The sequence below is a fragment of the Triticum urartu genome, chromosome 5, assembly GCF_003073215.2.
Source record: "Triticum urartu cultivar G1812 chromosome 5, Tu2.1, whole genome shotgun sequence".
In the NCBI taxonomy this organism is placed as follows: Eukaryota; Viridiplantae; Streptophyta; class Magnoliopsida; order Poales; family Poaceae; genus Triticum; species Triticum urartu.
In genome coordinates this window covers 539,245,760-539,317,130 of record NC_053026.1, presented here as the reverse complement: position 1 = coordinate 539,317,130, position 71,371 = coordinate 539,245,760, and the positions used below count along the sequence as shown (strand labels likewise).

The following is a 71,371-nucleotide window of genomic DNA, read 5'->3' as shown; positions in this document are numbered from 1 at the left end:
CTCGCACTGCTCAACGGCTCTGTGTAGGAATAGGACGGCGGGAGAGGAGAGAAAGCTGTTGATTCTGATCGCTAGCTTGGCTAGTTACTGTAGTTGTAGGTGGCTGCGATCCATGGAGGTTGGCATGCGGGCTGGGGTAGCTGGAGCTACATACAACGGCGTGTAGGAGTACGCTGCAGAAGCTATACGGGTTTGATTGACACACTAGCTTGTGCGCTTCCCAAAGTGTTTTCGATTTTCTAGCCGCGAGGATTGATGAACGTTCTAGAATCGTCTCCAGCGTTTTGCGCTCTCCTTGGCTCAATGGCTCATGCCCTCGTCTTTTCCATCGTTGTTTTCAGTCCAGTGGATTTTGTGTTTAGAAGATGCCTACAAAAACGCCTTATATTTTGAGACGGAGGTAGTATGGGAGTACGATAGAGACGATTAAATTCTTCCTCCCTTCAAGATTTGTAAGGCTCACGAGTATATAGTCATTTCACAAGAGCTCCGGATGAGATCGAGAAGCAGTGTACATGATAGTATGTATCTGTTTCATGCAGGAAGTTAGTCGCTAGAATGTGTTTTCTTCGTGCCCTTTATTTGAAATCTGATAAACACCGAACATTTGGTACAAGCACATGGCAACTCCGAACGTTTTCGACGGCAAGTTTAGTGACGCGAGGATAGCAACTTTTCGTGCTTCACTTTATTTTTTGGCGAAAAATTGCCGTGCTTGTCCCTAACTTGTCATCTCGTCGACTAAAGTTGCCATGAAAAACGTTCGGGGTTGCCAGGCTTAAAATCCGAACACTCGGTACTTATCATTTTCGTTTTATTTTGGGAATAGTCTACATATGGTTTCGCTGTTACATGTACACTACAACCATTGAGTTTGTAGTGCCAAATGGAGGCACACCCCGAGCACGAGGAGACTCGTGTGCTGGTGGTTCCGTTGGTCCCGTGTACTTAGCAAACCATTGGGTTTGTAGATCGAGTTTGGAGCCGATTCTTTTTGGAGTTGTAGATATACATCGTAGGTATGCAATCAAAAAATAATACTTCATCTATTTCATAACGTAGTGCATATAGATTTTCTGAAAAGTCAAACCTCATAAATTTTGATCAAGTTTGTGGAGAAAAAATATTTACATCTAGAATGCCAAATATATATCCTTAGATTCATCATTAGACGTAGTTTCATATTTTATATATTTGGTACTGTAGATATAAATAGTTTTATCTATAAGTTTGGTCAATCTTTGCAAAGTTTATAAACACTACATTATGGAATTGAGGGAGTAATAATAAATTCATGTGCGTTATTCGGGTTGGACTCCCCTCCGCGTTTCTTATTTGTAGCACGTTGCGAGGATAGCAACTTTCGTGCTTCAGTTGATAAAATGGACAAGGAGATAATGAAGAAACGTGGGATGGGCCGGCCCATTTACCTCATTTAGTTATCTAGAATCCGGTTTTGGGAATCTTTTGAAAGGTTATGGTCAGTTTTTCTGGTTTTCTGTTTTTCAGTTTTTTCTTTAGAGTTTTTTACTTTTCATTTTAAAAATTCAAGAAATTCTCACATTAAAAAATGTTTGGAAATTTTGGAAATACGTCTATGTTTCTAGAAGGAAATATTATTATTTTTTATTAAATAAATACGAAATGTAAAAAATGTTCACATTTTCAATATAAACAAACTTTGATTTTTTAGAAATTTAACATAAAAAGTAAAAACAAACCCAGAGGAAAATATAAAAAGAACTACGCGAGTACGCACTATGTGTTGCTACATGGGGCAGCCCAACTAAGTGCACACCTGTGCAATTGGTCGCCAATTTGACATAATAAGCGTCACACAGGGGCTCCCTTCCCCTCCCAGGCCATTGACAGAGTGGTCTGCCTATGATATCTGTGTACGTGCATCAATAGGAAGACCAAGAATCTTCAGCCCACAGGTCAAGTTCATTTTTTAACGAGTCCACAGTTCGGCAGTCCAACACGACCCAATCTAACATCCGGGAAGTATCACGAATCCAAAACTCTAGCTCTAGACTAGCGCCTCTCATCATATCATTCTCTCTCTCGCCATGGCTCCTTCTTGGCCAATAGCCATGCATCAATTGGACGTTAAAACATCTTTCTCCATGCCATCTCAATCAGACTATTTACTGCGAGCATTCCCTCGGCTTTGAGGACCGTGTTCTTCCTTTGTGTGTCTCATACGTAAAGCACTCTATGGTTTGAAACAGGGCCCTCACGTGTGGTTTTAGTGTTTTCACACTTTCAAAACGATCATTGGCTTTGTTCCATCATGTTATAACACTTCTTTGTTTATCTAAAAATCCTCAAGTCACACCGCGTACTGATACGTCCATTTCGTATCATGTTTTTATATTGATATTTATTGCATTATGGGCTGTTATTACACATTATAGTACAATACTTATGTCTTTTCTCTCTTATTGTACAAGGCTTACATGAAGAGGGAGAATGCCGCCAGCTGGAATTCTGGACTAGAAAACGAGCAAATCTGAGAGACCTATTCTGCATAACTTATAAAGTCCTGAAACTTCACGAAGAATTATTTTGAAATATATAAAAATATTGAGCGAAGAAAGCACCTGAGGGGACCCACCAGGCAGCCACAAGGGTGGGGGGCACGCCCTACCCCCATGGGCGCGCCCCCTTCCTTGCCGCCCACCTAGCAGACCCCGACGCCCATCTTCTGCTATATGAAGGGTTTTTACCTGGAAAAAAAATCAGAGGAAGCTTTCGGGACGAAGCACCGCCGTCTCGAGGTGGAACTTGGGCAGAACCAATCTAGGACACCGGTCGAGCTGTTCTGCGGGGGAAACTTTCCTCCCGGAGGGGGAAATCGAAGCCATCGTCATCACCAACGATCCTCTCATGGAGAGGGGATCAATCTCCATCAACATCTTCACCAGCACCATCTCCTCTCAAACCCTAGTTCATCTCTTGTATCCGATCTTTGTCTCAAAACCTCATATTGGTACATGTGGGTTGCTAGTAGTGTTGATTACTCCTTGTAGTTGATGCTAGTTGGTTTATTCGATGGAAGATCATATGTTCAGATCCTTAATGATAATTAATATTCCTCTGATTATGAACATGAATATGCTTTGTGAGTAGTTATGTTTGCTCCTGAGGACATAAGAGAAGTCTTATTATAAGTAATCATGTAGATTTGATATCCGTTCAATATTTTGATGAGATGTATGTTGTCTCTCCTTTAGTGATGTTATATGAACATCGACTACATGACACTTCATCATTGTTTGGGCCTAGGAGAAGGCATTGGGAAGTAATAAAGTAGATGATGGGTTGCTAGAGTGACAGAAGCTTAAACCCTAGTTTAGGCGTTGCTTCGTAAGGGGCTGATTTGGATCCATATATTTCATGCCATGGTTAGATTTATCTTAATTCTTATTTTTGTAGTTGCGGATGCTTGCGAGAGGGGTTAATCATAAGTGGGAGGTTTGTCCAAGGAAGGACAACACCCAAGCACCGGTCCACACACATATCAAATTATCAAAGTAACGAACGCGAATCATATAAGCATGATGAAAACTAGCTTGACAATAATTCCCATGTGTCCTCGGGAGTGCTTTGCTTTATATAAGAGTTTGTCCAGGCTTGTCCTTTGCTACAAAAAGAATTGGGCCATCTTGCTGCACCTTAGTTACTTTTGTTACTTGTTACTCGTTACGAATTATCTTATTACACAACTATCTGTTACCGATAATTTCAGTGCTTGCAGAGAATACCTTACTGAAAATCGCTTGTCATTTCCTTATGCTCCTTGTTGGGTTTGACACTCTTACTTATTGAAAGGATTATGATAGATCCCCTATACTTGTGGGTCATCACGTACCTTCTCCTATGCGAAGTTGACATAATTCTCACCACCCGGTCCTCTTCCTTCCTCCAATTTATCACCTCTACTATTGGTCAGGAGTTCTCCATGATGGATCTAGGCACTCTCTTGCACTTTCTCAGTATTGCCGTCACCTGGAGCACTTCAAGCATGTTCCTCTCTCAGTGTAATACACCCTCGAGCTTCTTTGGCGTGTCGGCATGAGCGACTACCATCCAGTCCATATGGCCATTGATACGTCTCCAACTTATCTATAATTTTTGCTTGTTCCATGCTGTTATATTATCATTCTTGAATGTTTTACAATCATTTTATTATAAATTTATATAATTTTTTGAGACTAAACTATTGACATAGTACTCAATGTCTGTTGCTGTTTTTTGCTTCATTTTACTTCGCAGAAAATCAATACCAAACGGAGTCCAAACGCAGCGAAACTTTTTGGAGAATTTTTCTGCACCAGAAGGAACAACTTGGGCCAAAGAAGTATCAGAGGGGTGCCCCGAGGGGGGCACAACCCACCTGGGCACGCCTGGGGGCCCATGCGTGCCCTGGTGGGTTGTGCCCACCTCGGTGGCCTCCCGCACCGCCTCTTTGCTCTATCAATACCCCAAAATCCAAAAACCCTAGGGGAGTCGACGAAACACATTTCCAACCGCCACAAGTTCTAGAACCATGAGATCTAATCTAGACACCATCACGGAGGGGTTCATCATCCTCATTGGTGCCTCTCCGATGATGCGTGAGTAGTTCATTGTAGACCTACGGGTCCGTAGTCAGTAGCTAGAGAGCTTCCTCTCTCTCTCTCTCTCTCTCGATTCTCAATACAATGGTCTCTTGGAGATCTATTTGATGTAACTCTTTTTGCGGTGTGTTTGTTGGGATCCGATGAACTTTGAGTTTATGATCAGATCGATCTTATTCATGAAAGTTATTTGAGTTTTGATCTCTTATATGCATGATTGTTTATAACCTCGTATTTCTTCTTCTTCGAATCTTTGGTTTAGTTAGGCTAACTAGATCGATTTTTCTTGCCATGGGAAGAGGTGCTTTGTGATGGGTTCGATCTTACGGTGCTCAATCCCAATGACAGAAGGGGACATGACACGTATGTATCGTTGCTATTCAGGATAACAATATGGGGTCTATTACTACATGAATAGATCTTTTCTACATCATGTCATCGTTCTTATTGCATTACTCTATTTTTCCATGAACTTAATACACTAGATGCATGCTGGATAGCGGTCGATGTGTGGAGTAATAGTAGTAGATGCAGGCAGGAGTCGGTCTACTAATCTTGGACGTGATGCCTATATAATGATCATAGCCTGGATATCATCATAATTATTTGAAGTTCTATCAATTGCCCAACAGTAATTTGTTTACCCGTCGTATGTTATTTTCTCGACAGAAGCCACTAGTGAAATCTACGGGCCCCGGGTCTATTCTTTATCATATTTGCTTTCCGATCTATTATTTGCCTCTTTTATTTTCAGATCAATTATTCTAAAAACCCAAAAATACCTTGCTGCAATTTTTTGTTATTTATTCTATTTTGCGTTTCCGCGAGATCTATTTATCCAATCTACTACAAATCAAACTATCTTTTACCCGGAAGGGATTGACAACCCCTCTTACACGTCGGGTTGCAAGTATTTGTTCTTTGTGTGCAAGTACCGTTTACATAGTGTTGCGTGGTTCTCCTACTGGTTCGATAACCTTGGTCACATCACTGAGCGAAATACCCATCGTAGTTGTGATGCGTCATCCCTGCCTCTTCGGGGAAAATACTAATGCAGACACGAGCCATCACCCATCGACCCCGGCTCAACTTTGTTCCACTGACTTGATGAGGAAGAGGTTATCAACAACGGGCTTGGTGTGGCTGGTTGGCTCGATTTTCATGTCAGCGTGCAGTTGACAAGGAACGCTAGGGAGAAGGCTCCTGGAGGTTGCTCGAGCAGAGGCCGGGTGAGGAGATGGTGAGGGAGGGCTAGATCCGGGATAGATCTGGTTGCGGGGCTCGGCTAGTGGGTTTGCGGATGAGTGTTGTGTGTGTGTGGCTTGGGAGGTTGATCCATACGAAAGTGTTGTCTTCAGTCATGACCGGAGCCAGCAATAACGACACTTTCTAGTAATGTTTCCTTCTTGTTGGCATCATGAAGGTGGTACTCAAAACCCTGGATCCATGTGATTGGGCGATGGCGGCGCTAATGGCATTGTTTCCCCCTTGGGGCATCGTCTTTGGAGTTGGGCATTCGCAAGCAGGACCGGCGAAAGATGGTGGTGTTGGCGTCGGGGCTTATGTGGCAACGACGACAAGGGTGAGCGATGTCGGGGTCGCGACAATGGTTACGATAGTAGGGTCTTATTCGGCGTGTCCATGAGATTTCCTTAGATTGTTCGTTTCCGCGAAGTCTGAGCTGTGGCGGCGGGGTCCTGATGGCGACGATGATAGACAACAGATTGTCTATTCGATAATCTTTGGTCGCACCAACCTTCCATAGTTCCCGTTCTTAGCTCTCCATCAGAATTGGAGTTGCGATGTCCTCATCGCAGGTGGCTGAGTGCTTGACATGAATCTTCAGGTGACTTTGCATGCCTCTCTATGTCGTGGGTGGGTCGGCAGTCGTCCGTGGCAAAGTCTGAGTCGCTTGCTCATGGGGAAAGGATGGCGATGACGCTTACTTGGGGAGAGGTGATGATGATGACGCCAATGTGCTACCTCGACGAGGCATTCTTCATAGTGTTGTGTGTGGGGTATCTTGTATGTGCCGCTCAACGGATTGGTTTACCCGATTTTCAGCTAATTAACTGGACAATTCTCTTCTTAATTAATGGACTAGTAAATGCGTACGTGCATTATATCAAACAGGAAATTAATTGCACGTTGATACTTGAAAAACATTAATTCCATGTTAATATTATGTAGGATATCAATTATGTGTTAATTATGTGGACAGTCTGTATTTGGTATGTTATTAGTTGCATGTTAAACATGTTGAGCGCTCGCCATTACAGTAATATACTCCCTCGGTTCCGAATTACTTGTCTTGGATTTGTCTAGATAAGGATGTATCTAGACTCATTTAGATACCTCCGTATCTAGACAAATCTAAGACAAGTAATTCGAAACGGAGGAAGTATCAGACAGGAATCTTGCTGCAACACTGCAAAATCAGCAGCTGATATTAGCCTTGTATGATGATTAATATGTCATCATGGTATCGCACTGGGAAAGATAGGGTGACCTGTCCATCGTGAACTGATTACAGGAAAACCGGGACTTGATCATCAACATCATTTCTATGGTTACTTGACTGTACCACCCAAACATCGACAAGGCCTAAGACAGCATCCGCATGGTCATGAGTCAGAATAATCTGCACTTGCAAAAGTACCATCTCAGTCTTGTCATCTGTATGCAGTGATCGTTAGAAACTTGACAGAAAGTGAAATGTGAAGATCTCACCGAGTCAATGAAAGGAACTTTGTGGTGAACAAACCAGCGGAGAACTTGTTCTCTAAAGGTCTTGCCGACATCAATTAGAATGTACATATGCGTGCCATCGTCATGGCAATAGTCTATCAAGAGGGACGTGTTGCATCTGAAAGCAAGCATACGAAATATGAGCAGATGAACTATGCTGTCACATTAGCAGCATCATCACAGTTCTGTTTGGCTGTCGTGGTGGCTATTCAAAACAACTACGTATATTTATTTTGTTTAACATGGAGTAATACAAAAAGGAAAAAGTTACTTTTTGAGGTATAATAGAAGCAATAAGTGTTTCCCCTCAACTCTATGTAAATCTTCCAAGAGATGCCTACAACATGTGATTTTCGCTATGAATTTAAACCATGACATGTGCGATAATAGTTTGAAGATTTTTTTGGGGCAAATAAATTTTGTAATAATACTAATTGGTGTGTGGATCGCCTGCAAGTGTACTGATAGCATGGTGTCGCGCGCGCACCTGTAGTTGGGATTCCGGTCCGGCGGGAGGGAGAGGGCCTGGGAGCAGACGGTGCACGGCGGCGCGGACGGCTGGATGAGGCACCGCGCGTCGGGGAGCGCGCCGGAGCAGCCAGTGCCCAAGAAGACGAGCGACGATGCCGCCGCCAAGGCGTCTCCGGTGGGATCTGTGGCCGCGGGCTCCATCGCTGGGTGGACTCCGGCTCGCTTGTAGTCTCCCTAGGGAGAGAGAGGTTTTCACTTTTGAGGTTCCTGTGGGCGCGGCCTCCCTTTGCTGCTCGTTTGGTTTGTTTAGTACTGTTGGGGATGGCCCTTACTCCCAGCGGCAAGTGGGGTTTCCTAAGGGCATGTACAATGCATAGCCTTAAGGTGATGCTTTGCATACCATGTAGTGTCGGATATGACGTAAAGTAGGTTCGGATAGGGAAGCGGGATCCTCTTCAGGAGAGGGGTGCTTGAAGAGAAAAAGTGTGGTCCGATAACAAAAGCTGAAAAAGTTGGAGTGAAAAGTAGAGATGCATGTGTACTAGAGTCTTTATTTTCTATTTCTTAATGAGGCCCACTAGTGATAGCTTGCATTGAAGAGAAAAAATTAATGTAGATGCCTCAAATTACTTTTTGTCATGGGGCATATGTATCTATATGTCACCATTGTACATGCCCTAATCGCATTTTCTGCTGCGCCTGCCTTCTGACACATGCATGTTTAGCCTTCTAATTAACTTTTTGAGTTAAACATGTGAAGTGCCTCAACTTGTCATGCATGGTCATTTTGGTGACTAAAATTGCAAAATACATGAAACTAGTGCTTAGACTTGTCCGATGGTGCAAATATGGTGCCTCTTTCCATATCCAATCGTACGTCCAATCTGCGTGACGTGCCAGCATAGCGGTGACCCACCTGTAAGTGGTTGGGAGCGGGAAAGTGTTGGGTATACTCCACGCATGACGATTCTTTTTGCAAAGATCCCCTTATATTTTATTTAATCATATAGGAAAGACATGAAATACGGTGTATGCTAGCGAGAAATAACATGGAAAAAATCATCACCAAGGGGTTTAAAACCTCCTGGTCAACTACGGCTGATCTGTCCACTTGGCCAAAATATGTATTGCGTTCACCTCTTAGCTAGAAAGCTATGTAGATGCACGTATCGCAGTTTAATTTTCCTAATGTGTTATCTATCAGTTTCATTTTTATTTTTATCCAAGTTCTTGTTTAGTTTCATGAGACGTAAATTTTCCCATATAAAAAATTCAATATGCAATTGTTTTTTATTTTAAATATTTTTTGTTTTTTGTTATTGCGTACTTTGAGAAGGTAGACATTAACTTTTTCAAAAATTTATGGGGATTGAAATAGTTCTGCCTATATTAGAAATTATTGTGTAAATTTATGTATGTTCATTCTGGACCACAAGCACACACTATTGTTGTTTATCTTCATTGTATTTCTAAAATACCTAATTATTAACAATTTGACAACGTTGTATTCTGTAAACTATTCAGCATGCATTAAAAAGTATTTTGGTGAGCTTTTTAATACAATTATTCAAAAATGTAATAGAATAATTTTAATACACGTTGAAATCTTTTTAAATACAAATTGCCAATTTTGTAATGCGAGACAAACATTTTTTAAATGCACATTTTAATTTTTTTAATACATGCTAAACATTTTTCAAATGCACTAACACCTTAAGTTTATGGCAGTGGTATTTTTTCTTACATTTTTTTCTTGAACGGAAAAAATAGTGTGAAAAATAAAAATAAAGAACTTGAAAAAATGAAATATAGTTTGTGCGGGTCCATAGAAGTGCCATATATAAATAAGAATCGCTTGAAGAGGTAGATAGCAACCAAAGAGGATTTTTAGAGCATGGTGGCCACTGAGCACATTTTTTAAAGGCTAAAATCTGTCACTTAAAAGTTTCAAAAAGAGTTGATTGTTTTCACACAAAAATGTATGCATGTGCTCTAAGTGACTTTCAAATTTCATTTGAAATTATGTTATATTATATCCTGTAAAAAAAGACAACATCAAGCCAATTTTTGCATGTATTTGTCTTTTTTATCTCTCACATACAAGCACATATATTAATGAAAATTCACAAGGATATATTACACTTCTATGTGTGCATGTACAAAAACTTCAGAATTTTTTTAGCTGTAAAAATTCCGTTTCTTTGAACTTAAAAAAAACAGGACACAGCCCGTGCTCCAAAGTTACTTTATGCATAGCGATGCAATATATAGAGTTTGACCTTGATATTTACTGAGCTATGTATGGCAGTATGGCACGGTGGACAACCTTTGCGTACAATGCAATGTGTGACAACGAGGGTTCGATCCTCATATCACATTTTGTTTCTTTTTCTAATTTCTAATTCATGAGATTTGCTTGCATGACTAAATAAAATATGAGGGGGTCTTGTAAAAAAATCCTCACGCTCGGGCCAACCAGCGCCTTCCAACTCTCAGCCACTGCCACGCTGGCACGCCACGCGGGCTGCACGTACGTCCGGATACGAATGGAGGCACCATATTTGCATGTGGGACAAGTTCGAACACCAGTTTTATGTATTTTGCAACTTTAGGTACTAAATTGACCGTGCAAGACAAGTCGAGGCATCTCCAACGTATTTAACTCTAACTTTTTGTATGAGTATGAATCCTTCTAACTTTGTGCTATTTTGCTTCCATGGGATATGATTCGCCCCGCACATATCCAGCTGCAAATGAGCACTTGGGCACCTCTACAAGTAGCAACACTCAGCGATGAAATGACAGAGTCGCAGTGACGTCAGGCTACGAACTACATAATGCACCCTGCTACATGCTTCTGAAAGGTGTTCTGCACATCTCATCAACCCTGAGCTGGTTCTGAACCTTTGTTAGATACCTCAGAGTCTGATGGAACTAGCATATTTTTTCCTGATGCCCTCCATGCCCAGAACCCATTGTCATTTGCTTGACAACAAGCCCATAAGTGTCCGTCACAAACATGAACTTAACCACTCCTGCTTTTTAACTCATCATCTCTCATTTTTGTAGCATTCTTCGATCGACAATGCCTATATGTTGAATCAAGATAGCAGTGTAAAGCGTGGACTTCAGACCGGATAAGAAGAATATGCAACTTCTTTTTTCGAAAAGGGAAAAGAATATGCGACTTAGGCAGGCGGGAGCGAAAGAGATGTATATATGAGCTAGGCTGATGGAGTTAGTATGGGTTGCGGAGGTGGGTAGAGTCGATGAGCTTCTCAACACCCCCATGGTCCAAGACTGAGACCATGTGTAAGAAAATGCTACTGTAATTGATAACATGAGCAGTAGACACATGCAACAAACATGCAGAGGCATGTTGCATAGCATGACCTGGTACCTATGCACAAGAAGGAAAAGCGCGTAAATAAACCAAACCATGTTCAAGCCATATCCATAAGCACCAAGGTAAAGAGGTCCGTATTTCAACTCTGAATTCTCACGGATGTCCAAGAAACAACCCTGAACTTCAAAACCATCTACTTTACAATCCTTGTGAATTTTAGAGAAAAATATTGAGTTACTTCATAGCAGGATGCAATGGTAAAACCAATTCTTCTCCATATACAACTACACATATGGCCTAAGGATCTGGGCAACGATAATTAGAGAGATTATAGTATCAGAAGTGAATCATAAACATGCAAATTGCCGAGTTTTTTTTTTGAGTAATAACTGGGACTTCATTCACACGATAAGAAGTCATTACAAAGCACCCTCTCCAACATCTCAGGAGTGGAAGCTTTCCTCGACTTCAAATTTACATTAACACACTCAGCTTTGGAAAGCATCTACAATCCTGCAGCAATACAAATACAACATTGAAACGGGTGCCAGATTGTAATGTTCTCCACACTGTCCGGTCCAGCAACCTTGGCCAGGTTCCGCTCAAGTGCTAGGTTTACAGCTTCAAGCACCGCAAGAAGTTCCATCAGGATCAGATCATAGCATGTTAAAATTAGCCAATAAAAAATGTTACTACCCCAATGCCTGCACAAAGTAGTTTGTTGTACAATGCTCTCTACATTGCGCCCCATCATCGTCTCCGATTCAAGCCCTCCCTGCCACACTACCAGCAATGATATGCAGTGCAACCATATTACGATTGGGAAAGGTGTGACAGCTCCCGGGTGCAGGGACACCCTCATGAACAGTAACTTCAAAACAATACGAAAGAAAAATCGAAAAAATCTGAAATTTTGGGGGATCAAATATGATCAAAAATTTGATGTTCTTGCAAATTTTCAGCCAGAAATAACACTCGAGGAGCCCTCACCGACAAAAACAAAATTACTGCTCAAAAGTACACATAACTTTGAACACTGATTTTGTTTTTTTTTTGGCGAGGGCTCCACAAATGTTTTTTGATGCTAAAACTTTGCATGGATGTTAAATGTTTGATCAAACTTCATCCCTCAAAGTTTCAGATTTTTTCGACTTTTTTTATATCATTTTGAATTTACTGTTCATGAGGGTGCCCCTGCACCCGGGAGCTGAAAGTCCAGTCTCATTACGATTTTGAATTCTTTCTTTTTGAATTTTCCAAATGGTAGCAACATTTTTCAGTGGCTGGCGGTAACTCCGGTAACCTGTAGGTTACTGGAAATTTGGGCTGGTAAAACAAAAACCAGGCCATGACTCAACCCCCACATATTCAGCTGGAAATGAGCACTTGAGCACCTCTAGAATTAGCAATGCTGACCGGTGGATAGGACGTAGTTTCAGTGAAGTCAGGCTACGAACTACATAATGCACCCTGCTACATGAGTTAGTACGGGTGGAAGAGGTGGGTAGAGTCGATGAGCTCCTTAATACCCCCATGTTCCAACTCTGAGAACATGTGCACATAAATATTTATTGATAACATGAGTGTATATAACAGGCAGAGGCATGTTGTGTAGCATGACCTGGTAAAAGTGTGTCAAAAAGCAAAACCAATCAACTCATTCTCAAACCATATTCATAAGCACCAAGATAAGTTATCTAAATGTAATTCTTAAAGAAAAAAAATCACGCAATGTTGCATTTGGAAGGTACTCCCCATAAGGCCATAAAGAAAGCAATTATGGGCTCAGAGTGAGTTATATATATCCACGATAATGCGCAAGGAAAAACCCGTGCCATGAAACGAGATCAACAGGTCCTAGGGGACTGGTGGAACCAAGCTTCGATTTTCTAAAAAAATATTTAAAAAATTGCCGAGGCCAAAGCGAGTGAACTGGAGAAAGGAATCAGACTCATCATGGAGATTGCCCATGAGTCGAGATGCCTCTTCGGTACAGATTATGTGAATTTTCTATTTCAACATATCTGAAACCTTGTCACCGATTAGCAGAAGTATCTAATTTGTGCCCCCATGTTAATTTGAAGACCTATCTACTTGTACTCTTTGGTGAGTATATAATTTATGCAGTTACGCTCTATCCTCTATGTTATATTATTATAACTAAGAGATCTATCTCATTTTGCTTCTGTGTCCATGAATTTTGAAGGATTTCAATCCATTTGGATAATATTAATTTGTTACAATAACTTGTGAATTTTGTAGGAAAATTGAAATTTGCATAATAGGATGCAATGGTAAAACCAAGTCTTCACCATAGGCAAGTGCACATATGGCCTAAGGATCTGGGCAATGACAATTAGAGAGTTTATAGTATCAAAAGTGAATCGTAAACATGCAAATGAACGTTTTTATTTTGAGTAATAGCTTGGACTTCATTCGCATGATGAGAAGTCAGTACGAAGCACCCTCTCTAACATCTCATGATGACTTTAAATTTACATTAACACACTCAGCTTTGGGAAGCATTTACAGTCCTGAAGCACCATACAACATTAAAAGTTTACATGATCTTTAAGAAAAGGCTATTCTCGTACATTCACGATCAACTAATTCTAATCCCTATTCTCACAATGCGTCAAACAAGAGATCAGAACAACCTAATCTCTTTGATTGAAGGGGTAATTTCTAACCCCCATCTTTAATCTGCATCGAAATCAGTAAACTTATCTAAGGGGGGTGCTCCAAAAGCAAAACTCGTATGTACTTGGTATATAAAACCTTCCTATTTTCCTAGCTGTGGAACTGTATCCTGCAATATTTTCATGTGGAGAGCATATATGCGCTCATACCAACATATGTTAGTCTTATTTACAGCATCAATCACCATTACAAAAAAAAAAACTATTCCTGCCATAGAAATTCAATGGCAAAAAAATTACTACCAAATGTAGGCCTTAATAAGCAAAATAAATGTCGGTTTAAATCGGATCATCTAGTTTATCTGATGGTGACCTTAGAAACTCTCACTTGGGATCAAAACTGCAAGCTAGCTCCAAATAGCTAGACATTTCATGAATCTGAATGTGTTCTCTGATACCTGCCAGTCTTGTGGAGCTGCAGCTTCAGAGAATGCATCTTGCGAGCCACGGCTCCCCATATCATCTGAACAGCATCATCGGGCTTCGAAGGGTACTGGTACTCAAAGTGATGAGCCACCTCCTTCAGCCTTCTCCACATGGTAGTCCACTGGTCCCTGGTCACGCCTCGGAGAATGCGCAGCAGGGAGCCCTGCCTCACAGCATCCGACGCACGGACGAACACGCAGAACTCCGAGTAGTCGAGGACGTCCTCGAAAGGGAGCTCGATCTCGTCGCTGATTATGACGGGGACGCAGTGGCTGACGATGGCGTCGAAGAGGCGGTTCGAGGAGGGCGTGTCGCCGGCGATGTTCAGGCAGAACTTGGACGATGCCATGCCTTTGGTGGCGCGCCTGATCCCGTTCTGCCGGACGCTCCCGTAGGTGAAGTGCACGTCTTTCTCGTCCTTGAGAAGCTGGTACAGCTTCTGACGAACCTTTCCACCCTGAAACCATGTACCAAAGAAGTTCCCAATTGTTAAACCTTGACAGGGCACAGAGAAGAGAACGTTCTGCCACTTACATCTTTCCTGTGAATGGCTCCTTGGAAGTAAGCCAGGACTGGCCGCTGTTCGAACGCCGGCGATTCGTCGTCCCCGAGAGACCGGACCACGTGCATGTAAGGAGCAATGACGTCCTTCTTCAGGTTTGCGACGTCCGGCGGGTACCTCCCGAAGTCGGAGAGCACGTACATGGCGGCGCTGAGCTTCCTCCTGGCCTGCATCATGCTGTTGGGATGGTGAGGGACGACGAGGTGGTCCTTGCCGCCCCACCTCCTCCACTCCTCCTGCCTCATCAGGTACCTCACCAGCTCGGCCTGCAGGATCCTGTTCCTGCTCACCATATCCCTCCCCCGGAGCTTCGAGTGCCGGTTGTAGCTCAACGACGCGAAGAAGGGCACGAAGAAGACGTCCGCGAGGCTGGCGTTTGTCACCCTGACGGCGACGCAAGGCCTGCTCGTGCCGCCGCCGCCGCCGTCCGGACTGTGGGGCAGGGTGGAGGACAGTATGTCAAGCGTGAGCCAGTACGCGACGCTGTGCTGTAGGTTCAGCCCGCCGGGGTAGTGTGGCACGGCGCCCGGGTCACGGACGTCTGGCCACGCCGCCTCCCCCTCCTTCCCGTCCCACCCCAGCATGCCGAAGTGGAACTCCGGCGGCAGGTCGTACAAGTACACCCTGAGCTGCGCGCTCTCCGCGTCGCATGATCCCTCGCTCCCTTCTTCTTCGCCTCCTCCTTCTGCCAACGGCGTCTCTCGAACAACCGGACCGCCCATCCTGACGGCGCCCGCCATCAAGTCACTACTGGATGGCACAGCCACCGGGATCGACGCAGGATGGTCGCCGCCAGTACTGTGTCTGTCTCTGTCATCATCACCGCCGGCGAGCAATGGCGTCTTGTCGGCATCGGCTATCAGGATGGCGTTGTTGATCCGGGAGTTGACGAGAGCCCAGCAGGAGAAAGCCAGGAGGGAGAGGGCCAGGAAGGTCACGAAGCGGATCACCCTCCTGTGCTCCGGCGGCGGCGATGGCTGCATCTTTCTCTCCACTACCATCCAAGGAACAGCACGCAGGGTCGGAGAAGAGATTTGCCGCCAGAATCCGGTTAAATTCGCCGCCGGCGAACTGCAACCTCAAGAACCATCATACAGATGAGCCAGCCAGAGACTCGATCTCGTCGCGGGTCGAGAGAATCAATCGATCTTCTTATCAAAGGGAACAGACATGTGCTGCCATGAATGATTGAACCAGAGAGAACAACCGGAGGGGGCTGGTCGTTTGGATTGCGCAAAGGAACAACAGATTACCTCGCGTGATTTTGCCCTGGGGCGATTGGATCGCGCAAAGGAACACAAATCAGCTTATCTGTATTGTCTCGGGATCGTTTATTCCAGCCAATTGCCATCTATCGTTCCTGCATGCATGCTGATCTGTTTCTTTTGGTTGGAGATTTCAGCTGGACGCGGCAGAAAAACCGGCCAACTGTTTGTTGATGGTCAAAGATAGGAGAAGCCAACGTGTGCACCGCACTAAGAGCATCTCCATCAGTTCCCCGAAAAATCTCTTCCAGTAGGTGGTTATTGGTGTTCTTCTAACAAATTCTTTGGCGTTCAGGTGGATTGCTTTTGTAGCTTCTCAATAATTACATCCTGAGGATGGGGCATGGACCCGTTGGCTAGGCAGCTGAGGTTGCTGCCAGCCCACCCGAATTCAAGTCCTGACTCGAATGCACAGTGCTTGTGGAGTTTCTTCTATGAGGTCTCATTTTTTTTTAATAAATACATCCTCAATACCCAACGTGGCCATGTGGGCTCCACTTGATGAGATATTGCTCTCTCCCGACCATGCCATTTTTTTTCTGACAATGGTGCAATGGTTGCCGACAGCGATGGTGGCGATTTTCGATTGCAACAACGCGGTGGGCAGCGGTGGCAATCGCGGAGATGGCGGTGGCTCGGTGATGTGGCATGGCCCCCTTGTACAGGGGTTATCGGGAAGGAGAGAGGCCCTCTATTAAAGGGGGAGTTGGGGTGATTTTTCAGGGATCACCAAAAATATTAGGGAACGGGCAGCTACCAAAGCACCTTTTTTTGGCCCAACTTCTCCAATATCAGAAAATTATTGAGGAAAGGGGAGCTGCCGGTGATGCTCTAAGACGGACTTGGATTTCACATGTCTTCTTGAAAAACGACGCCACAATAGTTCAATGGAGTACTGCTTCATCCTACCTAGATGAGGACTAGCTGACTATTTCGCTTGTATTAATTCCCAAAAATTACCAAAAAAGGAGGCAATCATTGAAAACTTGCATGAGAGATGCAGCATCCTTTTTTAAGAAGTGTGATATACTAAAACGGTGACAATCTTTGTCGACCAGACACATCACTAACTCAAGAACGCCCCTACTAACTTTTTTGCTACCATACTTGGACCGGGTCATGGCTGCACTAGCTATTGACGTTTTTTTTGTTCTAGAGGGGGTTAAACTTCGGGGAGTCCCATTATCCTCTCAGTCTCCCTGATGATGTCGTGGTGGCAGACCTATTATATCAAGTGGGGCTAATAAAGATTTGAATGAGATGTTCGTTGTGAAATCCTCATAATATGTTTACTGCTTTTAAGTGTGTCTATTTTTATTTGTGCATGTATTTCGGTTTCCCCAGAGTTTTGGTGGCTGATGGATGGGTCTTCAACTCGTCAATTATTATTGCCTCTGTAGTTGGAGGCTTGGAGCTTGCTCCCTTCGTTTTTCCTCAAAGAAATATTTTTAAACATTGGGATTCCAAAACCCTGGCCTTCTTTCGAAAGCAACCACCATTCACATTACATGAAAAATTCTTTAAAAATTCCTATAAATTTCTCTCCACATATGAAACCCCGTTCCACGAAAATGTCCCATGATCTAGTTCAATTATTGTAAGTGGACATTAATTTCATGTATAATGGTCATCAATTCTAAACCACACTTTGATGCCCTCCATAAATCTTGGAAAATATTATATAGCCTCCTAGGGTTGTATATGCAAAATGATTGAGGCTCGTAGTACACCTTTCTACCAAATCATCCAGACCCTAGTTTTGAGTCTTGATGGCACTTGTTTTTTCAGAACGAAGATGCAAGTTGCGCCTGACTTTAAATCAATAAAGCCCACTTAACATGCAGCATTCCGATTAGTTTAAACACATCACCATGAAACTTAAAAGTTGTAGATAAAGGATATGGCAAAAGGGCATATCCAAAACAAGGTCATGATCGAGTCCGTCTCTGAGTTGGAAGATTCGTTTTGATGGCATGGCACTTGTGAAGTAACCCCTAGATCCACTTGGTCATTTGACCTGAAACTTGGCCACCTTTGTTGATCTCTGATGGCATGATTTGCCAGCGAAGTCTTGGGTCCATTTGACCAACAAAAGAAATTGAACCAGCCATGGAACACTTTGCTCCTATGTTAGTTTCTTGTGCTTTTGCTTTGGTGTAGGATCAACATAATTAACCAGTGGGAGGTGAACGGGAGATTTTAAAAAATCGGTTCAAGTGTACCACAGGCCTTTATTAGGCCAGAAGACAGAGCGGGCCAGAGTTGGGTGCATAAACTCCATGAGTTGCTAATGGACCGGAAGTCCAAAGGATCATAATGACGCCGAATGTCCCATGGGCCGATGACGAGCCAAATTGGCACTTATCCTTATGGGTTGGGCGATATGGGGCTGTAAATGGGCTATAGGTACGCCCATTAGTGGGCTGACCCGCTAACTTTTGCCTAAATCTTGTGGGCCTTTGGCTGACACAATCTTTTTAACTAAACGAGCCTCTATTGGGTCCGTGCCACGTGTCAAAATTATATAAGAGCATATTATTTGTTGAATGGGTGACATCTTTAATAGGTAGAGCTGATTTGTGGCTTCGTTGGCGAATGAGAAGCCGACACATAAAATTGTTTCACTGGTTGAAGCTGTTAACGGTATCAAATCCAAAACCCGCACCCGATAGATTAACGGCGACCTGTTACAGTGGCTGCCACATGTTGGTTACTCTTGACGAAAAACTCTTCTACGACGCACCATTTATCATCATGGCAATGGACACTTCTGTGATGAAAAGTGATTATTGTCATAAACTCATCAAATATGTACATGGGTGACAGAAAACATGATCTATTATGACAAACATGTATCATCAATGACGTGTCTCTTTTTTGTAGTGCAAGACGATGCCTTCAAGAATGGCGCGACACTGGAGTGCCGCCACCGCCTGACCCCGAAGATCAACTTTTCACCCCAAGCAGCACAAAAGGAGGTGGGAGCAACCGCAACAGAGCCTTCCAGATGGTGACGACGCCCGCATATGCCAGCGTCGTCGGCCCAGTAGACCAGGGTACCCCGAGAAGTAAGGGCACCCACGACACCATCGCCTAGCTATACGCAGACCACCAACACCATTTCACCGTGTGGCCATGGCTGCCACGCACCCGAGACATGCGCTCCACCCACGAGCACCGCACCTCCAGCACCAAGGCTGCGGACCAACATCCGGAAAAACCCCATGAACATCCAAACGCCCCAGCTTTGGACTGACCGACAACCCCCCGCCGACGGAGCCGCCAATAGTCACTCTGCCCCGAACGTCGCCAGACCTTCTCCAGTTCACACTCGGCTAAGGAAAGGGTAAGGAGGAGGAGCGAATGCATCCACGACCGGCACACCCCTGCGCCGGCGACAGGTAACCCGACCACTTCGAAGCCTCCCATCCCTCCTACCAACCTCCCCACCAAGCACACCCTATGTCGCCTCACAACGCTAGCCAGCACAAATCTCTACGAGGCCACCAACAACCGCTGAACCGCCCGCCCACTTATGAGGGAAACCAAATCGACCGCAACAATAGCCAAGAGATCTCACTGGAGATGCCTCCTCGACTAGTTGTCGTCTAGGCGTCGGACCAGGAAGGTCCCGACATGGTCTTGGCCAGCAAACCCCCTAGCCTCACCGCCACAGCGTGCCACTCACACTAGACATGCGTCGAGGCACGAGCGGCCGCTCGCAGCCAAAGTCGCCCACGACCCGCACCGCGAAATGGGGCAGATCTGGGCCAACCACTGCTGCAGCCGCCTAGCCATGTGTGTACCGCTACCACGACATTTGTCACGCCATCGCCACTCCACTGTCATGACCAGCTCTGGGAGGCGCGGGCTAGCACCACGTCCACGGCCCAGATGCCCCAGCCCGCGTAGAGATGTTCGGGCGAGGAGACGAAGGTTCACTGCCGCCAACGACCTGACTTTACCTGGGCGTGCCCCTGGCGACGGCGAGGGAGAGGGGGGGGTGCGGGGACCGGCAACGGGAACTAGGTTTCATTAGCATATATCCCGAAAGTTCCAGATAGTGTGGCATCGGACATAACAGGTAGATCTGAATGGTCACATACTCACACATAAGCCATCCGATTCTTCACGGAAGGGGCACGAGCTGGTATTGATTTACACACTCTTTTCTTCTCCATTGTTAACACCCAAAGGCATGAGAAGCTTCTCCTCCTCTCTTTTTTGTGGGGAGAAGCTTCTCCGCTTGTGTCCTAAAGCCGGATTACTTCAAATGAAAAGAAGGATGAGCCCTCCATCCACGATCCGCCAATTTGTATTTGATTTAACAAGGGCAATAACGAATCTCAGGCAATAATAATCAGTAATGCTATCTACTGACGTTTCCTGGGAAGGGGATGGCAAACGAACGAATTTTGCTGAAAGTGTTATTGCGGCGCGATATCAAACAATGACAGGTTCTCCTCGTTTTTTGCCTCAAAATTTCCTTCGCAGAAACTGACATGCTTCTATGAAGAAAATGCCATGCGTCTCTCAAGCAACCGCCAGCATAAACTTTTGCAAATGCCACCCCTTAGAGCGAACATTCGCCAGCTATTGGAGTCCATAATAATTCACAGCTCCAACAAATTAAAGTTAAAACAGCCCCACGTCTAAATATGTACGGTCGCATCAGACAGCATGCATCGCGATCTAATTAAGAGTGCAAAGAGCAAAATCATGCCTACGTGCACATACACGAAGCAGTCATGTTCAGTGTAGTAATTAAAGCATCAGCATGCATGCATGGCCAAACGGCAGCAACGATGGCCGGTGCACCTGTGCGCGCGCGCTACGTCCACATGCAGGCGACGCAGCCGCAGAGGGAGGCGAGGACGCGCCGCACCGAGCCGGCCAACGCCGCGGCGCAGCGGCGGACGGGGTCGACGTCCACGTCGCACTCGCACTCGGGGCACGGCCGGAGCAGGATGCGGCACCGGCGGCGCCAGGCCCTGCTGAGGCAGCCCCTTTCGCGCGGCGTGACGACGATGGCGGACTGGAGGTAGGCGGACGCGGCGTGCTTGAGCAGCTGGTTGCGGATGGGGATGTTGGAGGTGTCGAAGTCGTGGAGGTCGGAGGAGCTGCCGCCGCCGCCGCCGTTGCCCAGCTCCGAGAGCACGTCCCGGAGGCTCGTGTACTCGGAGCTACCGCTGCTGCCCCAGCTCGACGGCCTCGACCGGGCGGACCGGGGCGGCGGCGACGACGGTGCCTCCGGCGCCTGGGCGTCAGTGTCCATCGCCGGCAGCAAGGTCCATGCGATTCGTTAGCCTTCAGAGCACTTAGATCTGATTCTTGGAAGATTCTTTTGAAGAGCAACGCCAATTGTTAACCTCGGAATCTCAATCCCGGCGATTGTTTCAGAACCTCATGCCCTTATAATTTGATTTGATAAATATAAAGGGATAAGGAGGAAAGGAAAACGAGGTTAAAGCACTTGGATTGATTAGCGTGCTTCTATTTTCTGACGGCAATGCCTAAATGTAGGAGGACCTGGCCAAAGCTGGCAAATGAAAGGAAACAGACAATAATAGCAACGCTACTGCATGATCAGCGTGACAGGGAAAACATACTAGTGTTTTTTGATGCCATAGGAATAATAACTGAAAACCAATGGACACTCGCATATATGACAAGAATATCAGTGCTGCCTGAGCACTCTCTGAGCTGAATTTGAGTGCCCCGGTAGACAGTAGTGGGCAACGTCGCTACTCACACTACGGGAAAGAACGAAACAGAACACCAAGATCACGTCAAAAAAAAAACAGAACACCGCCTCGCTGGTGTCTGGTGAGCGTGGGGTAAGAGAAGCAATATCACTAGAAATAACGAGAATGGGCAGATGGGTCGACAGACAAATTCCATTTATTTACAATCAATGTAGCAATGGCACATTTTCTGAGCAGAGAGTGCCGACATGGTGCGGTATACCACAGTGAGAAATCAATGTTCTGTTATTCCGGGTTGTTACGGTGTCTCTGAAATTGCTGGTACCTTGTCTCTGCTCGGATGAACGGCCGCCCTTATAAATCCCGACCGCACCTATCGCAGACAGGTGTTTTCGCCTCCGATTCTGGCTTCTTGATCTGCTTCTGCAACTGCGGCAAGTCATGTTCAAGCACATCGCTGAGTGCCTTTGATGCTTCTGCGAGCTCCTCGGGACTGGAACCAGGTTTGGGGTATTAGCAAGCGAACATGATCACATAATACGGCGTCAGTAAATGCAGACTTCTGAATAACAGAGGAACGAAGCATGATAACACATGGGCACATGGGTCGTACCTGATTGAAATGGGAGGGGCTAATCGGATTATGGTGTCATGCGTGGGCTTTGCAAGAATGCCCCTCTCCTTTAGCTTGATGCAAATATCATATGCAGAAGCAGGGTATAGAGCTTTGCTGCTTAGGTCTACTGCATTAAGCAAACCTCTCCCACGTATTTCCCTAATAATATCAGGAAATTTCTGTTGAACCTTTCGTAACTGGTCTCTGAACTCCTGACCTAACTCCGCGGCTCTGCAATTAAGCAAATGATCAGAACAAGAAAGGATAATACAGTTACTGGAGTTTCTTGTAAAAATATAATTTAGACAGTTACTGGAGTTTCTTGTAAAAAAAATAATGTACCTTTCAACAAGACCTTCATCCTTGACCACTTTCAGAGATGCGATTGCCACAGCACTTGCCAACGGGTTTCCACCAAAGGTACTGCAAATGATCAAGTGTAACTGTATAAGGGTAATTTCAGGAACAAGACATACACAAAAAGAACACTGAAAATAACAAAGAGATCATACAGCTGAATCTAGAGTGTAATTTCCTAGTGTGATGGTCAAAACTAGACGACGGCATGTCGAGATTTGTGCTCACTAAAGACAAAATTGAATCAGCTTACATTCAACTTTGCTTTGGAATGAACTAAAACAAACAAAATTAACAGTAGTTCACACCTTCCATGTTCTCCTGGCTTGATACACAGCATGATATCCTTATCCGCGAGAACTGCACTGACCGGAACTACTCCAGCACCAAGTGCCTTGCCTAGAATCTGGAGAGTTGAGATGCATTGTCAAAACTCAGAATTGTAGTTGCTATCCTAGAGCAAAATGAAAACCTCACCCACCAGGTACTTGTGTAGTAGAAGAGGAGATAAATAGAGTCACCTCAACACCAGGTATTTGCGAAGCAAGCGGAGCAGATAAGTAGAGAGTATCAGAGAAGACACTTACCACCATATCAGGTCGTACACCTTCCCAATCGCATGCCAACATTTTGCCAGTTCGAGCTATGCCTGTTTGGATCTCATCATCAATCATCAGAATGTTGTGCCTAGAGCACAAATCTCTGACAGCTTTCAAATAACCATCTGGTGGGATTATTACCTACACAAATTTGCAACAGAATAAAGGATGTATTCGGAAAAATGGTAGCATCAGAACATCAAACAATCATGATATAACAGAAACCTGGATAGAGGCACCAAAAATGTCACCTATAGAAAAACTAGCCCTGTCTTTTTAGCACTTTGGTCAGCAAAGGAACTAATTACTCACTGTCTATTTTTTGTTCCGTAAATCAACTACTCAAGTTATCTGAATACTGGCAGATGATTTAAAATATCCAGATATACGTGTTTTCCTATCATGTCAGAGAGATATGGCACGGTGATTAAACTGCAGTGCTTGGATCTAATAACTTGCAATTTATAAACCAGGACAGTGTGCAATCAAAGGGTTCCCCTAAATTCATATGTCTATCCATATCATAAAGTACTTTCTTCTTATTTATTTTCCATTTTGCAGGATTATTATTCTACTGTTGATCATTATTGCTACCACATCTAGTGTATCTTGACATTTAAGCTGGAAAATGTGCTCAAGCATATACGATACTCTTAGATGTGCCCAGAAAGTGCATACCATGCAGAGCTAACAAGCTCTTCCAGTCAATCAAATTCTCAAACTGAGTTCGATATGAACACAGTACCACTATGCAACATCAACTAGGGGACAATTAGTTTCTAACTATATAGGAAATAACTAGCAAGAGAGGATATCAAGAAATTCAAGAAAAGGCCAGTAACTTAGAGATTCATACCCCAGCTTCTCCTTGGATTGGTTCAAACAAAAAACCGCATATACGATCCCCATGCTCTGAACCAAATAGTATTTGTCAGCATGCTTCTACACACTAATAACAGTAGCATATGGTTGGCACTTGACATTTTGACAGAGCTCAATGGATTGGATACCTTTAAAGATTTTCTCCAACCCATCAATGTCTCCAAAATCAACTTTAAGATGACCAGGAACCAAAGGACCAAAACCACGAGTTGCATCATTGTCACAGCTCATAGAAATGACCCCCAACGTCCGACCATGGAAACATCCACAGCAAGAGACAATCAAAGCCTGCAAAACTCCAAACATTTGACAAAAGTAGGTATTAATGTGCTTCCAGCTTCTCAAGGTATTAACCACTGCATTTGCCAAGACATAAAATATGATAATCTTCATTTAGTTGTATCACAGAGCGATCAAACAGTAATAAGAACAAGTAGGAAAACAGACACTGCTTCAACAGCTTTTTTGCGCCTGTCATTGAGTTTTTCATTTATTTAATACAATGATATGATATCTTTATGTGTTTTCAGGATATCCAGATAAAATAAGCAAGAGCATATATCTGGGAGCAACACAATACTAAAGCACGGGCATATCTCCGATCACCAAATGTAGGCTTAAGTTTTTGTTTTTTTTTGAGAAACCGGCAGGAGCACTGCCTTTTCATATAGAAGGAAGAGGTGAAAACCAATATGTACAGAGCTGCGCACGTTTTGAAGGGATCATGGCCAACCCTAGCTTAAGTTGGGGGCTATGATGCGCTTATTTTGAAGATGTTGTGAGAAAGGAACTTTTGACACATTTACTCTATGGTAAATGATAGTATTAAAGTTGGGTAGGCTCTGTTATGCGAAAGGAACTTTTGACACATTTACTCTATGGTAAATGGTAGTATTAAAGTTGGATAGGCTCTGTTATGCGATGCTTTCCTCTCACATTTCTTCTCATATGTCATCAAACAAATATTTTATAATATATTTGCTTGCTTAATTAGAAAAAAAAACTAGCCAAATATCATCATCTGCGACAGTGTCAAACAGAACCATAAGTAATTTTTTTTAATTTGCGAAGAAGCCTTAACAGTTAACAGGCCATCCAGAGAACATAATATGCTAGACAGATGCAAGTCAGAGCTGAATTGAAACCTAAGCCTGTTAGCAGGTCAGAAATCCATTGAAGCACCAGCACATACCAATACTGGAAAAACCCTAATAGGATTACACATGTACCATATCGTGAAGTTATACCTCGTTCTTTGGTATATTCTTCTTTTCATAACCCCATTTTCTTGCCAATTTAATAGCCGTTTCCACTCCTTCGGCTCCAGTGTTCATTGGCAACATCATATCATACCCAAACATGCTCGTCAAATACTCCGCAAAGACTGGGAACTTGTCATTGTAGAAAGCTCTGGAACTAAGTGTAAGCCTTTCTGCTTGTTCTATCAAAGCTCTTAGGACTTTTGGATGGCAATGGCCCTACAAGAGAATTGACAAACCAAGATCATGAATTATGAGCATAGATAAGTTGTCTCGAAGAATGTACACCAACCAATTCCGATCTGTGAGGGTCAAATAGCACTTGGATAAAATGTGTAATTGCAGAGAAAATAACCTGATTGACTGCAGAATAAGCAGAGAGAAAATCAATATATTTGTTGCCTTCAGGGTCCAATATATGCGAACCTTCCCCTTTGGAAAACACCATGGGAATCGGATGGTAGCTGCACGCAGTGAAATGCTGAGCTCAGCAAGAATTTCAGACTAGAAATTTGGATCATCGCATCATCAAAACAGAAAGCGTGACTTTGCAGATAAATACACACCATGATTTTGGGTCGGAATCTCAATCAAATGCAGTAGCAATCGATCCGAGGTATCAAAGCAAGTGCGAATTTAGACTAGTTCGAAACAAAAGCGACGCTGTTGAGTCACTGTCACTACTATGATATACAGAAACTGCAGTCTGTGTATACAGTAGGTACTAGTCATAAACAAACATCCCAAAATTGACATGTGAGATTCTGCTGAAAAATGTTTGTGCGAGCCTAATTTGGTGATCGATTACTCCATTGCGGAACCGCGCCACTATCTGAAGATGAAGTGCCGAAGAAGAATATGAAAGGGGCTAACCGAAGACAGCCCCAACTCACACGAACCCGAACACAGAGCGCGAAAGCCCGCTACTCGCGCGATCGGAGAAATGATTGGCAGAGTTTTTGCCGCTGAGACATTTACGCAAGCAGAAGGCGTGCGAGGAGGGGGGAGTTGCAGTCACCGTACTTGTGCGCGCTGCAGTCCCGCTCCATCCGTATGAGCTCCTCCGACGACAGCGCCGCCGCGGGCGCCGAGGTGGAGCACATCCCCCGGCGCGCGATCGCCAGCGCCCGCGCCGCACCCCGCCGCGCCATCGCCGCCGCCGCCATCTCCGCCCTCTCCCTCCCGGCGCGCGCGCGTTTCACTCGCTTCTAGGGCGTGGAGTGTGGTGGATGCGTCGTCGTACGAATACGAGTCGTGCCAGTGCGGGGCCCCGGTCCAGCAGGCTTCCTCCTCTTCTTGTTGCGTGGTGGTAGTGCCGGAAGTGGAGGACACGCCACCGTCCGTCCGGCGCGAGTTTGGCCGCGGTTGCTTCCTGCGTTGGGATGCGGAACCAAAGTATCTCACGGCGTCTCTGGATGGGGGCGGGATGGGGGCGGAGTCGACGGAGTTATCCGTCCGCCGTCGACTGCCGTTTTGGTTACGGAACAAGGGCAGAGTGAAAAAGAGAGAAGTGGAGTGGCGTGCGCGCGTCGCGATGGCTCGGGCTCGACCCACGGCTAGCCAGTAGTCTCCACTCCACCTGCCCGACCGCAACAGGGAGTGGGGCGGGCTTCACTCCTTCTCTTTCGGTTTGACATGTGACATGTCATGAACAGTGGTGAAGCCAGAAAATATGTAGAGAGAAGTGCATATTTCAAGGGCTGCGCTAGGCGTCAGCCGGCTGATTTCCCGCATGGATCAGCCGGTTCGACTGCCGTTGATTAGCCGCATCGCACGTCTAAAATTGATGGACAGTTTCTTTCACCACGTGGGTGGAGCCAGGGGAATTTGAGGATTTGCCCCGCCTTTGCTTGCACTTCTAGGATTTGCCCTCCTTTTCCTTGTAATTGATTATTTGCCACACATTTGCTAAAACTTTGATGATTTGCCCTTTCTATCCCGTTTGAGATTACACTACAAATTGGATGACCCAAATGCCCTTCTTTCTTATGTGTTCGTCCCGCAGCCCACTTGCTGCCGTGCTGTGCTGCTCCTCCTCCTCTTCCCACACTCCGATGGCAACCCACTGCTACTCCTCCCCACATGCTACAGTGCAGTCTACGAGCTGATGCTGCTCCTCTCCCCACGTCCTCCTCCCTCCTCTACAACAACACGTGCGCGAGCTCTCGGAGGAAGGAGCTGCACTTCCTGAACCAGTTACCCATGAGACCATGACGGCGCGGACCGTGCTGTCCGCCACGATCGCCAACAGACGTGTGTGCATCTCCACGGGCGCGTGACTTCCGCGGCCACGCCGGCCTCCCCGAGCATCTCTTGCGAGCTCCCCACGAAAGGTCCATGGCTCCATGCCCGGGGACGGTGGTGGCTGTCCATGGCGAGCTCGGCGAGGGGAGCGGCGTCCTTCTCCGACTCTGTGCATGCAGCAGTAGCAGCAGCAACAGCCGGGCGCCCAGGTGCTAGAGCGCGAGCACGCACACAACACAAGCACAAAACACGCACTCACGCCCAGCTGCTAGAGCACGCACGCACGCACACAAACACAACACACACAGAGCACTCACGCACACAAGCACGCCCAGGCACACATCCGCTGGCCTTCTGCCTCAAGGCGTCTCCGTCCGTCCGGCTTTTGCTCCTCTCCCCAAGCAGGTGCTCCATCAGCAGACCGGTGGCTGTAGGTCGAGCCCGGCCACACACATAGGTCAAGTTGCATTTTTTTTTTTGCAACAGAGACCATTGCAAAATAATTTTTTTTCAATATAAGCTTTGTTACAGTTGTTCCGGTAACAGAGGCCTTGTTTCAAAAAAGAAATTGCAATGGATCCGATGAATTGAGCGACTGAGCGTCACCCTTTTATCATTGTAACATAGGTCATGTTGCGGGAAATTTCTGCAACACGATTCATGTTGCAAATTTTTTTTGCAAGATTTCTTTTTTGCAACAGAGGTCTTATTGCAATTTAGTTTTTGTGCAACAGAGGTCTTGTTTCATTATTTTTGCAACAAAGGTCTTGTTGCAATTTAATTTTTTTGCAACAAAAGTCTCGCTTTAAATTTAATTTTTCTGAAACATAAGTCTTGTTGCAGTGCAGTTTTTATCGCAACAGAGACCTTGTTGCGGAAACTCATCGTAGTGGACATTGAGCAGCGAGCAGCGAGCAATGGCCACATTGACCGAAAGAAAGAAAAAAGACCACTCCCTTGGGACACGTGTCATACGGACGAGTCGGCGAATGCTCGCGTGCGATCCGCCGGTAGAAGCCAAGCGTTTTCCTAAAAAAAACTGAACTACAGAAGCACGTTGCAACACTAACCTATCGATTTTGCTGAAGCCACATCTGTAAAGACACACAGGATACGCCGTTGAAAAAAGCAGCTATGGTGTGCCATGGCAGCAGTGCACGAAGTAGTGTGTGCGGCAGTAAAAATCAAACACATATGGATAAGCATCAGCTAATATCCCACGAGGACCACGCACGTGCAAGGGATGGACGTGGAGACTATGTATCGCGGGAGAAAACGGATCAGGGATCCAACGGCACAACGGGCGGCGGACGCGCGCTAAAAATCAGCCGGGTGAAACTAATCGTTTCCCATATTTCAACCCTAAACTTTTGCCCTAGTCTAATTTACAACCCCGAACTCCAATACCGTCTAAATTACAACCCCCAACTCTCAAAACCGGCTAGGATTCAACCCTCCCCTCTCTGTTGACCGGTTTTGACCTGGTTGACCAGTTTTGACTAGTCAACAGGTCCAGTCAGCATGCCACGTCAGCAAAAAATGCAAAATTTCCAAGGAAAAAAATCTGTAAAATCAAAGAAAATCCAGGAAAAAAAATAAGAAATCAAATTTCCGAAAAACAGGGAAAATAAAAAAAAATGAATTTCCAAAAGAACAATAATTGCCAGAAAAGACCCAAAAACTCAAATTACCGAAAAAATTATTTCTAGAAAAAATAAAAAAATATTTTTTTATTTTCCCTAGCTTTTTTCGCAAACAATTTTTTCAGAATTTTGATTTTTAAATATTTTCTCCTGATCTTACATATTTTTATTTACTTTTTCTTGAAATTTTGAAAAAAAATCTAATGTGGCATGCTGATTGGACCCGTTGACTAGTCAAAACTGGTCACCCCAGGTCAAAACCGGTCAACAGGGAGGGGAGGGTTGAATCCTGACCGGTTTTGAGACTTGGGGGTTGTAATTTAGACGGTATTGAAGTTCGGGGTTGTAAATTAGACTAGGGTAAAAGTTCGGGGTTGAAATATGCACTTCTCTCAAATATGTATAGCGGGCCAAGTGCTGCTCAAATAGGTTGGGGAAGGCCAAAGTACTGCAAAACAGATTTTTAGCAACAAGTAATTACTAATGCTGCCACTGTTCATGGTAAATTAGCACTAAATTCCTAATCTTAGAGGGGGTCAGGCCCTGCTGTCCCCCGGTCTTGCCACTGGTCATGAGTAGGGGCATAGCCAGCCGCCAGTTCACCACACAATGAAAGTCTTTGTGGATGTGGTTGGTTTCTCACATCGATTTTGGCATCATTGTATTTGTGGCCCGATAGAGTCTCGTCAAGCTAATACAACCTTCACATCATGTTCTACACTTCTTTTAATAGCCCACAAAGCCTCCGAATGGTTGTGAGTGTGCTCTTTGGATGTGACGGGGTTGCTGCTTGATTACGTGCAAGACATGTGGTGTTGTAACTGCCTTTTCGAATAGTGAGGTCACCTGACACATAGTCATATGCATGGGCATAGGCAACAAAACTAAATCACATTCATACTACTTACCGAAGTAGCATAGGCATAATGGTGTCTTAGACGGCCGTACACATTAAGCAATACCGATTACAAAGTTCAAAACCCACACACTAACGAAGATCGACTACAAATCCCTCACTCCTCGACCATGGAAAGAGTTGGGTCATGTTGGCCGCACTTGATCACCACATCTGCATAGGAACAATTGAATGTGACAAAGTAGCCAATCTGCATGTGGTGAGCAATGGCCACCTTTGATCCATGACAATCCTCACGTTAACATTTCGGAGCCTGACCTTCGAGTTGCATGCGGTGTTCATCTAAAGAGCGGTCTCCCGTGGGAGGGGCCGGGGTGCTCAGGAAAGGCATTAGGGATGGAAAGTAAATCCACCCCATGTGCTGAGAGCACCTTACGGTAGTGGGTTGGACGTCGTCGTCCCCCAACCCCTCTTGGAGGCGCTGCCTTCTGCTACCTCCTTGCCCTTGGAGCAGCTTCTTTGAGCAGCATTGTCGAGGACTAACTTTCTGAGAACACTCCAATGAAGAACATAAGCATATTACACCTGGACTCGAACTATAATGGTGACGATCTTCACTTCATGATGTCATGTAGAAGGGGGAGATGGTAGAAGGATTAGAACTACAATGTGTAAGATCAACCCTTGTACCAACGATCACCTAAATACATGGATTGCACAACAATGAAGATCACACTAATTTATCACCAAAATACACTGATCTACCCTAAGCCATACTAATCTACCCACAAATCATACCGATATACCACCAAATCAATTTTATGTACACAAAAATCCCACGGATCTCCCTCTACCCTAAATGAAACTGATCTTCCCCAAAATCTAACACTAAATAGAACCCTAAATTGAATCCTAATTGGACACCCAAAAAAACCTATCAAACCCTCAATTGAAGTCTATATTTCCCGTCGTTGATGTTCTCCATCCAGATCTTTGCTCTGCCGATCCTCGTCGCATTGCCCGTGGAAGAGAGTAATAGTGAGAAAGGGGTGAAAGGATTTGCGGCGCACCTTCAGGAAACAACGCGATGTCTCCTGCTCCTCCCCGCAGGTGCAACTACGTGCTCTCCTTGCGCTCGCTCGGTCATGGCTTGTTGGAAACAGTCAGTTTGGTCATTCCTCTAGGGCCAGGCTATGTGTTGCCTTCAAAACGTGCAATGCAGGCCCAGCCGACCGCGCAAGTATCCAAATGAGACAAATTTGCTCTCCCACAACCTGGCTAGGTGTTATGTAGTCAACCAAAAATGCCCTTGATGGCTCACTCCTTCACTGATGCTAGCATTATTCATCATTGTTCATCAGAGAAGACTGTGTTTACCACTGTAGCACTAATGTTGGTCTAGAGCGTAGCCCAATCCTAGGCACGCAACTTGTAATGGTTTTGTGGTAATCGTAATGTGACACCGTTCTCTCGACCACGCCATGTGAGTCTTGATGGATGCAGTTGTGAGTGGTTCCGAAAGTTTTTTCAAAAAAATAGTACAAACACATATGCTCATATTCACGTAGACGCACACGCACAGATGCACTCACCCCTATGAATGCACAACACACACACCCTACCCCCTATGAACACCTTTGATAGACTGAGTCATCAGATATTGAGTTTGACAAAGTCATCACATGCGTCTAGCTATCGACGGGAACATCGTCTGTTGAAAGGCTATTCTGCCTTTATGAGACATGCATGTGCCAAACTTGGTGGGCTGGAGGTACAACCACCCTCCTAACAATCCACCCATAGCTTGTCTTGGTTCCGAATGTTTTTGGCCCTGGTCCAAGCGGCAATGAGGCTATCCATCAACAGTCTCAGACCGGTGAGTGTGTGGCATGCACCATATTTCTCAATGTAGCTACCATTCTACAAAGAAATGGATATTTTTGACCTATCATAGAAAGGGATAATCTAGTCCACTCTTCACAATGTTTTCCACTTAGTTTTCTACCCCGTTACTTTCTTTGATCTAAGAGTTGGGATGACTCTGTTAGTTTTCGTAGGGCTGGAAACTCTACCCAAAGCAGGAATTTAAATTAAGCAAGTTTTCGAAGTTACAATTTTGCCTCTCCAATTGCAAGAAGAAGTACAAAGGATGAATGCAAAAGTTGAAGGGTCAAACTCCTCTATGGGGGGAAAGACGGGAAGGATAAACATGTAAAATCACTTGTTTGAAACATCTAAAAAAATCTGCCAATATGTTTCCAAAAATCGAAAGCTAAGCGATAATAGTTTTGTGAAATCTTTAATCAACTCAGAACAAAAGATGAAAAGAACTTGTTCTAGTGACCAGGAACGGACACCGTAGCCAACAAGTTAAATCATGCAATTGATTGCGAGCAATGAGCTGACACGGTAAGGGGGTTCTAGCGGTGCTGATATGCAACGGTGAAAAATCCACCACACACATTTGTTGAGATCTGTGCACTCCAATACATCCAAATTTATATGCATGTATCTCGATCCATTGTGAATGATTATGTCAAATCAGTGTAGGTCCCCCATCATTTCACCCAACAATATCATCCTTTATTCCACATTTGTTAATTCAAATCATCCATATATTTTAAACCATAATTTTATTTTCGAAACCTATCATATATTTGAAATCCTGGCACCAAGACCTTTATAACAATACTTTTATTCCACGTTGGATACATTTCAAGCACGTTTAAATTTCAAAGTTTCGATCCATTTATTTCACTCAATCTATCTCAGTGTGTGAAACTGCTTAGAACAAGACCAATGAGTGAAATATGTTTTTTAAGATGAGAAATTAGTTTTTCGAGATGAGCAAAAAATAACAATGAGCGAATTATTTTATTTGAAATGGGTGGAATCTGTTTTCCAAAATGAGTGAAATTATTATTATGATTAATTCACTGAAATCATTTGTTTTGAATTGAGTGAAATCGATCTTTCAAAATAAATGAAATAGTATTTCTAATGAGTGGTTTGTTTAATTGAATGAAATTAGTTTTTCAAATGAGTGAAATCATTATTTTTTGGAAGAAAAAAAACTTCCAATCTATTCATCATCATTTTAAAATGAGTGAAATCATTATTTTTTTAATTGAGTAAAATTACTTTTTGAATTGAGTGAGATCAGTTCTTTGAAATGAGTGAAATATACTTTTTGAAATTAGTGAAATTCATTTTTTTAATGAGTGAGATATGTTTCTTTAACGAGTGAAATCATTTTTTAATTGAGTGAACGGATTTTTAAAATTGGGTGAAATCAGTTTTCAAATGAGTGAACCAAGTGTTTTAAAATGAGTGAGATCTGTTTTGAAATGAGTGAAATTAATTTTATGAATAGGCTGAAATCAGTGCTTGAAAATGAGTGAAGTCTGTTTTTTGAAACTGGGTAACTAAAAAAATTGTGAACGGATTTTGAAGTGCGAAATAAACTGAAATTGAAATATGGTTGAAACAGTAAAATTCAAGCAAGTCAAAATGTATCCAAGATAGGTCTTTCTTCTAAAGTTTTGATCGCCCTGAATTCAAACATATAAAAAGTTTCAACACTAGAAATTTGGTTCAAGAGTTACCAACCATTCCCAATGTCACAATGAAATAAAATAGAAGTCCTTTTTATGGAAGAGAGAAATCATGCGGCCGTCTTTTCTCCACTCGACCACTCTCTCTCTCTCTCTCTCTCTCTCTCTCTAAGCTGGTACAAACCTGGCATGCAACGGTTGCATTTCATCTCCATTCTCTGTATTGCACAACAAAAATTATTTGTCAATCTATACGTGGACAGTTATAACGAATCTCAAAGCAAGTTCTGAAGGTCTCACAAGTTGATTCTTCATCGTTACACAAAAAGAAAAACTTGCGGCTAGTAAAACCGTTTTCTGGGCCAATATGAGCCACATTACGCATCGCGGGCCCGCATCTACACACACTAATGCATTTTTTGGAAGAAAAAAAACTTTCAATCTATTCATCATCAATCATGACAGTATAACGAACACCAGAAGTAATAAAAATTACATCCAGATCCGTAGACCACCTACCGGCAACTACAAGTCAAAGGCGTGCCGCCATCATCACCCCTTCCTCGCTGGAGCCAAGAAAATTTATTGTAGTACACAGTCGGAAAGTCATCGTGCTAAGACATCATAGGACCAGCGCACCAGAACAGCAACCACCACCGATAAATATAAAGCGTAGATCAGAAAGATCCAACCTAAAAACACACGAATATAGACGAACGAAGATCAGATCCGAGCAGATCCATCAAAGACAACCACGGACCGAATCCCGTGAGATTTGCTGGAAACACACCTCCGCATATAGGTACCTCAATCGTTGTCCCTCTTGTCAACTATTTAAAATACGATGCCAAAAGCCATAGCAGAAGAAATGCAATTCAGAATTCACGCAATGGTACAAAGTTCTTGCATGCAAGCAAGTTTATCCTCTGTCCGCCGATTGATGGCATTTCTTCGGCAGCCTCGGAAGGAGCTTGATTGATTTCGCCGCAAACAAACGCACACACGCTGGAACAGTGGAACGATTGGATGGCAACAGAACAAAACAGACATGTGTCGTGCCAGTTTTTTATTCCTTGACCCGGTACACAGATTACAGGGGGTACGGTCCATGAACGACGCTACTGAGAAAGTGAGAAACTAGAAATCGATCGCCGGCCGAGCACAAAGCACGGAGCCAGCAGTACCCAAATAATAATAATAAAGATAAAAGGCACAAACGAGTGAGACGGAGGAAACAACAGTGCAGTCTGACAAGGAGACGCACGATTGCACAGACGTGCAAGTGCTGATTCAGATTGCCCATTGCCGGCCGGCTAGCCGGCTAGCTTATTGTACGCATCATACCGACGTACGCAGCTGGCGGGTCGAGCAAAGCTACTCGAGGCCAAAGTGCTTCCTCATGCCGCCCACGAACTGGAACACGGCCTCGGCGTCCGGCAGCGACTTGGCCACGCACTCGTTCTCCTTGGCGCACCGCGCCGCCCAGGCGGTCAGCGTCGGGCACTCCTCCGCGATGCTGAACCCGGCGAGCCGCTCGTACGTCAGGAACCAGGGGACGAAGGTCACCAGCGCCACGTCCGCGTACCCGAGCGCGTCGCCGCCGAAGTAGGGCTTCTCGCCCAGCTCACCCTCCAGGGTCTTGAACACGCCCACCATCTCCTTCTTCCCCTCCTCCACCGCCGGCGCGCCCTTCGGCACCTTCCAGATCTTCCCGGCGCACTCCGGCATCTGCACGCACACGCGAGTTATGGCTTACGAGCAGCTTCGTAAGCAGCTGAATCAGTGGATGTAGACTCTACCTTGGTGTCCACGTAGGCGGCCCAGAAGCGGGCGTTGGCGCGCGCGTAGGCGTCGGCGGGGAGGAGCTGCGCGCCGGTGCCGGCGAAGGCCTCGTCGATGAACTCGAGGATGACGAGGGACTCGCAGACGGGCTTGCCGTCGACGAGGAGGACGGGGACCTTGGCGTGGACGGGGTTGGACGACAGCAGCAGCGGGCCCTTGGCGACCATGTTCTCGGCCGTCTCCTCGTACTCCACGCCCTTCTTCGCCAGCGCGATCTTCACCCTGTTCCCGAACGGGCTGACGAAGCAGTTGAGAAGCTTCACGGTCGCCATTGCCTTTGATGAGCTAGTTAATCAGGGTCTGGTTAAGGTTATGGGCTTATGGCGTGTGTTTGCGTTGGTATTTTCTCGGTCGACTGGGGGCGTATATGTAGGGTCCGAATGCATGGCACACTTTGCTGCGACCTCGTGAGAAACGTCTGCTTTCGGTGTTTTTGGTTGCTTTCTTGTCCCTAGCGCAAGCAGGAATAAGCATGAGTATGTGCAGATCGGTTTCATCAAAGGACTGGCTTTGCTCACGTCGTTGAAATTTGTTCGTTAATAATTTCTTAGAGATGGGGCCAGACGGAGCTTACCTTTCTCGGTGTCGCTCCGGATGGCGTCATTTGCATGTATATAAGACTATAAGTCATGCTTCGGAGCCAGCTATGTTCTTTGTGGTCTTGTCCCTCCAGCTAGCCGATGGAGGTAAGCTCAATGTAGGTATGATTGCATATATCAGTATATCAGGGTTTGAGGTCAATATATCAATTTAGGTATTTTGATTGCTTCCAAGTTTTTTGCCCTTGCTTAGGCATGACTATGGTCTTTTATGACTTTGCTATTTACCGGCATGTTTATTTAATATGTGTATGTGATTGTGTTGGTTGTGTGTGTCCTAGCTATGCATATGCAGGGTGTGTATTCATTGTGTTGTATCCGCATGATGCTTTATTTGGAGTCAATAAAATCAACCCTTTGTTGAAAAAATTGGACCTGCCACCTGGTATCTCAACATTCAACATAGGTGCCAAAACTCCACCCTTACCATGTTGGGCCAAATGTCCATTTGGTTGAAGAAACAAGTTAGCAAAGAGCCTACCACAGCCTTCCCTCAAAAGAGCCCACCACAATCTAGTGTGTCTATGTCGTTGATTGTGGAAAATGCTATTCTCCACTCAATGTGAAGGATAACCCATGTAATACAAAGGGGCGACTGCGTGGCTAAGATGAAGCGTAGCACAAGCGTCGGTTTTTTTGGGGGTTTTCTTGTTTTTGTCTGATTGTTTTTTCGGAACTCCTATTGATTGCCATCACGCGCGACATCCTCCTCCGACTAGTAATTGTCGCGTTATGTGAAGGGGAGCAATGGAGCGGCGGCCAACACGCCTACTCCACCTCTGACTGTAGGTGGCTACAGTGCGAAGCAGATCGGGTGGTTGCCGCACCACCTCCTACATGGTTGCCATCGCAAGAAGGAGATCATGGGGAGCAACTAGCCAATGTGCCCTCCTTGTCATCCTTGTATCATAGGTGACTGGATGCAGTGAGGGGGTAAGATCAAGTGAGCGGTATTGGTATTACCCTTTAAGAAGAAAGAAAATAAAATAAAAACTAAAAAAATTAAAATAATGAAGTTTTCTAAGAAACAATGAATTAGTAACATTGGTATTACCCTTTAAAATAAATAAATTATAAAATAAACAAACCAAACAATAACAAAATTTGCATACAATATACACAATAAATGTGATTCTCAAGAATAAGCATGCGATAGTGGAATTTTCACAAAAAAGAATTTCCCAAGAAGGAAAGAATTAGTGCGAATGATATTACTCTTAAAGAAGAAGAAATAAAATAATAACTAAAACAAAATGAAAACAACGAAGTTTTATAGGAAAAAATGAACTAGTAGCATTGGTATTACCCTTTAAGAAGAAAATAAAATAAAAACTAAAACAAAATTTAATGAAGTTTTCTAAGTAGGAATGAATTGGTGGCATTGAATTACCCTTTAAGACAAAAAGAAAATGATTTTTTAAAACAAACAATGACAAAAATCTCACAACATATACATAATTTTTTTAAATGTGGAATAAATATATAATAGTAGTGGAGTTTTCGCAAAAAAGAGTTTCCTAAGAAGGAATGAATAAGTGGCATTGGTACTACACTCAAAGAAGAAAGAAAACGAAACAATAGCTAGATCTAAATCAAAACAATAAAGTTGTATAAGGAACAATGAATAGTTCCGTTGGTATTACCAATTAAGAATAAAGATAATGAAACAAGTTTAAATAGCTTGCACACAACTTTGCACTAAAATCACACTTTTATAGTATGCAAACAATAGTCATATAATAGTAGTGTTACTATTCATCATCCAGGGTGCAGAATAAGTTATTCTTCAACTGAGGTAATTTTACGATCATTTCATAATTAAATTACGTTTGCAATTCAAATAGTTACATTCCTATTGATTCAGTACGTAAAATTTGGCATAAGAAAATAAAAATATAGATCATAAGAGAAGAAAATTTGCAGTTTATGTGTATTTTACACTATGTTTTTACGTTTGTAATTTTACATAACGTAAAATATTTTTTACAACGATTATATATTTTCTTATGGTCTCTTTTTATGTCGGAAATAATACAAAACTTACAGAACGTGAAATTACGGGGCATTGATGGTAAAATAGAGGGGGGGGGGGGGAAGAATAACTATTTCTCACCCAGCATTTGAACTTTTCAGCTGGATAGAGATGAGTACATGCATTACACATAAGTGCACACAACACGTTTTTATAAGTTTTCAGAAATTATATATGATATAAAAATTAAAAAAAAATATAATGAATTTTTCTAAGCAATGATATATTAGTAGCACTGGTATTGTCCATTAAGAATAAAGAAAGTGAAAAAAACTTGCACACAACATTATATTCGAATCACACTTTTGGTAATACACAAAGAATAAACATATAATAGTGCAATTTTTACAATCTAACACTCGCTCCGTTCCTAAATATAAGTCTTTTAAGAGATTTCAATATGGAGTATATATGGAGCAAAATGAGTAGATCTACACTCCAAAATATGTCTATATACATCTGTATGTACTTCATATTGGAATCTCTAAGAAGACTTATATTTAGGAGCAGAGGATAATTTACACACATATTGTATAGTGCTTGCATTTATACTTACACACAGAAAAATAAAAAAAGAAGTTGTTTAAGAAACAATGAATTAGTGGCATTAGTATTTCCTTTTAAGAAGAAGAAAATTAAAAAGAACAAAATTTGCACGCAGTTTATACATAAATTGCATTTTTTATAATATGCAAGAATGAACATATAATAGTGGAATGATATCGGTATTGCACTTAAAAAAAGAAAATGGAATAAAAAACAAAATAATGAAGTTTTCTGTGGAAGAATGAAACCCTTCAAGAAGAAATAAAATTAAAAAAAAAGTAAAACACAATCAAAACAATGAAGTTTTCTAGGGAATAACGAACCCCTTTAAGAAAAAAAAGAAAAAAAATTGCACACAAGTTTGCACTGAAATTGCACTTTTAGTAATATACAAAAAAATAACATATAATATTGCAATTTCACACTCTACTATAATTTCCACACATGTTGTATAGTACTTGCATGTCTACTTACTTAAAACACACAAAAAAAACGTTTTCTAAAAAAGAATGAAGTAGAGACATTGGTATCAACCTCTAAGAAGAAAAGGAATGAAAAATAAATCATGCTCAAATTTGCACACAATTTACACATAAATTGCACGTTTTATATATATGCAGGAAAAAACATATAATAGTAGAATTCACATAAAAAATAAGTTTTAAAGCATGAATGAATTAGTGTCATTGGTATTACCCTTAAATAAGAAATAAAGTGACATAAAACTTAAAGCAAAAATTTCCTTACAATTAGTACAAAAATTGCACTTTTTATAATATGTACCATACTCTAATACAATGTATACATGTAATACTTGCATGCATACATTTACACACACTCAACATCCAAAAATACACATAAAGAAAAAAAAAACTCAACAAAACACACACACACACACACAAAAGCAAACACGTGCAAAAAAGAAAAACAGAAGCAAGAACAAGCAAAAAAGGCATGCACGCACAAAAAAATGGCATGCATTTCATCCACCCATGTGGGTGCAACAGTCACGAAGTGGAGACATGCATGAATGCGGGCTGCAGCATGCACCGAGCAAGAAAAGGCAGGAAATCGACTGAATAAACAACAGCGTCAGTCAAATCCATGGAAACTTCTTACACACGTATCCTAAAGCACATTAAATCAACAGCAACAAATTCGACTGACCTAAAATGAAAAACTCAGTCGCCTGATGTATAGCTAAAGTGGTAAAAAAAATGCCCAAACCAGCTCATAGAACAGTCCAAAAGAGAAACGCAAGAATCTCAGGCTTACATGTGTATAGCTAAAGTGCAAAACTTTGTACATGTGTCGCTTTCGGTCTTCCGGTAAATAAAGAATACCATATATATCCATAAAATTTGTACAAAGCATCGATCATATATACGTACATGGATAGTGATACACTACTAGTACTCCTTAAGTATATCTGGCTACAGGTAGGTAATCAAGTCGCTAGTGTATAGTCGATCAGCAGACTGCTGCTTCCTGCTCGAGCATGTCTCGGTTGAACCGCGTGATGAACTCCTCAACCTTCCGGTTGAGCTCCTCGTCGCTCAGCTGCCAATACTCGCGCTCCTCCTCTGATGGCGGCACCTTGTCGGTCTCCTCTGTAGCCGAGCACCGGAGCTTCATCTTTTCGACGGAGTCCTCATCTTGATCATCAGGTGTTACTGTAATATGAGCTTGTGGTGTTGCCCACTGATCGCCTTCCGCCATCGTTGCATCGCTCTTGTTGGTGCTAGCTGGTTCGGGCGCTTCTTCTTCTTCTTCGTCACGCTTATCAAGAACCGACGTATGGTCCGTGTCAGTTTTCGGCGTGCTCGCGGCACCTTCACCTTTGGTCAAAGCCAGCGCATGCCCCTCCTCCTCCGTGCCAGTCCATGACGGCTGGTCACCGCCTCCTGCGACGACACTAGTGGATATATCGACCGGTGCCGTTGGCTCGTGGGGTGCCATCAGCAGCACCGACGTCGCGTCACAGTAGTCCCCTTGGACGGTCGCCACCGGCTGATCACAGCGAACGACGACGTCGGGGAGGTTGTCGTGGTCGTGGTCGTACTGGTGGTGGGAGGCGGGGCTGAAGAAGAGCACGCCGGAGTCGGCGGCGATGATGGCGATGATAGAGTGGGACATGAGGAACCAGAAGGTGGAATCCCTTGCGAGCGCGGACGGCGGCACGCGCAGCAGCGACATGTAGATGATGGGCAGGGAGATCACCAGCGCCGAGATGGAGACCTTGGCGATGGCCTGCGGCTGCGGCGGCCGCATGCTCGCCATGCCACCGGCAAACTACAACTACTTGTAAATAGATATGTAGCCAGCTACTGAATTTGACCCTGAGCCGACCTTAAGCTATCTGCTTGTGACCCTGCCGGTTGTACAGCATGTCGCGCATGCACCTGCCCTTTTATAGAGCGCGATCGTGTTCGGCCGTCGCGTGGTGGGTTGATCTGTCTCGGCTCTAGAGAGTACTGGCAGCTACAGGAGAGGGCGTTGCACCGACGAGCTGGCGTGGCGTTCTTTTGCCCTAAGGCATAGGGTGGGCTGGCAACCCGTGCGGTTTCTGGGGTAAAAAGAGCCGCGCATGGAGCTCTGGGTGCGTGCGTTACAATGGACGCATGCGTGGGGCTTCGCCTTCATGGGAGCTGAACTCCACCACCCATGCGACGTCTAGCCCGCTGCCTAGCTATCAGAAATTAAACGGAAACGTCCGTGATGTATTTGCCCCTGAATAAGAAACAACCGCGACCGTTGAATGGTGACCACCGACGTACGCCGATGACACGCCTAGCTAGCTTGTACGTACGGCTCAATCAACCGGAACACACTGACGGTGACGGCGCTCAAGCCTCAAGGGTAGCACCTGGCACGTTCTTTTTCACCTTGATGATACTGGAGCTCAAGGAAAGCTGATACTGTAATGTACTGCTAACTGTGAGTTAAACGCCGCCTAATTAGTCTTCCAAGATATTGTAACGAGAGCTTACTCATGCTTCTGGCACGTGTGTGCAGCGGTGTACGTAGTGTCATGAGATGAGTTTATCCTTGTAACTTTCTCAAGGCTTAGGTGGCGCTGGAGTTAATTGCATCTGGCCATTCTCTGGTGAAAGCTACCTGCCTACCCAAAATGTGATTGCCAACTCCATCAACCTATCCTAATACCGATCCCAAAGCCTTTTACCAAAGCTAGTTTCATCAACTGGCAAGTCTCCTCACTACAAGTGGAAAACTACCGCACACCTATTTACAGGTCCATGATTAAGGGCTTGACATTCTCGTACAAACAATTACAGGTTCGACGACCATATTACTAACACAGGTCGCCACTAAGTAGAGTAGTTACCAAACCTTAAATCTTAAGTATGCATTCGAATCGAAAATGACGGGAGGGGCACTTGTAAAAGGAAACTGAAGGTGGCATATCCAGCAGTACGACTCTGATGCTTTATCATTCTAGAACGGCGACAGAAGCAGACGTGCTTAATTAGAGATTGTTGAGGCCATGTAAACGCGACAGAGTTAACCTCCTGCCGCTGTCAGTCTCATCTGAGCGATAAGCACGATTTGACTTGCGTAATCAGAAGAAGGCAAGTTTCCTCTTTGAGCTTATGCAGATCAGTGGAGCTTTGCAAAGTTGATGGATCGATTGGTCCAGGCTATCTAGCTAGCTACGTCGATCCCTGCTGGCAAGGCATGCGCATACGTGGCGTCGGCCCTAGGCGGTGGGGCCGCCACCTGGATTCGCTTGCCCCACGTGCCTCGTGCGTTTGAGAGTGTCGTGATTATGCCGGGGACTAGCAAAATAGCTCAACCGTTGCCCCATGTAAGCGTTTGCGTCAGCATGATCAGTGCAATTTGTATGTGCTCTTGTGCTAACCCGGGGCATCTACAATCAGACTTGACAAATTTAGCCTCTTAAATATCCATGAACGTGTCGGTATCCAGACATGTCTTTTTTGAGTCCCTATTTCTCCATGCATGCTGTCATGCTTTTATTTTCTCTCTGATTTTTTTTTCACAGGTAGTTTTCTCTGTGATATATTTGGTCACATCGCATGTATGTGATTGTTGGAGGTGGAAAGAGAGGGGGAAAATGGTTCAGGATGGGACACATCCTACGTGACGGACTGGCGGGCACGTCCGCAGGTCCTCATATTCTTCCCATATATGGTACTTCCTTTGTTTTTATTTACTCCGCGTATTAGCTTTGGTCAAAGTCAAGCTTTGTAAATTTTGACAAAGTGTAGAGACAAAAATATTAACATATAGTATTGTACAATAACAAATCAGTACCATTATATTCATTATTGAATGTACTTTCACATCATATAAATTTGTTATGGTGAATGTTTATATGATTTTGTCTAAATTTGGTCAAACTTTGCAAATTTTGACTTCAACCAAATCTAATATGTAGACTAAATAAGAGGGGAGTATAAATATAAGGATTTATAGATAATTCGAATGTATAGAGATGATATGAGAGATTCAGTTGAATCAATTTATCTTCCGGCCTGTCCGGACACTAACTAGGCGCCTCTACAAACATTTGAAGAGGATTTAAGAGGGCAGTTTGTAGATGCTCTCATGTTGAGTATCTGCATGTTGAGCCCTGTCCTACAACGTTTACATGTTCTCGGTCAGACGCGAGACTAGAAGTCGTCGCGCGCATTGTCTCGCCGTTTTTGTCAATGGAAGCAACTTTCTTTTCTAAGGCAGTATTAGGGAGAGTTGCCGGATTGCAGGCTTTAGTTATACTGGACTTGAAATTTTCCTTGCGTTGCGTTGTTGCTGGCAGGATTTAGACGAAAATCATATTTGACGCTCTCTACCTCAAACAGTCGGGAGAACGCACACGGACAATTTTTTTGTCCTTTTGACTGATTTTCTGGTTTCTTATAGTTTTTTTTGTTATTTCAATTTTGCATGTTTTTGTTACTATTTTATTTTTTAAATTCCTTTTAATTTCAAAGTTTTTAATTTCAAATCTTTTCCATTTTTGAAAAATATACAGAAATTTCAAAACAACATTTTTCTTAAGAAATGTTCAAAATTTCAAAAAAGTTTGTGTTTTGAATTTTTTTTCGTAAATTTAAAATTTGTTTGGATTTTTAAAAACATATTCGTGATTTTCAAGAATTGTTTGGGGTTTTTAAATTTTTTTTATTAAATTGAAAAATTCATTTTCGAATTTTTTTTCAGGTTTTTCAAAAACTATTCATGTCCTTTCAAAATTTGTTCGTTTTCTGAAAAAAAATGTGATTCTAATTCATTTTAAGAATGTCAAAAAATGTTACCGCTACAAGCCTTTCTCGCAAGCTCAAAACCAGAAAAAACAAATTAACCTCCAAATATTTTTTGAAAATATACAACTTTTAGAAAATTGGAAACAATTTGTGAAATTCCAAGCATTTTTTAAAAATTGTAATATTTTTGAAATATTTTGTACTTTTATAAAATTATCTGAACAATTTTTTATTTCCCGAATTTGAAAATGTAAACATTCTGTTGAAAAAATGATAAAAAATGTGAAAATCTGAACAACTTTTTAAAATTCCGATTTTTTTATTCTGATAATCTTTCAAATTTTTGATTCAGAAAAGGAAGAAGAAAGGAAAAATGAAAAATCGATAAAGAAACAAACAGAAAACGTTTGAATTTGAAAATCCAAAACAGTGATTTTAGATCTGTAGTTGCTGATAGTCTTTATGACCCGCGCTCCCTTGTTATACATCAGAGCTCATAAGCTCATCTGCGAATGACGAGCGCCTACCAGTTGGAAGTGCAGGCTTCGTCCCTTCGCACGGGCACATTCGATTTTCGGTGAGTATTTCATTGTTTCAGAGTCAACCCTGTCGGGGTTGTTCCTGTGCGGCGCACAACGTGCGGCGTATATAAACTCCTAGATGTAGACTCGAGGGGTGAGATGGTATTAGTTAGGGTCCATTTGGATTGTGATTGCGGTCACCTTGCCAATCCACTGCATGTTAATATTTTGGCGCCTTGCCATATAACTGGATGCATTATAAGGTACTGGCTCCCAGGCAGTTGCAAGATTTTAGGATTTGGGTCTGTCGATTTTTAACCAATTGACTGAACCAAAACATCTTTGAGTCAATTTTACAGTTATAGCACAACTTAAGCCTTTTTCCATACAAAACCAACAGAAGCCCGCAACACATCTTGGGCCACTGCCAAATAACATCCTATTGATGTACAAAGAAAATAAAGAAAAGAAGTTTTCAAATGGAGAATGAATTTGTTAGTGCACTAAGTAATTAAAAAAAATACACACATTATACAAAAAGTTGTGCATTTCAACAATATGCAAATTAGGCATATAGGAGAGAAATTTATGCAAAAAGGAAGTATTCCAAGAAGGCATGAGCAAGTGGAATTGGTATTACCCTTTATGAAGAAATAAAATAAAAACTAACACAAGCAATGATAAAATTTCCACATTATACTTAAAATGAATTATTACAATATGCATAAAATAAGCATATAATATAAAAGTCACATTAGTGACATTGGTATTACCCTTACAAAATAAAAGAAAATGAAAACTAAAAGAAACCAAAAATAAAAACTAGAACTTAAATAAAATATGAAGTCTTTTATGGAAAATTCCATGGCATCGGTATTATCCTTTCAGAAGCAATAAAATAAAAAACAAAATCAAAATCAAAATAGTGAATTTTTCTGGAAAGAATGTAACACTAAAGAAAATGAAAAAAAAACTTTGAAAACTTGCTACAATTTTGCACCAAAATCGCATTGTTTGAAATATGCAAATAATAAGCATATAATAGTGAGATCTTCGCATTCTACTACAATTTATGCACAAAAGAAAAAAAATGTGTTTTCAAGAAGGAATGGATTTGTGACATTGTCATTATGCTTTAAGAAGAAAGAAAGCAAAAACAATTAAAGAAAATAATGATGAAATTTGCACACAGTTTACATAAAATTGTGTTTTGAAGGTAATATGCAAGAGTAAACATATAATTACAGAATTTCGCAAAAAAGATGTTTACTAAGAAGCAATGAATTAGTGACATTGGTATTGCACAAGAAAAAGAAAATAAAAGAACTAAATAAATAAATAAATTTTCTAAGCAAAAATGAATTAGTGAAATTGTATTACCATTTAAGAAGAGAGAAAAATGGGGGGGGGGGTGGGGGGGGGGGTCACTCTCACCTTCTTAGCCACTGTCAAGTGACGTTCTGCATGTGCGCCACTTGTCGTAATCTAAGAGTTTTTTTGTTGTTTCATTTATTCAAAACATTTTATCTCTTGAATTGTGCGTCTAAATCCCAAACTGTTTCATTGTTGAATTTTTCGCTTCGAGATCTTTGGAACTAGATCCCGCGTTAATAGGTTCGATGTACTTGTTTTCATGAAAAAATCAGAAAAAATAAGGACAAAAAAAACACAAAAAGATTAAAAAAAAGGGATAATAAAAAGCAAAAAACGACAACAGGGAAAAATGAAATGACAAAAAAAAAGAAAAAAATAGACTAGAAGCATGGCCTTTTTTCACATTATTCCCCATTTCAAGGAGCTCAGTCGGCCGTCGGACATGGACACGGCTGGAACAATAAGAACAGTCGCAGGTGAAAATTTAGTATGGTATTACGTTGCATGTAATTGTATGGATTTAAAGTTTCGTTATTGATGTATTCGGTTGTGAAAGAGAAGATTTAAGGTGTGACAAGTCAGTGTCTGCGAAGGCCGGTCCGCATATGCTCTTAGCTCTACCAGAGTGTATCACACAGCTTATTTCAGCTCATTGTACACCTAGAAAAAACGCATTCGACGAAAATCGTTCATGTAAAGCTCAGCTTTCCAGAGGCAGCAACATTTACGTGCTTGCACAGTGCTACACAGCTGCTTCCCTCTCTGTTCAGTGCGCAGCAGCGCGCACGCTCGCACGCCTTTTACACCGGCGCCATGCGTGCTGCCGCCACGGTGTACTATCATACACCAGGCAGCTCCGGCGCAGACATACACAGGGACACACGCACGTCCTTTTCCGCGGGGTCGGGCCGACCGAGGCGCGCGTCGTGTTGCTACTCCAAAGTCGAAGCATGAAATGAAAGCCTTCCAGCCCACCACCGCGTGTCCAGCAGTTCCTCCAGGTCTCGCCGCGCGCGCCCGCCAATCCAATTAACTTCGCTGCCGCTGGGCAGGGCAGGGCAGGCAGCCACCCCGTGCCCGCTCGCCGATGCACGGGCCACGACGACGGAGGCCGGCCGCGCGCCCAGCTCCACCGCCCCTGGCAGCCCGTGGCCGGCGCCTGCGACGGCGCCAGAGGTGCTCGCGAGACGCAACCGCGCTCGACGTAGCACTGTCGCTGTGCCCTGCGGCCGCGCTCGACGTAGCACTGTCGATGCATGCCTGCTCTGCTTGCCACCCACTTGCTTGCCATTCCTATAGTTTTTGCTTTTATTTTGAGAGCGAACAGCCACTAGCTGGTGGTGCAGGCGCTGCAGGCCCCTGTGGCGACTGTTGTTGGGCTTCCGTCTTTTCACGCTCACCGATCTTTGACCATGGCGGACAAGACCACGAGAGGGAGAGAGAGAGAGCGCGCTCGTCCGTGTGTGATTACTGAAGCGCCACAGTTTACGTGGTCTGGACTCTGGAGCCCTGCCCCAGGGGGGCATGGCTGCATGCAGCACGCGCCAGGACGATCAGAGCCTCGCCAGTACATGTGCAAACCCCCCAATGGGGCCATCGCGCACGAGCACCTGCCTCGCGCCCGTACGTGATGCCTGCATGCTCACCGTCACCCTGCATGTGCACGTCTCGCCCCAACGAGAGGTAATTTGCATGCAACGCGACGTGTGAGTGAAAGGGCCCAACGGGACACGGGGGAGGGGCTCATCACGACTCATCACAGTGGAGTTCCCGGGGCCTTTTCCTTGCACACAACTGCTGGTCGACACTGTAGTAGTGCTATCAGATTAGTGAGCCTCCACCAGACCCAACTAGTAGCAGTACAAGAGATGCATTTATACATAGGCGCCACAGTCACAGTGCACGCACGTACCCCCTGGCTGGCGCCTTGTGCGACATCTTTCCTTTAGCCCGCTGCTCGCATTGAATACGACCTAACCACAGCCGTCTGATGCCCCCCGATACATGCACTGCTTTTGTCTCTCTACGTGTGCTCTACGGCTCTTTTTTTTAGAACCGCCCTACTGGCAATTTATTCATTCAAGCCGGCCATGCCTGATTGAACAGGCTCAGTCAGAAACTCAGGGATTAAATCAAAAGTACACTGATTAACAGCTAAAGAAGGGAATGTCTAGCACAGTTGTGAGCGACCACATTAGCGTCCCTGCGTGTGTGGTCAAGTTTGAATCCGTGAAAACTCGAGAGATAAGACCGCATCTCTCTAAAGACCTGACCTCCTATGGACATGTCATCTCCTTGCATCCACATGTTGCAATGGTTTTGACAATTACACTCAATAATTACATGAGAAAATGACTTCTCTGTAGCAAGTCTCATAGCATCACGGCAAGCCAATAGCTCCGCGGTAGAAGGATCATCAATGGCCATATATTTTGAGCATCTGGCAACAAGAAAAGACCTCGTGAAGTCCCACCCAACAATACCTTCACCCGCCGCTCTATCAGCCATATCTATAGCACCATCTGTATTGAGCTTGACCCATCCTGGTCCAGGTGCATTTCATGTCGATTTAGATCCAACATTTGTCACTGCTACTGGAGAAGGGATGTCCAACGCCCTTATTAATTCATAAACGATTCCCATAGATGTGTGTGGTTGGAACTGGACCTCACCATGAGCATACCTGTTTCTATTACTCCAAATTGCCCACATAATTGAAATAGCAATAGCAGCATGATCCTTCTTAATAAATTCTGGGTCTAGCAAATCCTTTTTCCATGTTACAGGGTGCAACCGAGGAAGCTTCAAATTAAAGAAATTCGATGCCGCATTCCAGAACATAACATGATCACACTGAATAATAGTATGAAATTCGACGTCCCATGTGAAGAGCTGGTCGCCTCGGAATTTTGAGCCAAATTATTTTGCAACAACAGCCGGTAAGCTGATCGGATGGAGAAAACACCATTTTTATCTCCATCCCACGCCCAAAAGCCACCAAACAATGCTCGTGGCCGTGGCATACCAACAATAGCATTAGCGTCAGCGGCAATGAAAGTCTGGCAAACCAACTCAGCATTCCAATCCCCAGATTCCTCATCTAGTAGATCTGCTACTAAGTGTACAGGAGCCTCAGACAAGCGTGCAACATGCCTCCTAGTCATTGTTCCAGAGATCCAACTATCATGCCAAATCTCGGTTGTTCTTCCATCTCCAATACGATGGATAAGTCCCGTATTTAGGGCATCTCTGCCATGGCATGTAGCTCGCCAAGTTGCGGAAGCGTTTGCAGGACAAGTGGTCTGCAAAAAGTTCTCATCCGGATAGTAACATCCCCTCAAGACTCGAGCACAAAGGCTATATTGATTAACCAGCAGTCGCCATGCTTGCTTTGCTAGCATTGCATCATTGAACATTTGCAAGTCCTGGAAACCGATGCCGCCTCTAAACTTCAAAACTGACATCTTCTCCCATGCTTGCCAAATACCTCGCTTGTCCAACGATCCAGCGCACCAATACTTGGACATTACTGTCGTCACTTTGTGGCACAAACCTTTTTTGAGCTTGAAACAACTCATAGAATAGGTTGGCAAAGCTTGGATCACTGTCATAAGGAGGACCTCTTTTGTTGCACATGATAGCAATCTTTCACACCATGCTTGCACTCTACTCCTTAACCTCTCAACTATATGTTGAAATTGTTGCTCCGTAAGCCTTCCCGCTACTGTTGGGAGACTGAGGTATTTCTCTGTAAGGGCTACTCTGTGAATTTGTAACGCATTTTGAATCCCTGCATGAACTAACGTGTCGCACTTGGGGCTGAAGAAAATTGAACTTTTCAACTTTTTTGCTCGTTGCCCAGAGCCCAGACTAAAAGCCTCCAAAATCTCATTGAGCTGACTGGCACTCCTTGCGTCGGCCTTCATTAAGATTAGGCAATCATCTGCAAATAGTAGATGTGAGATCCAGGGGGCCTCAATCCCGCTTTAATGCCACGGTCAATCCATCCGCCATCATAATTTTTTGGCATTGACAAAAATCCTTCCCCACAAAGCAAGAACGAGTAAGGTGATATGGGGTCGCCTTGTCGAATACCTTTTAATGGACAGGCCGTTGGTAGAAGTTCTCCATTCACTTTAATACGAAAACTAATAGAATTCACACATTTCATCACAAGAGAAACCCACTCTTCCTCGAAGCCAAGTGATCCGTCTCCAACGTATCTATAATTTTTTATTGTTCCATGCTATTATATTATCTATTTTGGATGTTTAATAAGCTTTATTATGCACTTTTATATTATTCTTGGGACTAACCTAAGCAACGAGGCAGCCACGAGGTAGGGCGGCGCGCCCAGGGGGCAGGCACACCCCCACCCTCGTGGCTCCACCGACCAACTTCTTTCGCCTATATATACTCTTATACCTTGAAAACATCAAGGGGAGCCACGAAACCACTTTTCCACCACCGCAACCTTCTGTACCCGTGAGATCCCATCTGGGGACCTTTTCCGATGATCTGCCGGAAGGGGATTCGATCATGGAGGGCTTCTACATCAACACCATAGCCTCTCCGATGATGTATGAGTAGTTTACCACAGACCTTCGGGTCCATTGTTATTAGCTAGATGGCTTCTTCTCCCTCTTTGGATCTCAATACAAAGTTCTCCTCGATGTTCTTGGAGATCTATTTGATGTAATTCTTTTTGCAGTGTGTTTGCCGAGATCCGATGAATTGTGGGTTTATGATTAAGATTATATATGAACAATATTTGATTCTTCTCTGAATTCTTATATGCATGATTTGATATCTTTGCAAGTCTCTTCGAATTATCAGTTTGGTTTGGCCTACTAGATTGATCTTTCTTGCAACGGGAGAAGTGCTTAGCTTTGGGTTCAATCTTGCGGTGCTCGATCCCAGTGACAGAAAGGGAACCGACACGTATTGTATTGTTGCCATAGAGGATAAAAAGATGTGGTTTATATCATATTGCTTGAGTTTATCCCTCTACACCATGTCATCTTGCCTAATGCGTTAGTCTGTTCTTATGAACTCAATACTCTAGATGCATGCTGGATAGCGGTCGATGTGTGGAGTAATAGTAGTACATGCATAATCGTTCCGGTCTACTTGACACGGACGTGATGCCTATGTTCATGATCATGCCTAGATATCATCATAACTATGCGCTTTTCTATCAATTGCTCGGCAGTAATTTGTTCACCCACCGTAATATATGCTATCTTGAGAGAAGCCACTAGTGAAACCTATGGCCCCCGGGTCTACTTTACATCATATTATTTTCCTGTCAACTAGCTATTTCCGTCGCCGTCTGTTTTGCAATCTTTACTTTTCAATCTATACGACAAAAATACCAAAAAATTTATCTTATTATCTCTATCAGATCTCACTTTCTTAAGTGACCGTGAAGGGATTGACAACCCCTTTATCGCGTTGGTTGCGAGGTTCTTGTTTGTTTGTGCAGGTACTAGGCGACTTGCGTGTAGTCTCCTACTGGATTGATACCTTGGTTCTCAAAAACTGAGGAAAATACTTACGCTACTTTGCTGCATCACCCTTTCCTCTTGAAGGGAAAACCAACACATGCTCAAGAGGTAGCAAGAAGGATTTCTGGCGCCGTTGCCGGGGAGATCTACGCCAAGTCAAGACATATCAAGTACCCATCACAAACTCTTATCCCTCGCATTACATTATTTGCCATTTGCCTCTCGTTTTCCTCTCTCCTACTTCACCTTTGCCGTTTTATTCGTCCTTCTTCCGTTCGTCTCTTTCCGCTTGCCTTTTGTGTGTTCGTTCTTAGTACGTTTTGTTGCCTTCATGTATGAAACTGGGGAGGTTACCGTTGAAAAGGATAATAGTAACAATGGGGGGGGGACGTTGATGATTTTGATTATCCTCATGAAGAACCTACTATTTTACACACTAAAAAGTTTCGGATCGGTAGTGGTAATATTATTGGAAAAGGAGTTATTCAAGATTTCTTTACTTGCGCCGGTGCTTTGCCCACCATGAACGGGTCTATTCTTCATAAAACTAATAGTCTTGCGGATGCTATATCTTTGCTCGTGGTTGAACTTGAAAGACAATTTATCCACATGCATCCTTGCATACAGAGGATTTTTCTAGAATTTTCTAATATAGAGCATTCTTCTGTTAAGCGAGCAGCTACCATCTTTTTAGCTCATGAGTTCAGATTTTTTAATAAAAGAGGCCAATGAAATTTTTGCGCATTATAGGGTGGATGCTGGCCGTCCTCCCATAGAAGCAATTCTTTCTATCAGGAAGACATAATGCGCTTACGATCTTTAGATCATGCTGCTTTTAATGAAAACCTTAGAAAAAAAGGTTCCTACCGATGTCCTAGTTGACAGGATTTCTGAACTTAATGATAATTTTGCTATCCAGAACAATGGGTTAGGTTTTTCCTTGAACAAAGGCTCATGACTTTTTGCCAAAAGAATGCTTATAATGATGAGTTGGTTGTGCAATATGAGGGGCCAAAGGAGGAACCAATACCTCTCGAGCATGATCTTGGGGACTTTTGTCCCATTAAATTTAGCCCTTTTGATTACTTTTGCTTGCCACAATGAAAACTTGCTGCTGAACGTAGGGAGTATGAGATGAGTTTTCATGATTTGCCTTATCATTATCATGGCAATACCTAGATCTATTATTGTTTTTATGCCTAGCTAGGGGCGTTAAACGATAGCGCTTGTTGGGAGGCAACCCAATTTTATTTTTGTTTGTTGCTTTCTGTTCCTGTTTAGTAATAAATAAATCATCTATCATCTGTTATGATTGTGTTTTTTTTTATGTTTTAATTAGTGTTTGTGCCAAGTAAAGCCTTTAGGATCTTCTTGGATGATTGTTATTTGATCTTGCTGAAAAAAACAGAAAGTATGCGCTCACGAGAATAATTTTCATTTTTTACCAGAGAGTGATAAAATACTGATTCCAACTGAAGTAGATCAATATACAAATTATTTAGGACTTCCTAATTTCTCAGGATTTTTTCAGTTACAGAAGTATTGGAAACCTACAGATTACTACAGACTGTTCTGTTTTTGACAGATTCTGTTTTTGTGTGTTGTTTGCTTATTTTGATGAATCTATGGCTAGTATCTGGGGGTATGAACCATAGAGAAGTTGGAATACAGTAGGTTTAACACCAATATAAATAAAGAATGAGTTTATTACAGTACCTTAAGGTGGTGATTTGTTTTATTATACTAACGGAGCTCATGAGATTTTCTCTTGAGTTTTGTGTTGTGAAGTTTTCAAGTTTCTGGGTAAAGATTTGATGGATTTCGGAACAAGGAGTGGCAAGAGCCTAAGCTTGGGGATGCCCAAGGAACCCCAAGGTAAAATTCAAGGACAACCAAAAGCCTAAGCTTGGGGATGCCCCGGAAGGCATCCCCTCTTTCATCTTCATCTATCGGTAACTTTACTTGAGGCTATAATTTTATTCACCACATGATATGTCTTTTGCTTGGAGCGTCTTGTATGATTTGAGTCTTTGATTTTTAGTTACCACAATAATCCTTGTTGTACACACCTTTTGTAGAGACACACATGAATTGGAATTTATTAGAATACTCTATGTGCTTCACTTATATCTTTTGAGCTAGATAATTTTGCTCTAGTGCTTCACTTATATCTTTCTAGAGCACGGTGGTGGTTTTATTTTATAGAAATTTTTGATCTATAATGCTTCACTTATATTATTTTGATAGTATTTTAGAACAGCATGGTAATTTGCTTTGGTTATGAAATTAGTCCTAATATGATAGGCATCCAAGATGGGTATAATAAAAACTTTCATATAGAGTGCATTAAATACTATGAGAAGTTTGATTTTTATAGTTGTTTTGAGATATAAAGGTGGTAATATTAGAGTTTTGCTAGTTGAGTAATTGTGGAATTGAGAAATACTTGTGTTGAAGTTGGCAAGTCCCGTAGCATGCACATATGGTAAACGTTGTGTGACAAATTTGAAGCATGGGGCATTCTTTGATTGCTTTCCTTATGAGTGGCGGTCGGGGACGAGCGATGGTCTTTTCCTACCAATCTATCCCCCTAGAAGCATGCGCGTAGTGCTTGGTTTTGATGACTTGTAGATTTTTGCAATAAGTATGTGAGTTCTTTATGACTAATGTTGAGTCCATGGATTATACGCACTCTCACCCTTCCATTATTGCTAGCCTCTTCGGTACCGTGCATTGCCCTTTCTCACCTCGAGGGTTGGTGCAAAATTCTCCGGTGCATCCAAACCCCATGATATGATACGCTCTATCACACATAAGCCTCCTTATATCTTCCTCAAAACAGCCACCATACCTACCTATTATGGCATTTCCATAGCCATTCCGAGATATATTGCCATGCAACTTTCCACCATTCCGTTTATTATGACACGCTCCATCATTGTCATATTGCTTTGCATGATCATGTAGTTGACATCATATTTGTGGCAAAGCCACCTTCATAATTCTTTCATACATGTCACTCTTGATTCATTGCATATCCTGGTACACCGCCGGAGGCATTCGCATAGAGTCATATTTTGTTCTAAGTATCGAGTTGTAATTCTTGAGTTGTAAGTAAATAAAAGTGTGATGATTTTCATTATTAGAGCATTGTCCCATGTGAGGAAAGGATGATGGAGACTATGATTCCCCCACAAGTCGGGATGAGATTCCGGACGAAAAAAAGAGGCCAAAAAGAAGAGAAAAAAGGCCACAGAAAAAAATGAGAGAAAAAGAGAGAAGGGGCAATGTTACTATCCTTTTTCCACACTTGTGCTTCGAAGTAGCACCATGATCTTCATGATAGAGAGTCTCCTATTTTGTCACTTTCGTATACTAGTGGGAATTTTTCATTATAGAACTTGGCTTGTATATTCCAATGATGGGCTTCCTTAAAAATGCCCTAGGTCTTCGTGAGCAAGCAAGTTGGATGCACACCCACTTAGTTTCTTTTGTTGAGCTTTCATATATTTATAGCTCTAGTGCATCTGTTGCATGGAAATCCCTACTCCTGGCATTGACATCAATTGATGGGCATCTCCATAGCCCGTTGATTAGCCGTGTCAATGTGAGACTTTCTCCCTTTTTGTATTCTCACACAACCCCCATCATTATATTCTATTCCACCCATAGTGCTATGTCCATGGCTCGCGCTCATATATTGCGTGAAAGTTGAAAGACTTTGAAAAGGCTAAGTATGAAACAATTGCTTGGCTTGTCATCGGGGTTGTGCATGATGGGAGCATTTTGTGTGACGAAAATGAAGCATGGCCAAACTATATGATTTTGTAGGGATAAGCTTTGTTTGGCTATGTTATTTTGATAAGACAAAATTTCTTGGTTAGAATGCTTGAAGTATTATTATTTTTATGTCAATATTAAACTTCTGTCTAGAATCTTATGGATTTAAACATTCGTGCCGCAATAAAGAAAATTATATTGAAAATTATGTTAGGTAGCATTCCACATCAAAAATTCTGTTTTTTATCATTTACCTACTCGAGGACGAGCAGGAATTAAGCTTGGAGATGCTTGATACGTCTCCAACGTATCTATAATTTTTGATTGTTCCATGCTATTATATTATCTGTTTTGGATGTTTAATGGGCTTTATTATGCACTTTTATATTATTTTTGGGACTAACCAATTAACCGAAGGCCCAGTGCAAATTGCTGTTTTTTGCCTATTTCAGTGTTTCGCAGAAAAGAAATATCAAACAGAATCCAAACGGAATGAAACCTTCGCGAGGATCTTTTTTGGAACAAACGCAATCCAAGAGACTTGGAGTGGAGGTCAAGGAAGCAACGAGGCGGCCACGAGGTAGGGCGGCGTGCCCCCACCCTCGTGGGCCCCTCGTGGCTCCACCGACCTACTTCTTTCGCCTATATATACTATTATACCTCGAAAACATCAAGGGGAGACATGAAACCACTTTTCCACCGCCGCAACCTTCTGTACCCATGAGATCCCATCTGGGGACCTTTTCCGGTGATCTCCCAAAAGGGGATTCGATCATGAAGGGCTTCTACATCAACACCATAGCCTCTCCGATGATGTGTGAGTAGTTTACCACAGACCTTCGGGTCCATTGTTATTAGCTAGATGGCTTCTTCTCTCTCTTTGGATCTCAATACAAAGTTCTCCTCGATGTTCTCGGAGATCTATTGGATGTAATTCTTTTTGCGCTGTGTTTGCCGAGATCCGATGAATTGTGGGTTTATGATTAAGATTATCTATGAACAATATTTGATTCTTCTCTGAATTCTTATATGCATGATTTGATATCTTTGCAAGTCTCTTCGAATTATCAGTTTGGTTTGGCCTACTAGATTGATCTTTCTTGCAATGGGAGAAGTGCTTAGCTTTGGGTTCAATCTTGCGGTGCTCGATCCCAGTGATAGAAAGGGAACCGACACATATTGTATTGTTGCCATAGAGGATAAAAAGATGGGGTTTATATCATATTGCTTGAGTTTATCCCTCTACATCATGTCATCTTGCCTAATGCATTACTCTGTTCTTATGAACTCAATACTCTAGATGCATGCTGGATAGCGGTCGATGTGTGGAGTAATAGTAGTACATGCAGAATCGTTCCGGTCTACTTGACACGGACGTGATGCCTATGTTCATGATCATGCCTAGATATCATCACAACTATGCGCTTTTCTATCAATTGCTCGACGGTAATTTGTTCACCCATCGTAATATATGCTATCTTGAGAGAAGCCACTAGTGAAACCTATGGCCCCCGGGTCTACTTTACATCATATTATTTTCCCGTCAACTAGCTATTTCTGTCGCCGTTTATTTTGCAATCTTTACTTTTCAATCTATACAACAAAAATACCAAAAAGTTATCTTATTATCTCTATCAGATCTCACTTTCGTAAGTGACCGTGAAGGGATTGACAACCCCTTTATCGCGTTGGTTGCGAGGTTCTTGTTTGTTTGTGCAGGTACTAGGCGACTTGTGTGTAGTCTCCTACTGGACTGATACCTTAGTTCTCAAAAACTGAGGGGAATACTGACGCTACGTTGCTGCATCACCCTTTCCTCTTCAAGGGAAAACCAACGCATGCTCAAGAGGTAGCACCAAGTTGTAGCATGATACCACTCAAGACGATCATAGGCTTTCACCACGCCAGTCTTCACTGCACACCACCCTTGCTTCCCCTTCTTTCGTCCCATGGCATGCACACACTCATACACCGTAATTACGTTATCCATAATCAGTCTCCCAGGCACAAACACAGTCTGCTCCTCTGGAATAATCTCATCTAGAATCTCACGAAGCCGGTTAGCCAAAACTTTGGAACAAATTTTGTATATAACATTACAAAGAGAAACAGGATGATACTGAGTAATATTCCTTGGATTTTTAACTTTGGGAATAAGTATTATTACCGTCTTATTAACCACATCAGGCATGTGACCACCATTTTAGAAGTCCAGAACCACCCTAGTCACATCCTCTTTAATCAACGCCCAATGGCGCTGGTGAAGGAAATATGCCCTAGAGGCAATAATAAAGTTTTTATTTTATATTATATTTCCTTATTCATGATAAAGGTTTATTATTCATGCTAGAATTGCATTGATCGGAAACTTAAATACATGTGTGAATACATAAACAAATACCGTGTCCCTAGTAAGCCTCTACTAGACTAGCTCGTTGATGAAAGATGATTAAGGTTTCCTAACCATAGACATGTGTTTTCATTTGATAACGGAATCACATCGTTAGGAGAATGATGTGATGGACAAGACTCATCCGTTAGCTTAGCATAATGATCGTTAAGTTTATTGCTATTGCTTTCTTCGTGTCAAATACATATTCCTTCAGCTATGAGATTATGCAACTCCCGGATACCAGAGGAATACCTTGTGTGTTATCAAACAACACAACGTAATTGGGTGATCATAAAGATGCTCTACAGGTATCTCCGAAGGTGTTTGTTGAGTTGGCATAGATCGAGATTAGGATTTGTCACTCCGAGTATCGGAGAGGTATCTCTGGGCCCTCTCGGTAATACACACCATAAGCTTGCAAGGAAATGACTAAGGAGTTAGTCACAAGGTGATGTATTACGGAATGATTAAAGAGACTTGCCGGTAACGAGATTGAACTAGGTATGAAGATACCGACAATCGAATCTCAGTCAAGTAACATACCGATGGACAAAGGGAATTACGTATGTTGTCATAACGGTTTGACCGATAAATATCTTCATAGAATATGTAGGAGCCAATATGGGCGTCTAGATTTTGCTATTGGTTATTGAACAGAGAGGTGTCTCGGTCATGTCTACATAGTTCTCGAACCCGTAGGGTCCGCACGCTTAACGTTCGTTGACGATATAATGTTATATGAGTTATATGTTTTGGTGACCGAATATTGTTAGGAGTCCCGGATGAGACCATAGACGTGACGAGGAGTCTCGAAATGGTCGATAGGTAAATATTGATATATAGGACGATGGTATTTGGACACCATAAGTGTTTCAGGACGTATCGGGAAGGAATCGGGTCACCGAAAGGGGTTCCGCCCCCCCAGCAAGTTATGGGCCTTATGGGTGAAAGGAGGGGATAGACCAGATCAAAAGGGGGCTGGTGCACCCTTCCCTTGTTTGGCCAGACCTAGGGAAGGAAAGGGGGGAGGGTTTGCCCCTCCTGCCTTTCCCTCTCATGGGAGAAAGGAAGGGGGCGCCACCCTCCCCTGCCTTTCCCCGCACTCCAAATAAAGAAAGGGGGCGCGTTTTGGGAGGGACCCCAAGTAGGATTCCTCCTACTTGGGCGCCTCCTTTGGCTGCTCCTCCCACCCTCCCACCTATATATATGTGGGAGGGGGGCGCCCAGCACACAACAGAAAATTTCTGAGCCGTGTGCGGTGCCCCCCTCCACCGTTTACACCCCCGGTCATATTTTCGTAGTGCTTAGGCGAAGCCCTGCGGAGATAGCTTCACCTTCACCGTCACCACGCCATTGTGTTGCCGGAACTCATATACTACCTTGCCGTCTTGCTCGGTCAAGAAGGCGGAGGACGTCACCGAGCTGAACGTGTGCGGAACGCGAAGGTGTCGTGCGTTCGGTACTAGATCGGTTGGAGCGCGAAGAAAGTTTGACTACATCAACCGCGTCGTGAAACGCTTCCGCTTACGATCTATGAGGGTACGACACACTCTCCCCCTCTTGTTTCTATGCATATCCATGGATAGATCTTTCGTGTGCATAGAATTGTTTTTGTTTTCCATGCAACGATTCCTGACAGCTGGTAGAATCCAGCAGTAAATCCATCGACGCCTAGCGATTTTGATGGCGCCGTTACGAACAGCGGACTATCCACCTCGTCCTCCTGAAACGGCTGGAGTAGTCGTTCGTTCATGCTAGCGCTGACCTTGTTTGGAACATGATGGAGCACCACTTCAATGTCAACCTCTTGTTGAGCCGAATACAATTCATCATAAAAGCATGCACCTCACTATGTATTTCATATGTGCTTTCACACACAGAACCATTTTCCTTTTCCAGAATAACAATTCTATTACAGGTTTGCCTTGCTAAGGTTTGAGCATGGAAGAAACCCATGTCGCGGTCACCAGCCCGAAGCCAATCAGCACGTGATCGCTGTTTTGCCATGATCTCCTCCTTCAGCAGCAATTCATTCAATTGTCTAGCTAACACTCGCTCCCTCTCGGATGAGCCTCTGTACAACGAGCTAGCTTTCTCTTTCTCAAACTCCTTCCTCACCTTCTTTATTTTATTCTTAATTTTACCAAATTTCTTGTCCTTCCAGTCAGTGAGATGGGATTGCATGTTATTCCGTGTCGAATTGATGCCGGCCACACCAGCTACTCCCACCCCCTTTGTCTAACCATCCTACACTGCATCGTCATACGACTCTTCACGAGCCCATGTATTTTCATACATAAAATTTTTGGTCCTTGCTCAGCAATGTTAGATGGACTCCTAATCCTTGCTGGCAACATACAATGGTCTGAATGCGGAGATAGTATGTCTCACATTAGTAGCGCCATAAGTTTGCATAAACACCGGATCCGCCAGGAACCTATCAAGTCTCACTTTGACATTGTGGGCACCTTCTTGTCTGTTATCCCGTGTATGACTCTTTTGAAATCAAATGTTTCGTCCATATTTCGTCCGGACAAGGGTATCTTTTAACATGTGAACGCACCTTTTAACTTTGGACATTTCATGGGTTGTATATAGTGCTAATGGGAGCACCTATCCTTTGGCTGCCTAAGGGCATCTCCAACCTGACCCGTCCGTCGGTCTATGGACAGCGGAAACAACCCGCGGGCACGGATGTGGGAGCCAACTATCAGTGTCAAAACTGGCGAATCTCGAGTATGGGGTCCCGAGCTGTGGATCTAGGATCAATGGGGAACAAGGGACGAGGAACACGGTGTTTACCCAGGTTCGGCTCTCTAAGAGGTAAAACCCTACATCCTGCTTGATTGTATTTGATGTGTATGGTATGATTACAGAGTTGATCTACCTCAAGATCAGGCGAGCTAAACCCTAGGTTGATGAGGGATTGGATGTTGCTCTAGCCCTAAATACTAAAATCCTTTGGTTTATATAGACACCAGTAGGGTTAGGGTTACATATGATCGGTTAGAACAAAGGAAAGATCAAGTTAAATCATTACTTGGAGGGCACACCACGGCTCAAAAGATCTCCTATCTAGTCACGGGTCCACGACCCAGCTTGGCTTCATAGTAACCCATCAGTCCGGCCCATAAGCAACGGTCTGGCGGGCCGAAGACCCCTTAATCTAGGACTCCCTCAGTAGCCCCTGAACTAGCCTTCAATGCCAAGGTGTGACCGGCACCCCCATATCCCACAGTCTTCGGCTTGCGAGGCGAGTTCTCCATTCTGTCATGTGCATGTTTGGAGTCGAGTAGTGCCTGGTACCTAGAGCATCATCTTTACTTAGCCCTGAAGGCCAAAGTGTTCCAATGTGAATAGTGCACTCACCTGAAAACTTTTTGACGAAGGGTCGCGTCCGGTCATAACACCGAATGGTTGGAAGTTCTTGATGTGCGGTTCGAGGACGCCCCTCCATTGGCATGTCTCATCAAGGCAGAGATTGTGCCCCCTTTTTTCGGGGATATGATCAATGATTTCGATTGTCCCACCTGTGCATAACGTCGCGAGTATATCGGGAAGTGGAAAGGCCCGTGGTGGAGAAAAAGGAACCCTTGGCTTCTTCGCGGCCTATAAAAAGGGGAACAACTATAGCTACCATGTTATGCCTTCTTCCACCTCCCTATATTGCCTTTCCAATCTCCAGAGCTCCAGCGCCCTGCCTTACTCCTCTGCGGTGAATCCCTTCCCAGCTCTTCCCTAGCTTCGGCCATGGCCAGATCTGGTGCCAACGGCAAGTGGGACGCCTCCATTGTCACCAACAACAACATCGAGTAGCTGAAGCGAGTCGGCTACTTATCGTTCGATATCGCCCACCGGCCCCCCGAGGAGGGTCAGGTCATCCCACGCCCAAGCCAAGCGAGAGGGTAGTGTTCCTCCCCCACTTTATCGTGGGGCTGGGATTTCCTCTGGACCCCTTTGTTCGGGGTTTGATGTTCTTTCATGGGATGGATGATACGTCCATTTTGCATCATGCTTTCCTACTGTTATTTATATTGTTTTTATCCATAATAATGCATTTTGGAGTAATTCTAATGAATTTTCTCTCATAATATGCAAGGTACACACAAAGAGGGAGAATTCTGGCAGTTGGAAATCTGGACCTGAAAAAGCTACGTCAGGCTACCTATTCTTCACAATTCCAAATGATCTGAAACTTTACGAAGATTTTTTTATGGAATATATAAGAAATATTGGAGCCAATAAGTACCAGAGGGGGCCCACCAGGTGGGCACAACCCACCTGGGCATGCTAGGGAGCCTAGGCGCGCCCTGGAGGGTTATGCCCTCCTCGGCCCACCTCCGGTGCCCCTCTTCTGGTATATAAGTCATTTTTACCTAGAAAAATAAGGAGAGGACTTTCATGGTGAGGCACCGCCGTCTCGAGGCAGAACTTGGGTAGGAGCACTTTTGCCCTCCGGCGAAGCGATTTCGCCAGAGGAGCTTCCCTCTCGGAGGGGGAAATCATCGTCATCATCATCACCAACAACTCTCCCATCTTGGGGAGGGAAATCTCCATCAACATCTTCAACAACACCATCTCCTCTCAAACCCTAGTTCATCTCTTGTGTTCAATCTTTGTACCGGAACTATAGATTGGTACTTGTGGGTGACTAGTAGTGTTGATTAAATCTTGTAGTTGATTACTATATGGTTCATTTGGTGGAAGATTATATGTTCAGCTCCATTATGCTATTTAATACCCTTCTGATCTTAAGCATGATTATCATTTGTGAGTAGTTACTTTTGTTCTTGAGGTCACGGGAGAAATCTTGTTGCAAGTAATCATGTGAATTTTATATGTGTTCGATATTTTGATGGTATGTATGTTGTGATTCCCTTAGTGGTGTGATGTCTACTACACAACCTTCTTCTTGTAGACGGCGTTGGGCCTCCAAGTGTAGAGGTTTGTAGGACAGTAGCAAATTTCCCTCAAGTGGATGACCTAAGGTTTATCAATCCGTGGGAGGCGTAGGATGAAGATGGTCTCTCTCAAACAACCCTGCAACCAAATAACAAAGAGTCTCTTGTGTCCCCAACACACCCAATACAATGGTAAATTGTATAGGTGCACTAGGTCGGCGAGGAGATGGTGATACAAGTGCAATATGGATGGTAGATATAGGTTTTTGTAATCTGAAAATATAAAAACAGCAAGGTAGCAAGTGGTAAAAGTGAGTGTAAATGGTATTGCAATGCTAGGAAACAAGGCCTAGGGTTCATACTTTCACCAGTGCAAGTTCTCTCAACAATAATAACATAATTGGATCATATAACAATCCCTCAACGTGCAACTTAGAGTCACTTCAAATTCACTAATAGCGGAGAACAAACGAAGAGATTATTGTAGGGTATGAAACCACCTCAAAGTTATTCTTTCTGATCAATCTATTCAAGAGTCCGTAGTAAAATAACACGAAGCTATTCTTTCCGTTCAATATATCCTAGAGTTCGTACTAGAATAACACCTTAAGACACAAATCAACCAAAACCCTAATGTCACCTAGATACTCCAATGTCACCTCAAGTATCCGTGGGTATGATTATACGATATGCATCACACAATCTCATATTCATCTATTCAACCAACACAAAGAACTTCAAAGAGTGCCCCAAAGTTTCCACCGGATAGTCAAGACGAAAACGTGTGCCAACCCCTATGCATAAGTTCACGAGGTCACGGAACTCGTAAGTTGATCACCAAAACATACATCAAGTGGATCACGTGATATCCCATTGTCACCACAGATAAGCACATGCAAGACATGCATCAAGTGTTCTCAAATCCTTAAAGACTCAATCCGATAAGATAACTCCAAAGGGAAAACTCAATCCATTACAAGAGAGTAGAGGGGAGAAACATCATAAGATCCAACTATAATAGTAAAGCTCACGATAAATCAAGATCGTGCCAAGTCGAGAACACGAGAGAGAGAGAGAGAGAGAGATCAAACACATAGCTACTAGTACATACCCTCAGCCCCAAGGGAGAACTACTCCCTCCTCATCATGGAGAGCGCCGGGATGATGAAGATGGCCACTGGAGATGGAATCCCCTCTCTGACAGGGTGCCGAAACGGGTCTAGATTGGTTTTCGGTGGCTATGGAGACTTGCGGCGGCGGAACTCCCGATTTAGGTTTCTTTCTGGAAGTTTTGGGTTATATAAGAGGTGTTGGAGTCGGGAACAAGTCAGGGGGTCCCCGAGGCGTCCACGAGGTAGGGGGGCGTGCCCCCACCCTCGTGGTGGCCTCAGGACTCTTTTGGCCCATCTCCGGTACTCCTTGGGCTTCTTCTGGTCCAAAAATGATCTCCGTGAAATTTCAGGTCAATTGGACTCCGTTTGATTTTCCTTTTCTGCGATACTCAAAAAAAAGGAAAAAACAGAAACTGGCACTGGGCTCTAGGTTAATAGGTTACTCCCCAAAATCATATAAAATAGCATGTAAATGCATATAAAACATCCAAGGTTGATAATATAATAGCATGGAACAATAAAAAAATATAGATACGTTGGAGACGTATCAAACATCCCCAAGCTTAATTCGTGCTCGTCCTCGAGTAGGTAAATGATAAAAACAGAATTTTTGATGTGGAATGCTACCTAACATATTTATCCATGTAATTCTATTTATTGTGGAAAGAATATTCAGATCGATAAGATTCAAGACAAAAGTTTAATATTGACATCAAAATAATAATACTTCAAGCATACTAACTAAGCAATTATGTCTTCTCAAAATAACATCGCCAAAGCTTATCCCTACAAAATCATATAGTTTGGCTATGCTTCATTTTTGTCACACAAAAATACTCTCATCATGCACAACCCCGATGGCAAGCCAAGAAATTGTTTCATACTTTAGTAATCTCAAACTTTTTTGAACTATCACGCAATACATGAGCGTGAGCCATGGACATAGCACTATGGGTGGAATAGAATATAATGATGGGGGTTGTGTGGAGAAGACAAAAAAGGAGAAAGTCTCACATTGATGCGGCTAATCAACGGGCTATGGAGATGCCCATAAATTGATGTCAATGCGAGGAGTAGGGATTGCCATGCAACGGATGCACTAGAGCAATAAATGTATGAAAGCTCAACAAAAGAAACTAAGTGGATGTGCATCCAACTTGCTTGCTCACGAACACCTAGGGCATTTGAGGAAGCCCATTGTTGGAATATACAAGGCAAGTTCTATAATGAAAAATTCCCACTAGTATATGAAAGTGACAAAACAAGAGACTCTCTATCATGAAGATCATGGTGCTACTTTGAAGCACAAGTGTGGAAAAAGGATAGTAGCATTGTCCCGTCTTATTATATATTTTTTCCTTTTTTTATTTGGCCTTTCCCCTTTTTTATTTGGCCTTTCCTTTTTTGGCCTTCCTTTTTTTCCTTTTTTTGGGACAATGCTCTATTAATGATGATCATCACACTTCTATTTATTTACAACTCAAAGATTACAACTCGATACTAGAACAAAATATGACTATATATGCATGCCTCCGGCGGTGTACCGGGATGGGCAATGAATCAAGAGTGACATGTATGATAAATTATGCATGGTGGCCTTGCCACAAATACGATGTCAACTACATGATCATGCATGGCAATATGACAATGATGAAGCGTGTCATAATAAACGTAACGGTGGAAAGTTGCATGGCAATATATCTCTGTATGGCTATGGAAATGCCATAATAGGTAGGTATGGTGGCTGTTTTGAGGAAGATATAAGGAGGCTTATGTGTGATAGAGCATATCATATCACGGGTTTTGGATGCACCGACGAAGTTTGCACCAACTCTCAAGGTGAGAAAGGGCAATGCATGGTACCGAAGAGGCTAGCAATGATGGAAGGGTGAGAGTGCGTATAATCCATGGACTCAATATTAGTCATAAAGAACTCACATACTTATTGCAAAAATCTACAATTCATCAAAAACCAAGAATTACACGCATGGTACTAGGGGGATAGATTGGTAGGAAAAGACCATCGCTCGTTCCCGACCGCCACTCATAAGTAAGGCAATCAAAGAAACACCTCATGCTTCAAATTTGTCACACAACGGTTACCATACGTGTATGCTACGGGACTTGCAAACCTCAACACAAGTATTTCTCAAATTCACAATTACTCTACTAGCACGACTCTAATATTACCATCTTCATATCTCAAACCAATTATCAAGTATCAAACTTCTCATAGTATTCAATGCACTTTATATGAAAGTTTTTATTATATCCCTCTTGGATGCCTATCATATTAGGACTAGTTTCATAACCAAAGAAAATTACCATGCTGTTTAGATACTCTCAAAATGATATAAGTGAAGCATGAGAGATCAATAGTTTATATAAAATAAAATCACCGTCGTGCTCTAAAAGGATATAAGTGAAGCACTAGAGCAAACGACAAACTACTCCAAATGATATAAGTGAAGATCAATGAGTAGTCGAATAATTGTGCAACTATGTGAAGACTCTCTAACATTTAATAATTTCAGATCTTGGTATTTTATTCAAACAGCAAGCAAAACAAAATAAAATAAAATGACGCTCCAAGCAAAACACATATCATGTGGTGAATAAAAATATAGCCTCAAGTAAAGTTACCGATGAGCGTAGACGAAAGAGGGGATGCCTTCCGGGGCATCCCCAAGCTTAGGCTCTTGTTTGTCCTTAAATATTACCTTGGGGTGCCTTGGGCATCCCCAAGCTTAGGCTCTTGCCACTCCTTGTTCCATAGTCCATCGAATCTTTACCCAAAACTTGAAAACTTCACAACACAAAACTTAACACAAAACTCGTAAGCTCCGTTAGTATAAGAAAATAAATCACCACTTAGGTACTGTTGTGAACTCATTCTGAATTCACATTGGTGTAATATCTACTGTATTACAACTTATCTATGGTTCATACCCTCCGATACTACTCATAGATTCATCAAAATAAGCAAACAACACAATGAAAACAGAATCTGTCAAAAACAGAACAGTCTGTAGTAATCTGTATCAAACGTATACTTATGTAACCCCAACAATTCTGAAATAAATTGGTGGACATGAGGAATTTCTCTATTAATCATCTTCAAAAATAATCAACCTAATCAAACTCTCCAGTAAAAAATGGCAGCAAAACTCGTGAGTGCTAAAGTTTCTGTTTTTTTACAGCAAGATCGCAAAGACTTCACCCAAGTCTTCCAAAAGGTTCTATTTGGCACAAACACTAATTAAAACATAAAACCACATTTAAACAGAGGCTAAATGAATTATTCATTACTAAACAGGAGCAAAAAGCAAAGAACAAAAAATAAAATTGGGTTGCCTCCCAACAAGCGCTATCGTTTAACGCCCCTAGCTAGGCATGCTGATTTCAATGATGCTCACAAACAATTGAAACATAAAGAGAGCATCATGAAGAATATAACTAGCACATTTAAGCCTAATCCACTTCCTATGCATAGGGATTTTGTGAGCAAACAACGTATGGGAACAAGAATCAACTTGCATAGGAAGGTAAAACAAGCATAACTTCAAGATTTTCAACATGTAGAGAGGAAACTTGATATTATTGCAACTCCTACAAGCATATATTCCTCCCTCATAATAATTTTCAGTAGAATCATGAATGAATTCAACAATATAACCATCACATAAAGCATTCTTTTCATGATCTACAAGCATAGAATTTTTATTACTCTCCACATAAGCAAAATTCTTCTTATGAATAGTAGTGGGAGCAAACTCAACAAAATAACTATCATGTGAGGCATAATCCAATTGAAACTTAGAATCAAGATGACAAGTTTCATGGTTATCATTATTCTTCATAGCATACATGTCATCACAATAATCATCATAGATAGCAACTTTGTTCTCATAATCAATTGGAACCTCTTTCGAAATAGTGGATTCATCACTAAATAAAGTCGTGACCTCTCCAAATCCACTTTCATAATTATCACAATAAGATTCAGCACCCTCCAAAATAGTGGGATCATTACTTCCTAAATTTGACGCTCTTCCAAACCCACTTTCATCAACATAATCATCATAAATAGGAGGCATGCTATCATCATAATAAATATTCTCATCAAAACTTGGGGGACAAAAAATATCATCTTCATCAAACATAGCATCCCCAAGCTTGTGGCTTTGCATATCATTAGCATCATGGATATTCAAGGAATTCATACTAACAACATTGCAATCATGCTCATCATTCAAACATTTAGTGCCAAACATTTTATAGATTTCTTCTTCTAGCACTTCAGCACAATTATCGAAATCCTTATTCTCACGAAAGACATTAAAAGATGAAGCATATGAGGTACCCTCAATTCCATTTTTTGTAGTTTTCTTTCATGGACTAAACTAGTGATAAAATAAGAAACTAAAAGATTCAATTTCAAGATCTAAAGATATACCTTCAAACTCTAACCTCCCCGGCAACGGCGCCAGAAAAGAGCTTGATGTCTACTACACAACCTTCTTCTTGTAGACGTTGTTGGGCCTCCAAGTGCAGAGGTTTGTAGGACAGTAGCAAATTTCCCTCAAGTGGATGACCTAAGGTTTATCAATCCGTGGGAGGCGTAGGATGAAGATGGTCTCTCTCAAACAACCCTGCAACCAAATAACAAAGAGTCTCTTGTGTCCCCAACACACCCAATACAATGGTAAATTATATAGGTGCACTAGTTCGGCGAAGAGATGGTGATACAAGTGCAATATGGATGGTAGATATAGGTTTTTGCAATCTGAAAATATAAAAACAGCAAGGTAGAAAGTGGTAAAAGTGAGCGTAAAGGGTATTGCAATGCTAGGAAACAAGGCCTAGGGTTCATACTTTCACTAGCGCAAGTTCTCTCAACAATAATTACATAATTGGATCATATAACAATCCCTCAACGTGCAACTTAGAGTCACTCCAAAGTCACTAATAGCGGAGATCAAATGAAAATATTATTGTAGGGTACGAAACCACCTCAAAGTTATTCTTTCTGATCGATCTATTCAAGAGTGTTCGCACACGAACACGTCACCGTGTACCTCCAACGCCGAGGGTGATGCACCGCAGCTCACGTCGAAGGAGACCCGTCAGGAAGCGCGGTACGCAAGCAATCCGGCGGGTGCTTTTCAGGACCCGAAACCCCACGCGCCCGGGAGGGACCCCGTCTGGACGTGCGGCGGCTATGGGCTGCCCTAGGTCGGTTCGCCCGCCCCTAGAGCCTCGAGGATCGCTGCCCTTCAACACGAAGAACGAACGAAGAACGAGATAGAAAGAACAAGGGAGGGATGTAAAACTAGGGTAAAAAGTAGATGTGTTTTGCGATTGTGTGTTGTTTCAATCGGCCGTCACCCCCAACATATATAAGAGGCGGCTGGACTTCCCGTACAAGAAAAGGATTTATCTAGGCTTTCCTTACAAGAAATCACATCAATTCACGTCCAAAACCCTAGTCAAATTCGGACTGGTTTTATCCGAACTTCCCAAAACTGTTCGGTTTAAACTGGCTGCACCTTGCGGGTCCTTTTTGCGGTGGTAAACGATCTCGGATGAAAATAAGCCCAAAAGCAATCTTGACTGTTTCGACGAGACGAACAACTTTCATGTTGAAGGGTTTTTGATCAGAGATCATCTTGCGGGTCAAATCTGTCTCGCAACACAGGCTATCTCCTCGCGCTACCCGTCAGACATGTGTCTGGTGGGGCGCACCACATCTCGCCTCGTGACAGGGCTGCACTCTGATTGCTCTAACTTTTGCATACGAACTCGAATTTGAACGATTTTTATATCAAAATCGATCGTTTCGACGAGACGAAGACAATCCGTGTACAAACTTTTCCCATATGAAGCCATCTTGCAGGTGTAATCAGCCGAATAGTATTCTGAATACAAAATCTGAGTACTTCGAACATAACTTCGGCCTTAGAGATGAGACCGGATGTCTATGGCCCAAATATCAAAGTTTTTCCTTTTGACGATACGGAACTTTCTCACTTTGAGCACTTCTCCATTTGAGGCCATCTTAATTAAGTTCTTGGCCGTGCCAAAATATGGTGTCAACACATGCCCCCCTGTTTTCGGCAAAGCTTGTGTGCCGAAAAATAACTTGCATGATGCTTTTACTAAGGACGATGTCAACACTCCATTGGCCATTTTATGTGCTTAGGGTGATAATTTGTATATCGGCCATGTTTAACTTCTTGTTTACATCATACCCTGGAACCGATCACCACCAATCGGCTTTAAAGAGATGGGAATGAACCCGTTCCTCCTAGCACTAAGGAAATCAAACTCTGAGAGGTCACGCCCTGTTAAGCAAGTAACATCCGGATGATTCCAATCCACCGATGCATCGGCCAAAGCAACACAAGCCGAATTATCCGCGTGAATGACTTCTACCTCATCATCGACCCACTGTATTAAGAATTGATGCATGGTAGATGGCACACATTGGTTAGCATGAACCCAATCGTGGCCTAATATAACATTATAGTTACCTTGCACCTCGGCGATGAAGAATGTGGTGGCCAAAGTTTTGCTTCCCACGGTGAGTTCCATGCACATCACACCTTTGGCCTCTGTCTTTTCTTTACCCTCAAATCCATTAAGTACCATATTGGTCCTCATCAATGCATCATCATCTAAACCCAACTTCTTGAAGACCGAGTAGGGCATAAGATTTACCAAAGCACCACCATCAATGAGCATCCTAGCAACCGACGATCCGTTAATATGACCTTTGAGGTACAATGGCTTCAAGTCTTTCACCGGTTCTTTTGGCTTCTCGAAGATAGCATTCTTAGGACCAAAATCCAGCCGGGCTACCTCCCCTTTTTCACCTATAGCACGAAACTCGGCAGGTAAGTAATATACCATATTAATATCCATACCTTCCCGAACCGGCGTAGATTCATAATCCACCATCTCATCTTCATCTCCCAATGTGAATATTGGGCTCAAAGATTCCTCAATTGAAGGGGATGTTTCAGGTGGTGTGGATGATGTAATAGGGGTTGCATCATCCTCTTTTGGTGGCGAATGTGTTGCTGTAGCTAATGTAGAAGCATCTGCGTTTTCTTTTTGTTTAGGCCTCCACACTTGTTTTGTGAGTGCCATGGGCCGAATTTCACTTAACAATTCGTCCCTTTGCCTCTCCTCTTTGTGCTCTACCTTCTCGTGGTTCCTCATGCGTTGTAATCTCCTTTTCATGGTCTTGGTTAAACCGGGAGGACACTACTTAGGTTGAGTATATTTGGGATCCCTTGGTTTGGCCTTGCTTGTGCTTGCCTCATGATCACTAACCATGGAACCCTGCTGAACAATAACAAGATCACCATTAGAAGTAGCCAGATTACCAACAATCGGCTTTTTGATCTCCTTTTGCTTGTCGCATTCTGAAATTTCTGCATTAGATGACTTAACACGCCACACTTTTTTATTGGCCTTACTTGGAGAAATTTTTATTGGCCGATTAGCACCATAGCTCAAACGGCCTTGTGTGGGATAATAAAGCCTCTCGCGAGCAGGCCTTCTAGGTGCTGCCCACCCCATATGGAAAGCATAAGGAGCCATTGGGGGCTGCCCCCATCCTCCACTGAAGCCTCTCATGTAATATGGTGCATAGAA

At 43.2% G+C, this 71,371-nt stretch overlaps 6 protein-coding genes across 6 annotated transcripts; all 6 read right to left on the bottom strand.

Moving 5' to 3' along the window:
• Window positions 1-7,149: 7,149 nt before the first annotated feature.
• On the bottom strand, window positions 7,150-8,042 carry LOC125507336 (putative hydrolase C777.06c). The gene is made up of 3 exons (XM_048671950.1): window positions 7,858-8,042; window positions 7,353-7,488; window positions 7,150-7,263 (listed from the first exon to the last, which is right to left on the bottom strand). The coding sequence occupies exons 1-3, from the start codon at window positions 8,040-8,042 to the stop codon at window positions 7,150-7,152; spliced, it is 435 nt and encodes a 144-aa protein (XP_048527907.1).
• Window positions 8,043-14,207: 6,165 nt separating this feature from the next.
• Window positions 14,208-16,485, bottom strand: LOC125556646 (probable arabinosyltransferase ARAD1). The gene is made up of 2 exons (XM_048719334.1): window positions 14,847-16,485; window positions 14,208-14,769 (listed from the first exon to the last, which is right to left on the bottom strand). The coding sequence occupies exons 1-2, from the start codon at window positions 15,873-15,875 to the stop codon at window positions 14,257-14,259; spliced, it is 1,542 nt and encodes a 513-aa protein (XP_048575291.1). The 5' UTR covers window positions 15,876-16,485; the 3' UTR covers window positions 14,208-14,256.
• Window positions 16,486-20,788: 4,303 nt separating this feature from the next.
• Window positions 20,789-21,826, bottom strand: LOC125510518. The gene has a single exon (XM_048675731.1). The coding sequence runs from the start codon at window positions 21,412-21,414 to the stop codon at window positions 20,971-20,973; it is 444 nt and encodes a 147-aa protein (XP_048531688.1). The 5' UTR covers window positions 21,415-21,826; the 3' UTR covers window positions 20,789-20,970.
• Window positions 21,827-21,977: 151 nt separating this feature from the next.
• LOC125510517 (ornithine aminotransferase, mitochondrial) lies at window positions 21,978-27,036 on the bottom strand. Its single transcript, XM_048675730.1, has 10 exons — window positions 26,581-27,036; window positions 25,913-26,021; window positions 25,546-25,776; window positions 24,427-24,586; window positions 24,273-24,328; window positions 23,405-23,557; window positions 23,126-23,223; window positions 22,803-22,883; window positions 22,458-22,691; window positions 21,978-22,337 (listed from the first exon to the last, which is right to left on the bottom strand). Exons 1-10 carry the CDS (start codon window positions 26,721-26,723, stop codon window positions 22,199-22,201), a joined length of 1,404 nt encoding a protein of 467 aa, XP_048531687.1. The 5' UTR covers window positions 26,724-27,036; the 3' UTR covers window positions 21,978-22,198.
• Window positions 27,037-34,911: 7,875 nt separating this feature from the next.
• On the bottom strand, window positions 34,912-36,054 carry LOC125556645 (probable glutathione S-transferase GSTU1). Its single transcript, XM_048719333.1, has 2 exons — window positions 35,654-36,054; window positions 34,912-35,582 (listed from the first exon to the last, which is right to left on the bottom strand). The coding sequence occupies exons 1-2, from the start codon at window positions 35,966-35,968 to the stop codon at window positions 35,229-35,231; spliced, it is 669 nt and encodes a 222-aa protein (XP_048575290.1). The 5' UTR covers window positions 35,969-36,054; the 3' UTR covers window positions 34,912-35,228.
• Window positions 36,055-40,206: 4,152 nt separating this feature from the next.
• LOC125556644 lies at window positions 40,207-41,237 on the bottom strand. The gene has a single exon (XM_048719332.1). The coding sequence runs from the start codon at window positions 41,151-41,153 to the stop codon at window positions 40,344-40,346; it is 810 nt and encodes a 269-aa protein (XP_048575289.1). The 5' UTR covers window positions 41,154-41,237; the 3' UTR covers window positions 40,207-40,343.
• Window positions 41,238-71,371: the final 30,134 nt, after the last annotated feature.

What these genes read in the sequence shown, in the direction of transcription:
- LOC125507336 (XM_048671950.1), bottom strand. Translation starts at nt 8,042, where the DNA reads ATGGAGCCCGCGGCCACAGATCCCACCGGAGACGCCTTGGCGGCGGCA. An exon ending in GACCGGAATCCCAACTACAG is followed by an intron (nt 7,489 to 7,857) that starts GTGCGCGCGCGA and finishes GCTTGCTTTCAG; the next exon opens with ATGCAACACGTCCCTCTTGA. An exon ending in AAGTTCCTTTCATTGACTCG is followed by an intron (nt 7,264 to 7,352) that starts GTGAGATCTTCA and finishes TTGCAAGTGCAG; the next exon opens with ATTATTCTGACTCATGACCA.
- LOC125556646 (XM_048719334.1), bottom strand. Translation starts at nt 15,875, where the DNA reads ATGGTAGTGGAGAGAAAGATGCAGCCATCGCCGCCGCCGGAGCACAGG. An exon ending in GAGCCATTCACAGGAAAGAT is followed by an intron (nt 14,770 to 14,846) that starts GTAAGTGGCAGA and finishes ACATGGTTTCAG; the next exon opens with GGTGGAAAGGTTCGTCAGAA.
- LOC125510518 (XM_048675731.1), bottom strand. Translation starts at nt 21,414, where the DNA reads ATGGACACTGACGCCCAGGCGCCGGAGGCACCGTCGTCGCCGCCGCCC.
- LOC125510517 (XM_048675730.1), bottom strand. Translation starts at nt 26,723, where the DNA reads ATGGCGGCGGCGGCGATGGCGCGGCGGGGTGCGGCGCGGGCGCTGGCG. An exon ending in GTTGGAGAAAATCTTTAAAG is followed by an intron (nt 24,329 to 24,426) that starts GTATCCAATCCA and finishes TATTTGGTTCAG; the next exon opens with AGCATGGGGATCGTATATGC. An exon ending in GTGTACGACCTGATATGGTG is followed by an intron (nt 23,224 to 23,404) that starts GTAAGTGTCTTC and finishes TCAACTCTCCAG; the next exon opens with ATTCTAGGCAAGGCACTTGG.
- LOC125556645 (XM_048719333.1), bottom strand. Translation starts at nt 35,968, where the DNA reads ATGGCGACCGTGAAGCTTCTCAACTGCTTCGTCAGCCCGTTCGGGAAC. An exon ending in CCGCCTACGTGGACACCAAG is followed by an intron (nt 35,583 to 35,653) that starts GTAGAGTCTACA and finishes GTGTGCGTGCAG; the next exon opens with ATGCCGGAGTGCGCCGGGAA.
- LOC125556644 (XM_048719332.1), bottom strand. Translation starts at nt 41,153, where the DNA reads ATGGCGAGCATGCGGCCGCCGCAGCCGCAGGCCATCGCCAAGGTCTCC.